Here is a 72,089-nt window from a genome sequence, read left to right as displayed (position 1 = left end):
GCTACTACTCAGCCACTCTTAAGTGTCTGATTAATGATTGAACCTATTAAGATGACAGGTATTTTCAAGGGACTTCCCAAAGAGTGAGGTAGTTTAATGCATTAACTTTTCATTTTGCTTTAACTCAGAAACAAGCTGTGAGTACAGTAAGAAGTATATGGTGTTCTCTGTTCATTGTATCATCCTGGTGGAGGTGTCACACTACAGGTCAATGTAAGATGCCTGCATAGTTTAACAATGAGTACTTGTGAGAAGTCAGAATAATAATGAAATTGTCTGACTCTAAACACCCCATGAATACCAGGGATGAAATGAAAAGCACAGCTAACTGCAATTTAATGTAAAGAATATTCCAGTATCGTTAACAGGAATGATTTGATAAAAGAGGCGTTGTGATATTTTCTATACAAAGTAAGAAATGAATTTTTTTAAATGATAACAGGTCCATGAAGGTGGAACAGTCGTTTTCGGGTTTGTTTTTGTTTTTTTTTCATCCTGGACCACCGCATGCATCAGTGCTCTTCTTCTGTTCATGATTAAGTCACCAACACAAAAACCATTTCATTTTACTTTCTCACATTTAAATTAAATTTCATTCTCTTAGTGAAACAGTTACATCTTTAAAGGAATTGATGAATCCATTCAAACAAATCAGGGTTGCACTGACCTTCAGGGAATTTTTGCCAAGATTTTATCCATTATGATAATCCTTATTTATTTAGTGACTAAAGGTCTTGGTGTGAGATCGTTTCCCATTTCCACACAAGTCAGTAAAAGTCAATTCCTGTTTCAGTGACCTTTATTTTGTTAGAAGACCTAAGAGATGTTATACAGATAATGTCCCGTTTTTTCAAGAAACTTCATGATCCAAGTCACTTGGAAAAAAATACAAATACATACATTAGAGAAGGTATGCTGAAGTAACGGTTACTTCTACCATTGCTATGCAGTAAGACTGCTCCTTTCATTCAGCAGAGTGAGCTAGAAAAAGGCTTTCTAAACTTTTTCACTGAAACTTTTTTTTTTATTTATAGAATATGGAAAATATTATTCCCTCACTTATACACTGCGTTGCACTAAATAAACAAGTTCTGTTGTACTGCAAACCAGGACAGTAGAAAAACTCCTAAACCTTCTCATTACAAGGATGTATTTTTTTTTATTTTTTATTTTTTGTGGAACAAAGAAATCCTTAGCATTTTGTTAAATGTGCAAGAGATATTTTGAGAGTAACTGCAATTTAAAAGCTTAAGTTAAAAGGTTTTTGAAGAAATATAGAATCTTAGAAATGTGAAGCTGCAGACAAACTCAGAATATCAGAGGCTGGAACAAGTATATTTAGACCAATTTTAACAGTAATCTATCAAAACTGCTCTTTAAAATCTCTAATGACAGGCACTCCACAAGTGATTTAAGTTCTTAACTGTAATAAAAAGGTGCTCCTGATATATAGCATAAATCTCTCCTAATGCTACCAATTATTTTTGTTTTGCTTTCCGTGGCAATATTGACAACAAATGATTGTTCTCCTTCCAACAATTTGTATATTGGTAGTCTGTTATCGTGTCACACCAAGGTTCTCTTTTCAAGACTAAGTAACAAAGGTTTTTCATTTTTTTTATTCTGCCTTTGCTCAGTGGTCATATTTTCCATATCTATTAACTGTCTGGTGCTTCTATCTCATCCCCTTCTTCCCTTAGTACTTAAAACTGCATTCAGTAATCCTGTCAAGGCTTCACAATCGCTGACTAGAGTGAAATAGTTACTCCGTATGTCTCAGGACTTACATATTTTAAATCGCCCTTTTTCTGCTGGTTTTGCAACATTGACTAATGTTCCATTTACAACCTATTGTAATCCTGAGAGCCTTTTCTGCAGTATATCTGCCTAGCGAGCCATTATGCATTTCGCATTTTCTTTTCCTTCCTAAGGAGTTTGCATCTGTCTTTTTATAATCTATTTTACTGCTTTGTACCATTTCTCCAGTTTATCAAAATCATGCTGAATAAATTCTAGCTTCCAGAATGTCTATAGCCTTCCTGGTTAATGTTATCCACAATACTAGTCCTGCAATTGTAAATTCAAATATTGCATAATGCTGCACTCAGGTCTTTCTTTCAGTCTGACAGTGAACAGATGCTTTCTCTGCTAAGTGATTCAACTGATTTTACAGTAATTTCCAGTGAGAACATATTTCCATACTTCTGACGGTGTCATATGGAATCGTCACATGTCAGCAAAGAAAAAGTATGTAAATACTTCCCGGTTACCCAGTTATTTGTACTGTCATGGAAGGATATCAGATTGGCCTGTTGAAATTTGTAGCTCTGTTGTAATTTCAGTAACTCTATTGTGGTTACGTTTAATCAACTTCAGATTTTCTAGGTACTCAGAGAGAAAATCATAGAATCATAGAATGGTCTGAGTTGGAAAGGACCTTAAAGATCATCTAGTTCCAACCCCCTGCCCTGGGCAGGGACACCTCCCACTAGACCAGGCTGCTCAAAGCCCCATCCAGCCTGGCCTTGAACACTGATTAATTATTTATTGCTGTGTCATTCTATGTATAAACTAGGCAGATGATACATAATACTCTTTTCCTTTTTAGTTTATTAGTTATGTTTTTCAATTAGATGTCCCCTCAGCCTTTATCTGTTCCGAAAAGTTCTCAAAGGTGACTGTTAATGGTTCAGAGAGGATCTTAGTTCATAAATACTTTAGGGAAAAATGTTGTTAAGTCATGGTGATTCGAACAAATCTGGTTCATCTAAGAACTTTTCTGTCTGTTAACCGATTCTGGCACTAAGTTGCTGATAATAATTATGTTAAGCTTCTGGTCACAATTAACCTTTTTGGTGAAGAATGAAGAAAAAATATAGTGAAGATTTTGCACTTCGTTATATCATCTCTTATTTGGTCCTCCTTTCTGTTAAGTAGTAGGCATTTGCTTTCTTTCATCTTTTCTTTATTTTAATGAATTTGTGGAACTTTTTCATATTTCTTTTTATGTAAGTTTCTTGAGGTATCTTTTTGTTCCTCAGCCTGTCTAAATTTGTTCAGGCACACTTTCATCTTTATTGTTAGAGTATCATAGTACCTACTCATTTAATGGAGTGGATTCTAAAACAGGTAAGACTGGGTCCTGTTAAAGGCAACAGGAATCCCCCCCATGACTTGAATGGAGAAGGGATTTCACCCTAAAATGCAAAGGTTTTAATAGGGCCCTCCAGGCAGAGCAGTGCCATGCACAGAGTCCCCAAACCACCACCAGAATGAAGGGCAGCTGTGGCAGGTTGACCCTTGCTGGATGTCAGGTGCCAACCAAAGCTGCCCTGTCACTCCTCTCCTCAGCTGGGCAAGGGAGCGAAAATATAACGAAAGGCTTGTGGGTCAAGATAAGAGCAGGGAAAGATCACTCACCAATTACTGTCATGGGAAAACCAGACTTGACTTGGGGAAATTAATTTAGTTTATTGACAATCAAATCAGAGGAGGATAATGAGAACTAAACCCCAAATCTTAAATCACCTTCCCCCCACCCCTCCCTTCTTCCTGGGCTCAACTTCACTCCTGCTTTTCTCTGCCCCTTTCCCCCCATGGTGTAGGGGGATGGGGAATGGGGGCTGTGGTCAGTTCATCACATGTTGTCTCTTCCACTCCTTCCTCCTCAGGGGGCGGACTCCCCTCACTCCTCCACTGCTCCAGCGTGGGGACCCTCCCACAGGAGACAGTTCTCCACAAACTTCTCCAATGTGAATCCTTCCCACAGGCTGCTGCTCCAGCATGGGTCGTTTCCACGGGGTGCAGTCCTTCAGGAACAGGCTGCTCCAGCATGGGTCCCCCATGGGGTCACAAGTCCTGCCAGCAAACCTGCTCCAGTACGGACTCCTCTCTCCATGGGTTCACAGGCCCTGCCAGGAGCCTGCTCTGGCGTGGGCTTCCTATGTGGTCACAGCCTTCTTCAGGCATCCAGCTACTTCAACGTGGGGTCCTCCACAGGCTGCAGGTAGATATCTGCTCCACTGTTAACCTCCATGGGCTACAGGGAGAGAGCCTGCCTCACCATGGTCTTCACCATGGGCTGCAGGGGAATCTCCAGCATCTGGAGCATCTCCTCCCCCTCCTTCTTCACTGACCTTGGTATGTGCGGAGTTGTTTGTTTAACATTTTACTCACACCTCTCTTCTGGCTGCTGTTCTGCAGCAGTTTTTTCCCCTTCTTAGTTACATTATGACAGAGGTGCTACCGCTATCACTGACAGTCTTGGTCTTGGCCAGTAGCGGATCTGTCTTGAAGCCGGCTGGCATTGGCCCTATCAAACATAGGAGAAGCTTCTAGCATCTTCTCACAGAAGCCACCCCTGTAGCCCCCCTGGCTACTAAAACCTTGCCCTGCAAACCCAATACAGCAGCATAGTCATGTTAGTGCAGCACTCCACCTGGCTCATTAGGCCTGCCTCTCAGTGGGAAACTCTGATTCATAGTTTGTCAATGTCTCTGCATGGAGCTGCTCTATCTCACTTTTTTTTCTTTAATTTATTCAGAGCAATTTATTCAGAGCTAACTAACTTTATTCAGAGCTGATATCTGAAAGCACTGCCACTGAATAGCATATCCTCTATATATCCTAATCACTTATAACCTTAAAAAACTTAATGCATATGATAAATACCTTCTATTATTAACTACTGCCATGTTTTACCACACATTATTTTCAGATTATCCTTTTTTTTTTTCTTACTGGACAATACAAACATTAAGATCAGTGCTCATGAACCACAAAGCTGCAAAGTTCTAGAAACATTTGGATTTAATACTTTCTGTCAGCAGGATAGTCCGGTTAAATCATTACATTTTACTTTCTCCTTCTTCAATTGGTGTCGGGTGACAGTAGTTACCCAGAGGACAATGCAAGTACTTTATAGAATATTTCTCTAGAGTTTCCATGAAGGCTTTGTTAATATAATCTCCTGTCTACTGAAAAATAAAATGAAAGCTTTTGCTTTTCATTGTGTCCATAGCGAACCAACAAAACATAAATATTAGACCCCTGTAAATCTTTGTCAATCTTGTACACTTTTTGAAAAATATTAAGGAAAGGTTTGAGACAGAAGCAATTGAAGACCATGCATTCACTGAAATTAAAAAATTTCTAGTCATCTCTGCTTTAACTTATCTGTTCAGGCTGTTTTCTTTCCCTGTTTGATTATTTTAATCCTTAGTTTTTCTCTTTTTGTTTGTGGAAAGAATCAGATAGGCTCACATTAAAGAAGGTAGAGTTCAGGCCATCCACATGCTGCCTTTAGAAGAAACGTTGTACAGGTCCAGCTTTCTGGAAGACTCACTTAGAAGCATCACACCTCTTGGCCTTCATCATTATGTCAGGGTAGGTTAAAGGTTGGACTCGATGATCTTAAAGGTCCCTTCCAACCTCAGCAATTCTATGATTCTATGATTATGTTGAGAAAAAAAATATTTGCAGCCCTATATACAACAAACATGGAATTTACTCCACATGGTCAGCTAACTTTCAATAAATCCTTGTGAGATGGTAATATGTAAATACTAATCTTTATTTATTTACCTTGATGCTACTGGAAATAAAATATACATATAAAGTCCAGCTCCATAGCTATTATGAATTTGCAAGACCCCAGTGGTTCCAAGAGAGCTAAATGTATTTATGACAGTTGCGGGATTACCCTTATGAGAACAAAAGACAATCGGAATTTGTGTTAATTAACCATGTCCTATAAGGAAACACGGACTGTTAACATTTACCACTACACTACTGCACTGCAGTATAAAACATGGTACCCAAGAGTTAATGTAAATATGAAAGAATAAAGTTTCCCCTCCTAAATTCAAATAACCCCACGGCTTTCATGCAACCACCCTCTATTTATCTTCTCATTGTATCTTTATCCTTATCAACCTGCAAACAGCGTCAGAATGCTATACATATACATGATGGATTATTGCTATTATGCTCATGAGAACGGCAGGCATGAAGTATGAGAACAGAGTTCAGCCAGCAAGTATGATATAAATTATGTATAAGTAGCTTTTAGTGTTGAGCACTTTGAAAAGTTCAGTAAGTGCAAGTAACTGAAGTAAATCAGCTAACCCTATGTCACCACAGGACTATTTCCTTTAAGAGTGTACGTAAGGCATTTTTCAACATACTTAAAAAGTCCATGAAAGTAACTCATTTTAATTATGTAAGCAAGACACTGCTCTGCACATAGAAGGAGAAAGTTTGCAGGACCATTGTAAGGCCTGAGGACCTAATTACCACTCAAGTCTGATTTAAGATCTAATCTAAGATTTTATGGCTTGAACTACTGAGGTCTGACTGTTTGAGAGTCCAACCTCATCTTTTTCTATACTGTTACTGTTAGATTGCAAAGAGATGCTTAGCATGATTCCCTTCAGCTCACATTTTAAGGGTGTACAACCTGGGAGGGGGCACAGATCTAGGATATTTATTTTTTTTCCTCCTTCAATCACTGTATTTATGTGCACTCACACTGCATTTTTACATGTTTCAGATTCTGTAGACTACTGTGAATGTAGGATGTGACAGGTTTGGGACTGTGGAGAGGATGAGAGCTGGGTGCTCTGTTTTTTTCATTATACCAACTCCTTTAATGTATGGTAGCCATTACACATAAATAATAAAAATCAAACATTTTTTCCCTGAGATATTTAAAAACAATCAGGTGAGATTTTGCAAAATGAGAGAGTCTGGTACATTTGTTGTTGAAAAATGGTATACTTGGCTTTTCCTTGTTTTTTTTTAATATAATATTTGATAACATTTTATTGTCCTTAATTCTTGAACGTATAAGTAGGCTAACTATCTAAAGTAATAGCATTTAACTAACATATCCTTCCTTACAACCTTCTTAGTGTTTGAAAGTGAAAAGATTATCTTTTCCTCTAACATACACATAGACATGAGCACACCAGCACACACATGCACGCACATAGAGCCCAGTGGGATTAAATCACTCTATGGGGCTCAACATCGTGTGGAAAATCAGGAAACTACAGAGGAAAGTATTTTCTTGTTTGAAGATTTGAAAGAACCATTCTTAGAGAAAAGGGAGGAGGCTTCTGATGTTAGTGATCTTGCCCCTTTCATGTTTCAAAAAGACTAAAGGAAAGTTCCACTTTCATCGGCCTAAGGTAAAAAAGAAGTGGCTTTCCCAACTCTAAATATTTAAAGAACCCTTCATAAAACTTGAAAAAGGTTTGAAGTGTTTCTTTGTGGGACTAAATTCCTAAGGGTATAGGAAGACACACACTTGATATTTACCTCTTATAATATTTTACTTCTTCTATAATAGATGTATCGTGGGGGTACTGGTATCATTTTGTAGACTTCACAGTATGTTGCTTTTACATACTTTCAAAGAGTCTATACAGTGTAAGTTCTAAACAGAAAGACTTTTAATACTCCTTCCTGTATGAGTGTATGTATGTAAAAATTAAAGGTGAAAGGCTACTGAGACAGATCCATGGTACATGTTTATCGATAGATTTCACTGTTGATCTGAGACACCCAAGGTAAGGTTCATCATGTAGCAGAGCTCGCACAACATGCTGAATCGCACAAGGGATTCTACTACTGGTTTTGAATGCTTAGCTTGAATTCAGATAGCTGAATTTGTGGGCTGGCCCATGCTTGAGCTGAAATCCATCAAAGTGAACATCCTAGACCTTAGAAAAGTCTTCTTTTTATTGAAACTAAATCACCGAAGAAGGAATCAGTTTGCAGTTCTTAAGAAGAAATTTAAAACATTATCATCAAACCATTTTAAAGTTTTCTTCTTAGAAAACAATACTTTTTCAGAATATTTTTAAACACCGCTTTCCAGATTTTTAAGCATACCATTAGCTTTTCAGTCTTGAGGTGCATAGGCATTGTCATGTCAACGTTTTCTAATTCTCACAATATTCAATATTTGTAAAATAAGACTGTTTACTGGATGAATATGGAAGTATTTTCTCTCTTACTCACATATAGATAGCATAGCATTATTTATTTGCAGTACAAGGGTATCCAAAGGCACCAGAAAGCATTAGACATCCATTGTACAAAGCACTGTGCAAATACACGGAAGGACACGAGTGCGTTTGCTGGTTCACAGGCTAGCTGATAGCCTTCAGTCCTGCAGGCAGACGTGACTATCAGCGCTGTCTGTGGCACCCTTGCATGCCTTTAGCAAGCAATGAACTTTTAAGGCTGGCTCCTCAGCTGGCACAGCCGAGAAAATGGAAACAAAGCCATATTTTTATTCCCCTGACTTTAGAATCAGCCAGGGGCAATCTAATCCATGCTGCAATTTACAGCGGCCGGGCTGCCCAAGGAGCTATTCTGGCAGCTGAGGAGCACCAGAGCCTAAGGTCATTCTCCACTTCTCCCAAAAGAGCCTGTATGCAAGGGTTAGAAAGTGAACAATATTAAGCTTTGCTTTTGCTTTTGCAGCTGGAATGTCTCAAAGCAGCTGGAACAGAACTAATGATTGCCCTGTTAATGTTGTGACTTCACTTACTTTCATTATTGCAACAGAGTAGCCTTTGAGAAACAAAAGGATGCTTTATTTTAATCATTTATTTATTTTTTATAAATGTGTAAATTTCAGTCTCTGGTAATTCCATGTATGGATATTTATTAGTGAAATGTAAAGAAATTATTTCACCTGTTGTTAAAAATCACATACTGCAGACATTTTGCCTCATACTTACAAAGTGTTTCTTATTGCTTGCTCCTGTGTGACAATTTGGGAAGTCTGTCTCAAAACAGCTGATGATTTCTGATTCGTGGCTGGGAACTCTTTAAGAGTGCTTGCATCAGGATGCAGCTTCCATTTTGAATGTAGGAATTTCATTTTCTGTGCTTTCAAATTACAATGGTATCAATGCCACAGAAATCTAAAGCAGAAATTCTTTAAGCTCCAAAAATATCAATTCTGTACTCTAAAAATGTTCCGAGGTAAAACAGGCTACCTTGTCAAAAATCTAACTCCCCACCATCCCTTGTAGAGGGAAGAATACATTTTGAATCAAGATGGTGCAGATGAGTAGCGAGTCATGTGTTTCAGGGGACCGGAGAAAAAGTCTCTCGCCAGATACATTGGAATGAAGGAGCCTGAGGCCAAGCCCAGAGCAAAAGGCAGACAGTGGAAATAGTGGAGGAGATACCTCACTTGTTCAGACGATGAGTACACGCTCCAGATGAGCACTTCGCCACACGAGAGAATTTAAGCTGAAAAGAGTGGAGAAGCTTGTAAGAAAGAAGTTTAACGATCTCACTTAAATCTTGAGATTTGATTTGCCAGCAGAAGTTAAGAATTGCCGGCTCACAAACTTTTATGGCATCAGCTACCGTGGGCCCTCAGGTGGCACACATTAACATAGCCGTGTACTGATTTTGGCTGGGATAAAGTTAAATGTCTTCATAGTGTCTTGTAGGTGGCTATGGTTTGTATTTGTGATGAAAATAGTGTTAGTAACACAGGGACGTTTTAGTTATTGCTGAGTAGTGCCAACACAGCATCAAGGCCTTTTCTGATTCTTACATTGCCCTGCCAGCGAGCAGGCTGGGGGTGCAAAAGAAGCTGGGAGGGGACACAGCTGACCCCAGCTGACCAAAGGGATATTCTACACTGTGTGACATCGTGCTCAGCAATAAAAACTGGGGGAAGAGGGAGGAAGAGGGGGACATTCAGAGTGATGGTGTTTGTCTTCAAAAGTAACCATTCATTACGCATGAAGGAGCCCGGCTTTCCTGGAGACGGCTGAACACCTGCCTGCTGATGGGAAGTAGTGAATGAATTCTTTATTCTGCTTTGCTTGCACGTGTGGCTCTTGCTTTACCTATTAAAGTGTCTTTATCTCAACCCACAAGTTTTCTCACATTTACCCCCCTGATTCTTTCCCACATCTGGAAAAGAGTGAGTGAGCGGCTGCGTGGTGCTTAACAGGGTTAAACCACAACAACCTGCAAATGCGAAATTCTGGAAACGACCAGGAATGAGCTACTGAAATGTAGCTGAAGTAAATGCCCCCCAGAGCTAGATGGAGACTGGGTAGATTTCTTGAAGATAAAACTTAGACTTCCACACATAAATCTAGAGGCAGGCTTCCAAAGTCAAGAGTCTTTAGAGAATCTGAGGATCAGTTCCATTGAAAGCCAGCTTAAAAGCCTCAGCTGGGCAACGGATAATATCACATACTGAAGTCAGTTGGAAAGCCTAAAGATACAAGTGCAGGCACTTGCTTGCAGCTGTGGAGTGGAATACAGTGTAAAAGGCCTTTGATCACCCTTTTTCTTTCTTTACCACACCTGTGCTTAGCTTTTCAAGTTAAATATCACGGCCAGTCTAATTTTGAGACAGAGGAATTATTTTCTGCAAAACTGTTAAAGAAACTCTCTCGGAATTTCATTAGGGTTTCTTCTGGAAACTGGAGTTGATGTAGATTCTGTGCTTAGAGCAATTCTGCAAAACTGAGACCCTAAAGACTATAGTAATGAAGAAGATCGTGGGAGAAGGATATGTGAGGAGCAAACATTGCTGCTTTACTGAGCAAAAAGTAAGCGAGTTAGAGATGATGCTCTGTTATGAGGCAAGGCAGAATGTTGTCAGTGCAAGTCTGGAAACAGAGATGCCCTGATGTTACCACCACAAATGTCACCACCACCATGAGTCTGACCTTGAGCCCTGAGAAACAGCAAAAATATGTCAGTGCCGCTGTGCCCGTGTTTCACAATGCAAGAATATGTATCACTGATACTGGTGTTCAAAGAGTTCAAAGACAATGCAAGTCTGAAGAGTGAATCTTTTATGCAAACAATTAAATTAGTTGCCATTCCTAAACAGTATGTTGCTTTCACGTGTCAGACTCTGTCTCTCTGGTTTATAAGAGTCACAAATGCTAAAGTAAAAAGAAACTGTAGAGATCTCAGTGACAGAGGCCCAGCTTTTCTGAATCCCACAAGTATTTGAATGTCTTTTAATGAATGCCAGACTATTTGACACAGATTCTTTCAGAGACTTTGGTAATGTTGGGCAATTTGCAATATTGCGAATTCAAAAACTTTCTTTTCTGCAAGGAAAATACTGCTAAATAATTCTAAATAAAAATGAAACCACTCTAAAACTTCTCCTTTTCTTATGTGAGAAAAAGAATCCTGATATTCCCAGACTGCATATGTTGTTGTAAAAAAGGCTTCCTTGATATCACCGGGGACAAATGTGGTAAATGATTCTAAATCCATGAAGTATATTTTTCTGCCTATGTGGGTATGGAAATAGAAGTGGTACAGAAGTGTTCCTGCTATAATGAACCAAAAAGCATTTTTTCAGTTGCTTTCTTCTCTGAGGAAAATGGTGGAAGTGCTAGAAGGCATATAAGAATATCAATGCATTCAGATTCCTGTTGTTGCCCATACAAAGTTATTATCCAAACAGAAAATCTCTATATTCCTAGTTTAAAACACACATTTTATTTCGGTTCGGTTCTTGGCAGATCTGAATAGATTCTTGCATAAATTTCCAGCATGAATAAAACTCTGTGTTTACAGTTCTGGCTGCTGTCTATTGTGCTGCAAGATAGCAAAACCTCTGTGCTACGCAAAATGACATTCATTAAAATGAGAACCCAAGCAAGCAGCCTCCACCAGCTGAAGAAATGGTACCCTATGCTCTTAGAGAGTTTCATTCAAATTGATGATGGTAGTGATTTACCTATTGTGAAATTAATCTTCCCTGAAAATGTCTAATGATATCCAATACTAATATAATACAGTCTTTTTATCATAGCAAAATGAGTACTTCATTAATATTTCTGCTTGGGTGGCCTGGTTACAGCATCCATTATTGTACATTGCAAAACTAGAGATGAGAGCGGTTTTGTAGTGAGCAGAACGTGAAAAAAAGTCTAGACTGTGTGAAATACTTAGGGGTGTCACAGCAGTGACAGGAGCCTCCATAACCGTTTGGCATCTGTCTTTCAAAGGCTTACCATAAATGTTGTTTCCAATGTGCTCTGCATTTACTGCTTCTGCATATGGCTTCTGGGGCTACAGCAATGCAGCTGAGATACCGTACTGGTGGCTGAATGATTGGTAAGGAATACGGTATCAGTTTGTTCAAGCTTGTAAAGGCCAGATCTCAGATCTTTTCAGGATCTTGGTGTCTTGGATCTTGATAGTGTTTCCCGCAGTGGTTTTCATGGACTTGCTCTCATAGCAAAGGCCAACAACAGTACTTTTGACTGTTAACACTTTCATTAGCAGCTTCAAGTGTGAATGACAGGAAGATGAAAAGCATGCTGAAGGAAAATGTCAAGGTACCGCAGCTTTCTGGAGTGACACTTCTCTGAAAGTCAAGTTTTATCTTACGTTCATAGCCTGCAACAAATAGCTGCAATAACAATATTGCACATCTTCATTAATATCAGCCCCAACCATTGCTAATACAAAACTGAGGGGTTACTAGACCTGTAACAGCCTAGATTGGAATAACAGCTTGATCCTGTATCACTATAAGTTCTTTCCAATGCATAATGGTTCCATCAGGCAGTTAGAGCAAAGTCTTTGCTTAGCCCGTGAAGTCTGGAGTCTCTGATAATTATCCCAGAATTTCTGGTGTGTGACTAGTGATAAGGCTGCATTTACAATATTCAGCACACTTCCCTTCTATTTTGTACACTTTCTCTATACTTGCTATGTCAGGAATCTTTAATTAATTTCTGTATTACCACAAAAATATTCAAAAGAATCTCTTTGAACAGTTTTCCCACTCCAACAGCTGACCAATAGCTGGACGTCATTTAAAATGAGCTAATACCTCTTTGAAAAAAAAGTGAGCTGAGCAAGTTGTTGGTTGACGAGCCACTTCCAGTGACGCACTAAGTGATGCCCATTTAGAGTGTGGTGGAAGTGTCAGCTGTCCTAAGTGCATTGCAGAGTAAAACATCGGAAATCAGAACCTTCACTCTGCCAAGAAGCCCATATACAGAAGCCTACCCTAGCTTTCTGGATCTACCAACAAGTACAAGCATTGGTATGCATAAAACGGACATGTTAATCTAGGCTTGACATGTTCTGGAAAACACCATGTGTATAGGAGGAAAGATGATCTGCCCACCTTAGGGTCTTGCACCACACACTGAGGTACATAATACCTACCAGAGTAGCTGGACCAAAAGCCACTGGTCAGTCCAAATTGAAATGCAGTGTATTTCTTTTGTTACAGATAAACTGAATTTAACTTCTCCTGTCTTACAATTCCCTAACGCTAAAAAGTTGAAGCTCGCCCTTTGGTTCACAGGACATAGACTATGTTTGCTGTGTACAGAGAGGGATCAGTGAGTGAACAAGCTTCCTTCTTTATACCATTCTTTCCTTTGAGTTCTTGTTCTTAACTTACCCTTGGAGAGGTTCAATCAAACGCGTGTTAGCGTATGAATGAGAGGAAAGAAAAACAAATGAGACAGATTTCTGTTTTATTTCTGTAGCTCCATACCTTGCTTTCTCTTATCCCCCCATTAATATGGCAGGTTTCAAGACAATTTGTTCAGGCTTTTATATTATATTTGTTTTTCGAAGTGGTACCAGCTTATAAAAATTAAAAGAAACAAATATAAAATTACCACATCATTGCTGCTGCTAGGAGATCAGCTTTGCCTGACAATCAGGAGTGACCATCTTAATTAAATTAGGCTTTTCATTAATTCTGTGAAAGCTGGCTTTTTAGTCTCTGTTTTTATTTGTTATCATGTATCTGTCCTTCCCTTTAAATATTACTTAGCTTTTGTATTATTCTGAGGTTTTTTTCTATTAATTTATCTTACTTCAAGATTTAATTAGTTGCACAGAGTTTACATCTTGATGAGAATTATATCTGCACAGTTTGTCCTAGGAACATTTACAAAATGTCTGTAGGTTTTAAACATAAAAATAAAAATAGTCTTAACTTCTGTAGAAATTGTCAATTTCCTACAGTTCTGAATTTGATTTGAAGAGTCAACAGTTCAAATAGTAAATATATTTTGTAGGTCTCACTTTAACCTAATTGAAATATGCATCTTATTAAAAGTTACAAAGATTTTTAAGTCTTTTATGAACTTTAAATAAGAACATGTCTTCATTTTATGATTCAAAGCAGCATTTAAAGGATTGCTGAAGGTGAACAGCTATAACTGCATCTTCATTTGACAGAGAAGTAAAACTTCAGTAAAGATCAAAAGGTAAGGACACTTTGGACCAGAGACTTCACTGCTTATAATACGAAAAACCTACCAGTAAATTAAATGCTAAACATAATGAATCGGTATGTCAAAGGCCAGTTTTCTCCTAAGATCAAAAAGGGACAAAATACATTACATGTTCAAGTTCACTTCCTTTCCTTGATACAGAAGAAAATGCACACAAATATTGCAGGCCAATGTAGAAAACACCTGTAGATCGCCATGAACGTTGTCACAATATGGCAGAGCAACAATCATAGGGAGCTAAAACGATTTCTGTATTTGCACCCATTGTTCCATTGTAATGAATAGGCATATTCCAACTAAGGAAATCACATTTTGATATGTAGGATATTAATGTCTTTCTTCTTCAAACAAACTGAAGAGCTCAATCTGATTTTGGCAAGGTCTAAAGAAAATGAGAATTACATACACAGGCTGTTACTCCTACAGTACATGTGTTTGTACGCAAATATAGATGCATGTGTATTGCACGTACACTATTTTGGAGTTTAAAAGGAAAACTTTTAGTTACCAGTGTTTGTAATCGGGTTCTCTCAGCTCATGGGAGTATTCAGAGACAAACAAGAGGCAGTTAAAAATATTTTCAAGACTCTAAAAGAAGTAACCGAGGAGACAAAAGATACTGCACCTTAGTCTTACAAAACAATACCCCTTTTCAGGGCATTTTCACTGAAGAACATAAACCAAAAAATACCATGAACACTGCTCAAGTCTCATGGAAAACTATCTTTTATCCAACAAAATTGGCAACTGTGTTGATATAGCATCTTTGGACTTCTCTAAGGCTTTTGCACTTGTGTCACATGGCATTTTTAATTTCCTATAATGCAAGATTTTTAATCAAGAGGGCACACATTAGATGAATTAAAAACGGACTTATTGGCAGATATCAATGGGCAGGGTTGTTCCAAGCAAGTTCCCCTGAGAGAGATTCCTGGTCCAACAGTATTCAGTACATTCTTATAAACAATCTAGATGATGAAATAAAATCTTAGCTGATTAAATTTGCATATGACACAAAGATTGATGGGATAATAAATAAAAAGGAGGGCAGTTTACTGTTAGAATTTAATCTAAATCACTTGGTCAAATTGTCAGAATCCAACAAAATGAAGGTACAGATTAATGCGCTTTGCAACAAAGAACCACAGGTTATACTACCAGACAAGAACTGTTATCTTAGAAAGCAGTAACTCATAAAAGATTTGGAGGTCACCTTTTAATACTGCTTCACCATGAGCTCTCAGAGCAATGTTGTGGCAGGCTTACTGGAATCAAGTCCCTTGGGCGCAATTTAGCATCTTTAACCTTAAACAACACAAAATGCAATCATGATCATTAATATGGGAATAGTCTGCAAAGGAAGGTAAGGGAACAAATGTAAACTTATGTCAAGATGAGGTAACTTTCTAAGTATATAGTTTTAGAATAATTTTACAGTTTCTACAAAGAGCTTGTTTATTCAGTTGCCTTTGTGATCTCCGGCAGCCTTTAGTCAATGACTCACTCCGGAAAATCTATTGGAATCAATCTGTTTATGCCCTTTTGCTCTTTTATGGCTAAAGAATTTTTTTTTCTCATGACCAGCAAAGCTACCTATATATATTATAAACAAAATATATAAGATAGATGCAAATCTATCTATCTGTCTGTCCATCTATCTGTGGGTGTGCATATATACTTTTTTATATATATGTATAGACATATGTATTTATATGCATGTCCACATACCCACACATCCCAGATTGCTATTGCTACAACATTATTTTTTTTACAACTACAATATTTCTACACATTCCTGAGTCAGGAAATACGCATTCTTGAAATGCCTTCATTTATGTATCCTAGGATACAAACTGCAAATAGAAGATCTTTTCTTTTTTCTTTTAGCAGAATATAGAGTCAAGAATTAATTTCAGAGAGAATTCCTACGTAATCCACATGTGGTGAATTAAAACTGTTGTGAACCTTCAAATCTTGTTTTTCAGGCAGCATGTAGAAGATCATAAATAACAAGCTTTTGTGTTAAACCTGCTCTACTGATTTCACAGTAGTTCTGTAGTTTCACAGTCAATAACATGAACAATTTTATTTCTTCGAAGTGAAATATCAGCAAAAAAAATACAGTTATAATAATTATAAAGAAAAAGTTCTGTCCTGTTCTGCTCCTTTTAGGACCCGTGGGTGGTGGAAAAAGTGCATTGTGGAATCCATGTCATCCTTCCCAGCAGCTAATCCTACAAAGTCTATATAGGGTCTATATGGGAAAGAAAGAAGGAGACAGCATTCCACTCAATCGTGCTATGGTTATATCAGTTTATTATGAGAAAACCTACTGAGGAACTTTGCAGGTCAGAGTCTAACACATGATGCTTTGAGCTGTGTTACAATAAGGCAGTAGAAATAGGCAGTAGAAATCTGTGAACCAGAAAGTAGGAATTTGCAAGCCAGAACTCCTATCCATCTGATGGAAGGTGGCACACTGTATATTTGAGGTACATTTGCTATGCATTACAGAATGCTATTATTTTAAAGAATAGTTTACATTTGATTTTTTAAGTCTAGTTACCATTGTTAATTTGGTTTAAGAGGAGGGGACCAGGTGTGTGATTTTTTTTGTTCGCTACCAGTACAGTCTTTAAATAAGTGATTGAGAACAACTAATTAATTCATTATAATTAATTAATGATTGAATATATAATTTTTACTTTCAAGAGCTTGACCAAAAAAAGATATTTGAGCCATGTGAGTGAAAAAATCTTCAACATAAAAATTACATATCACTCAAAGAGGTGGAAGCTTGGATGTTTTTTGTTTGGGTGGGTTTTGTTAGAGTGTTTGTTTGTTTTTGAGGGAGAGGTTAAGAAAATCTTGCTTTTTCTGAAAAAATTAAAGCATTTGTTTCTCTGGACATTTAGAGAATGTGTAAGCAAGCAACTGATGACTCAGTTTAACCTTAACTTTTGCTTCATGTGCCAGAGAACTCTATAGTAAATAGCATAAGCTGTCAAGTTTACATTTCATCCATTTATAAGATTTTATGTTTGTTTATTTTTTCTCTGGAAGGCTAGATGGGCAAATCATATTAAAGCCATACCTGACTGTCATCCAGCAAACCCACTTTTCTAGTTATGCAGTTCATTTTTCTCTTACCTCTTTGAATGAGTTTCAGTGTCTAATAAAACTTTATTTACTGGGAGTGCCAAAAAATGAGTCAATAAATTTATTGAGCAAGATCTGAAACAGAAATGTCAAAGATGAATAAATTTTAGCACAGTGTTTACTTTATAATTGTATTTTTTCATGGAATTCAATTCCTCTGTAGACTTCGAAGCATAACAGCAGCAGAAAATGCAGTCACAGTACAAAGATGAAAAAATGTAAAATAGTTAACTTAGTTTTAGACCAGTAAATAGCTGCAAACATTATGAATGTTGTGAGTATTTAATGAAATACAGCATTCACTGTATTACAGTCTTAAGTCTAGTCTGTTCAGCTACAGCCATGCCTTCCTGGAAGAACTTTTTTTTTTGTTCTTTCCATTTTTATAGCCAAAAATCAGTCCTGAATAGTCTCCTTGCCCCTGTATGGCCTAAGTTTCTGTAGTGCATTTCACTTGTATTGTACCATAGGCAGTAAAAGCCAAAGATGGAACATAATGCCTTTATCCCAAACTACAAATAAAAGTATGTTTTATATTCAGCTATGAAAAATTTCATAAGATCTTTTTATTCTTGATGATTTTGAAAAAACAATGGTTTTTGGGATACAGATGGACATGTTTTCACTTCCTATTTTACTGACAAAACTTCCTACTTCATTTGATATAAATAAATAATCATTTTAACCTTCCTCTGCAGAGTCGTGGTTTGTTTCTTTGTCGGACTTACTAAATTACCATCTGGGATTTCTCTCCATCCATACTATGCACTACACACAGTAAGCACCTGCTTTTCTAGACATCCTGGATACACATAGACAAGTCTCAAAATCTTCCCGGACAGCAGGAAGCATATGTATGAACCTTTGCTACCAGTGTCTGCAATACAGCTGCTGTAATTACAGTGAGATCTAGACACATTTGAGTTAGCAACCAAGAAAACCTGTCAAATATAATGCTTGGGTCAGTAGCCTTCACTGGACTTTGATGTTTTGAGAACTCAAGTTATCTAGCTGAAAATTAGTGCAGATAGATCTGCATTACACAAATCACGGTGACAATTACAGTATAGACACACGATTTGTTACTGTTCAGTGCTTTTTACACAGTCTTAGTCTCAGCAATTCCCATTACAGTGCCCACATACTAAGTGCAAGCTAGGATTAATGAATTCCCAGCTGCAAAAAAATCTCAGCCTCAAAATGATAAGTGTTCGACAGCTTGTAGATAGGGAACATTGAAACTATGTTATCTGACCCTCCAGCTCTTCTTGCTTCTTTGGTCCAAAAATGATGGAATATTAGAAAATGAAATAGGGGTATTGATGGATCTTTCCTATGGGCACAATGAAATTCTATTCTTGACTGAGCTTTGTAAGGGCAATAATTACAACATTATAGCTCACAAAATATTTAAGCATAGATTTTAAATCAGTCACACACACAGCAAAAGGAAGTCTTTGACTTCAATCATGAGAAAAATCAGAAATGTGTTCCCAAGCTACCTTTTTTGCTGGAGTTCAAATACATATACAGGGGAGGTTATAGATAGGTACAGTACTGTGTTATCACTGATCAGCCTTACCAGTTTTTGCTCCCTAGAATGAGGCCCATTTAGATACAACATAAAAATAAACATGATAGTAACACTAACACAATTTAATTTCCAATTGCTTTAACAAAGAAAATCATACCTCCTTTGAAGACTGAGGGAAAATGATGGAATTTCTATGCAAGGCTTCTTGAAGTAAAAGAAATACAGGATTTATTCTTTATGGGAATGTATACTATTACATATATAGAAATGCTAAAAGAAGATGAATGAAAACAATTCAGTAGTATAAATTTTACAAGGGGCTTCAAAGGGGTATTAGGGATATCAGCCTTTGCCTGCTGCTGCTGGTATGGGCCTATCAACTGCTAAAGTATTTCAGGAGAAATCACTGGACAAAACAGTGACAAAACAGGTCCTTATCAAAATAGGAGGGCTGCCTGTTTGTCAACTATCTGGATTCCTTTCTTGGTCTGACAGATGAAACTGTGTATAAACTTTAATAATTTGCCATAAACTTATAACTTACTTCTTAGGACAGTTATTCTAGATTAGCTAATATTTTTATTCTAATGGATCAATACTCTTTCTTTCAAAAGCTTTTAACTGTATTATGATCTTGTTGTCAACAGTATAATAGCATATGGTCTCCTGTGAACTGCTTACGCACTACTCGCGCTTTGTGATTCACTATTTCTGAACTTCTGTTTGAGCACCACTTTACTATGGTTAGCTGTAATCTTTGCATCTCAGTGATATTCCACATGCTCTACAGTATCTATAATCTTAAATCTCAGGTTCATTTGCAGTTGAATATTAGAATAACAACTTCAGATAACCCATAATGTTTAAGGCTTAGCCCTATACCGACTTTTTTACAGTCAACATTTAGACCGTTCAAGGATATTTTTCTATTAATAAAATATTCCATAACAAAAAATCAGATACATAGATGCAATCTTGCATTTAAAAAAAAAAAAGAAAGAAAGGAAAAGTATTTCCATTGAACACAGTGAAAACAAACAGTGGAGCTATCTTATTCAAAAATCCACAGCTATGATTTCATCACACTTTGATCTCAAACATTTTTCTTTCTGATGCCTCTAATCGTTACGCTCACAAATCCCTCTCCAGGATATATACCAATTAATAAATCCTAGGTTAACACCCAGGGAAATTTCTAGTCCACATTTTTTTTGCTTCTGGTCAGCTCTGGGCAATGGTCACATCCATTACAACCTTTGCTCCTGGCTTTCTTCCTCTCTTCACTTAAAAATGACATAAGTCTTAAAAATGAGATAAAGACTCATTACTGATTTTACTTCTGCTTCCACCTTCCTGTCACTACCAAATACAAAAGTCAAATTCCATGTAGGAAACCTTCATCTTCTTCAATGGGACTAGGGGTTATTTTAGGTGGTGGTGGAGATTAAAGTATTAGCGGATTTCATTGCTCCTTTTGTTTAGCATGGCATGCTTTTTAAAAAGCTCTGTAATTATATTTTTTAAATTCACCCTCTGTATGCAGCCTTTACAGCACTTCAGAATTCAAAAGCAGTGAAGATCAGATAGATGCTTTAATATAATATAATGCATTACTATTTTTAAATCCATAAGTCACCAGCGTTCATTATAGAATCATGTTTAGTAATCACACCCAGTTGTTAATAGCCTGGTTTTATCCCTCAAATGTTGTATTTTTATTTGTGTTTGACTTAAGCAAAATATCTCTTAGATACAACTTCCCTACTTACCTCTGTGAATTGTTAGAACAAAAAGAATATCAATTATATAGTAGAATTGTAGCTCAGTATTTCGTTTTTCTATAGCAATTGTGTATTAGGTCAAAAAAAAATGTTTGTGAATTTAGAATTAGAATAATGTAAAAGAAAAATTTACAAGCAATGGGAAGTCCTCTACCTCTCCCTGTCAGCTCCTGTAATTCACCTCATATCTGATCTGTAGTTCTCCTCCTGTTCTCACCCATGTTTCTGAGTTTTTCCATGCAAATCTGTGGTTTTTTAGAGACACTTTGAATCTTTGGTGTGAACAGCTTTGTGCAGTTCTATTTCCCCCATACATATATATGCTCCTTAATCTTCAAATTCCCAACCTTCTTATTTTTAAAGATTCATGAATTCTATTTTATAGTCATAGGAAGCAAAAATAAAAATTGGCTTTAAAGTCAAAGCAATTTTTTCTCTTTCTATCTGCAGTGAATGTCAAATAATTTTAGGTATTGTAGCAATTTTCATAGCTATTTATGGCTACTGTAATTCTTGTCAGAAATCTATACAATGAAATAAAGATTTTTCAGGCCATGCTATCATCCATACCAAAATCAAGATATGTACAGTAGCATGAGAGAAAAACTTTCATCTATCTTCTGTAGAGAGATTGTTGTTTACTCTAAAGTTATTGCTAAATTTCATGGTTTCCTAGGATAGCTTCAAACTGAAAATTGTGCAGATTCTTTTCTTGTTACATCAGATTTCTGACAGCTCTCTCTTTGAATACGTACATGCAGGAGAGCCCTTCTCCAGGGACAACAAGGTATTTTTGCCCACCAGGCATTTTTGACCTTTGGTGCAATCTTTCTAAGTCTTGTTTGTCCTGCCCTTTAGCACCCACAGTGCACTAGTAATGCCAAACCAAACACCGTGACACACTGGAACAAAAAGCAGACAGTGGACCTGGAGGTGCACATCAGAACCGGATGAATGCTGAAAAAGCACAGTAATCACTAGTGGGGGAGATCTCCACCAACTTAGAAGCATTAGAGCCATCACTACCTTTAGAGGTGAACGTAGCGGTCACTTGAACCTCTTATTCTTCGCATTCTGAATAGCATTTTAATAACTCTCTGACAGTTCAGCCTATAATAACAATAATAAGTGATATCTAAATTATCTATTTGCTTGCTGATGAATAAATGCTGAACTTTTTTAGTGTGTATGTGATATTCTTATGCATCCATGAAATGAAAAATAATGTTTGGAAGCTGAACCAAATAACTAAAACAGTTGCATTTCCAGGCAATTTTTATGTTCCAGTATAAATTAATCCTCTGCTATAGCAAATTACCAAAATTGGTCTAAGCACTGTAATGAAAGCAGAGTGTTAACATGCCAATAAAGAATTCTCTAAAACTCCAGTCCCCAAAACGCTGAGCTACTGTTAAGAAAACATTGAGAGGAGAAGAAAAGTCGCAAATTCATCCCTCTAAACCTTGAAAGCACCTGTTTTGATGTGGGATGCTCAGCGATGAATTCTCACCAAAGTACTAAAGCCATTTCTATGATTTTCTTGAGGCTTGTTTCTCGTTTTTTTTTAAACAACCCTCAGTACTTGTGGAGTGATAAGCAGAAATAGGGGGAATTGCAATAATTTATTAATGAAGGTTTAGGTGTCCAAGAAACTTAGGAACCTCTAAGATTAGGGGCTTCAGGGAATCCATGTTAATGTTTTATTTCACATTGGGAGCATGGTTTTGAAGAGAATCTCTCAATTATACCCTCTTACCATCCTTTCGTTCACATTCTGACTGCAGAAATTTGATTACATTGGAGACTCATTGCAACTGCTGATGATGAGCGGTAGTGTGAAGTAAACCCCACAATATTAGTAGTTTGTGGTTATGTCCTTGACATCAACCATTTCGCAGTACAGGTCAACTCCTAACTGTAAAGTGATCCTTTTTTGAGGATCTCAGTTTTGGAACAAGAACCAAAAGGATCCCTTTGTTTTAGAAGAGCAGACTTCAACCTTCTCCAAGATATGCTTGGAGGAGTTCAGGAGAGCTGGTTGATCTTCACAGATCACCTCCTCAAAACTCAGAATGGTCCATTGCAACAATCAGGAAATCAAGCAAAGGCAGCAGGTGGCCAGCAAGGATAAGCAAGGAGCTTCTAGCTGACCGGAGACACTGAAAGAAAATGTACACGAGGTGGAAGCAGTAGCAGGTGATCCAGAAGGAATATAGTGCTGCAGCCTTATTTTGCAGGAATGGGATTAGGAAAGCCAAGGCCCACCCGGAGTTGAATCTGGCAAGGGATCTAAAGGGAAACAAGGAAGAATTCTACAAATATGTAAACAGCAAAAGAGAAACTAGGGTAAGTGATGACCCACTGCTGAATAGGTCCAGGGACCTGGTGGCAAAGGACATGGAAAAGGCTGAAGTACTTAATGCCTTCTTTGCCTCAATCTTTATTAGTAAAACCAGCCTTCAGGGCTTGCGGGCACTTTAGACCATGAGGAAAGTCTGGAGAAAGGAAGATATAGCCTCAGTGGAGGAGGACCAAGACAGGAAGCCCTTAACCTGCACGTACTTAAGTCCACAGGGCCTGACAGGTTGCACCCAGAAGTGCTGAAATCCAAAGACTTTTTTATATAACACTTGATAATGTATATACAACAGCATGTGAAGAGACAAAGGCTTTGTTCTGAGATGAAAAAGAATAATGAAAATGTCACTCATGCTAGCCTGTTCTTCCAATATTTGACAGTTGCCTTTGAGTTTTTGGACTCCTGAAGTTCAAATGAAGGAGAAACTAAGGTCAATCATAAAGAAGTTACAACACAAAAACAACTCCCCAGTCCTTTGTGCTTACTTCCTGGAAGTGAGAGAAAGTAATCCATTTCAATGGTCAGTTTGGCTTGACAAGGAGAGGCAAGTAAAAAGATTTTCTCAATTCTGATCTCCGCAGGTATGTGTAATATTCTCAGCTTGAAGACCTGAGGATCTCAGTTATTGTAAATCAAGCAAGCTCTCAGTTTTCAGTTATACTGACATCAGTTATATTGGTATTGGTTATATTTGTATTGCTATCGTAATAAAAAGAAAATAAGACATCAGTTCCATTGATTGAATCTCAACAAATAATGGCATTTTAGCAAAATGATTTTGAGGCAGATACCATTGCTTCTAACCACTTTACCTCTAAGAAAAGTAACTTTAGTCCATGTTTAACCTAAACTTCATTCATTTGGATGGAAGAGGACTTTATTCTACATTTGCTGAAAATGGCAGAGTTATTTTTAATTTTTAAAGCCAGGCAAGAATATGAGTTTTTGTGGGTTTCATTTTTAAATAATAGTTATTTAAGAAAACTGAAATATTTGAGAGTTTAGTGGATTCCAGACAGCCATGCTATATAGATTGTATATCTATCAGCATTTAAAAACAGAATGAAAGTGGAAGAACATTTCTTCAGTAATTTTCCTGTTCTGTTTTGTAAGTATTCAGCTAGTAATACCTGATAACCACATTTTATATTCGTGATTTATATGGACTGGAATGTCAAATCTAAAACCTGTCTAAGTATTGCCTTTTGTATTTCTACATATCTTCTAGTCAGCACAGAAAATGCAGAAAACAAGACTCATCAGTATCGCTGTCTATTAAAGGTCAAAGTAAAATGCAAGCACTACATTGCCAAGTAATTTAACTGTGTTTACAAATAATATGGAGAAAATATATGAATAGGTAAATATTAACAAAATATCATGGCTTCTTTTGGGAATTTTATCTATGCGAACATGTCAAAATGTGCCCTACAGCTTTCTGGAAATCAGACTTCTAGCCACCTGTGACTGCTCCAGCTACTGGCATACTTAGGAATAAATGCTTCACTTCACAACAGCGCAGTTCCTAGATGCCTAGGGTACTATGGGGTACTGGGTCTCAGGGGGAAGACAGCACAATGAGAATGTCCCCACTTTTATGAGCTTGCACAACATGCAGCCTAGCTGGGCTCTGCTTTTAGCTGGTTACAACTGAGAGGTTAAGGGGAAAATAGCTTCAAACTTTTTTCGTTCTCCAGAATTCACAATAGATTGAAACAGCTTCAGCGTCTTCAAAAATATATTTCTAAATCTTCCATTATAAGAAGTAGGAAAGGCATAAGTCCTGTCTCTTTCAGATGAGCAAGCACAAGAGAGGAAAGGCATTTCTTCTTCCATATGAAACTTATCTTTCCCACCAGCCACTATATAAGGAAATTCAGAGACACAGTGGGTCTCATGGTCTCAAATTTCTTTCTTAAACTCATTGTTCATCCCCACTGAAGAGAAGTGGGAAGAAAAAAACCGAGGTGTATATAGTGTAATTAAGGGAATTTTTTTTAAGTCATCTTTGTAAACTTTTAGCAGACTCTTCCTTCAGAGAAAGTGGTTGTATGTTCTGACCTGACTGTTTCTATGAACCAAACAAAAGATTAAAGGAGGACATACTGTGAAACAGATTACACTAACTGTGCTGTGCAGCTATCACTGTTTTATATTAGACAGCAAGAGCACTTATGTGATTACAGTTTTCTAAAGGCAAGATTCATGTTTACAAGCAAAATATCTGAAAAGAAAAGCAGCTTATGAAATGGTTTATCAGTAATAACAGCATCTGGAGCCAAAGGCTGAAAAAGACTTGGCCTCCTGTTTAGCCATTTCCAGTGCCTCTCTAACCAGAAAATCAATTAAGTGACTTTAAACTAACACAGGCATATCTGCATAGCAGAGCAGAATTTAGCCCAGAGGTATTGCTTTTCAATCTCTAAGATGATGATCATCTGAGAGTTTGGCTGAGGAAGAGAAGCCAGCAACACAGTGAGACAATCAGATGGTAGGCAGGAAAAAAAAAAAAAAAAGACCAATAAAAAAAGTGAAAAAAATCTATTCTAACACGAGAACTGAGTAGGTAAATATGCGTTAGAAATTTTATTCTAATATTTTTTCATGGAACAGTGACTTTAGAAAAGAGACTATGAGAACAATAATTTGAACTGTGTCTGAGTTCATCTGTGTCTCAGCCCATTAAACTAGAGTGTCTTCACTGTGAACTGAGGTGTGAACTGAGATAATTATACTAATTGTTCTGACTGGGAAAGCTGACTGCAGTGGGAGAAAAAGAACAAATTTTAGAGGGTATAGAAGCCAGGCAATACAACTCTTTCCCAGCTAAAAGGATGCCACATTTTATTACAAGAATTGAAATATGGGCAGAACTGTAAAGAAAAGAAAGAAGAACGTTGCATCTTCCTTGCCTTGCACTGCAAGTGAACTGCTTGCGCTTGTCCTGTCCTATAAGCATCAGGAGGCATTTGAAATCCTCCTAAATACCTCCTCCTCTGTATTTATCTCCATCCCATACAGCTGGTCACAGTAGCTGCTCAGTTACATTAGTCTGCCCTGACAACTTTACCTTTTCTGCTTCTGATGCATTCTGTACAGCTACAAAGATGTACATGAGACACAGGACAACAATGCACATCTGTCCAAAATATCTTGCACTGACTACTTCAGGAAAGAGCATGGGAAGGGTGCAAAGGAGACAGTAGGGATGAAGGAGTTTAATGGCAATGCTGTGATTACTGCTGTGGTCACAGACTGTTGTTCCATGATTTTGTTATCACTTTTAGTTAGCACTAGTGCTGAAATAAACGGTCCACGCATACCTGTTTCTGACCATTTGCTTTTACTTTTGTGCCAGTACAAGCATTTGTATGTCCATTAAAGAAACTGGATGGAGGAATTAATTTGGAATAAAAAAGTAAGTATTTTCTATGCTATTTCCTAATTTGCATAACTTTCTTGGTGCTATTTTTTCATCAGGTTTCGTTTCCTCACTGCTTTTGAAAGTAAATTCTGTACTACATATAAAGAAACTTATATAAAACAGTGATGCTTCCACAAGATGTTACGGAACTTTAACCCCTCAAAAAGACCTGTATCACTCTTCTTACAGGCAGGAGAGACGTGAAGAACCAGACTTTTTATTCCTGCCTGTAGTAGGAGAAAGTATAAATGATGCCTAGCCACTCAGCAGTAGCTGTCAAGCCATATACTTTGATCTTTTCTCAGCAGCAGCAAGTTAGTTTCCAGGCAGTGGAGAAGCTGCGTACTCTGCCCACATCTGGATCTGCCTTGGAGATGGCAGATCTTTCCAGCCTTTTTAACCAAATCAAAATTCTAATGGGTTATGTAATGTAGGGGTTTTTCACTTTCTTAGGACTTGTCAGTGGCCTCCTGCCTGAAGGATGTGAGCACAAGATCTGAAGAGTGGAGACTCAAAAATCCTATTTGACCCCCTTTGCATATAATTATGCAATGGGTGAGGGTAGCACACTACGTGTGTACCTCAGACATCATGTCAAAGGCTGAGCCCAAGGCGGAACTCTTTTGCACAGAGGCCAGGCCACCAGCCAGGAGTAGGACACAGCCAGCAGTCAGCTTGAGTGTCCTGTGCTGCCAGCGTAACCTGGACCAGAGGAGCAGGGACTGTGACTGGTGTGAGTATGATGTGTAGGATGGAAACACCAGACTAGAAATTGCTATCTACCTTAGCCATCTTGCTTAACAAATTAATTCTCAATCCATGGAATGGTGTGGTACTCCACACGCTATGGACTAGTGTGGGTCTCTGTTTTTGGTCTCCCCACCACATTCCCCCAAGAAATTGGCATTTTCATAACAATCAAGTAAGAGATGGTTAACTAAACAATTTTCCAAAAATAAAGCACAAACAGGTAATTATTAGCTTGTCTGTTTCAATGGGAGAAAACATATATGTATGTAGGCGGGGGAGGGGTCAATAATTTCATGCTTGCCTGTGACAAACAGTGGGGCAGCACATCAGGGGCAAAGGGATGGAGTCCTAGTAAGGGCTCCCAACTTGTTGCCATAAGGCAAGCCAGGGAAGATGCACCGGGACACCCCAAGGGAATCAAGGGGGATTCACGCAAGAGGGTGACATGGCCAGCCCAGCTGAAGTGCCTCTACGTGAATGCATGCAGCTTGGGCAACAAACAGGATGAATTAAGGGCCACTATGCTGCTGGAAAGCCATGACATAGTGGCCATTACTGAAACTTGGTGGGATGATTCCCGTGACTGGAATGTAGGGATAGATGGATACAAGCTCTTTAGGAAGGACAGGCAGGGTAGGAGGGGAGGAGGAGTTGCCCTCTACATCAGTGACCAGCTAGAATCGATGGAGCTCCACATGGGGAAGGACTAGGAGCTCGTTGAGAGTGTATGGGTTAAGATTAAAGGGAAGACAGGGGAAGGTGATGTTACAGTAGGGGTCTGCTACGGGCCACCTGACCAGCAGAGCCAAGCAGATGAGGCCCTCCATGGGCAGATAGAATTGACTTCACGTTCACAGGCCCTGGTCGCTGTGGGGGATTTCAACCACCCTAACATCTGCTGGAGGGACAACACAGCAAGTCACCAGCAATCCAGATGTTCCTGGAATGCATAGATGACAACTTCCTCCTCCAAATGGTAGAGGAACCAACAAGAAAAGGTGCTATGCTGGATCTCATTCTCACCAACAGGGAAGGGCTGGTGACCAACATGAGGCTCAGGGATAACCTTGGCTGCACTGACCACGAAGTGATAGAATTGAAAATCCTCAGGGCAACTAGGAGGATATATTCCAAGCTTACAACCCTGGACTTTACGGACGCAGATTTTGATTGCTTCAGAGATCTGCTGGCCAAAGTGCCGTGGGACAAATCTCTAGACGGAAGGGGGACCCAGGACAGCTGGTCAGTGTTCAAGGATCACCTTCTCCGTGTCCAGGAGCAAACTATACCAACAAAGAGGAAGGCAGGAAAGAATGCTAGGAGACCTGCCTGGAAGAACAGGGAGCTCCTGGACACACTGTCACACAAAAAGAAACTTTGTAAGGAGTGGAAGAAAGGACAGCTAGAATGGGGGGCATATAAGGAAGCTGTCCGAACAGCAAGAAACCTGGTGAGAAAAGCTAAAGCTCAGTTAGAATTAAGTCTAGCCAAGGAGATCAAGGGAAACAGCAAAAATTTCTATAGGTACATTAATGGTAAGAAGAAGACTAGGGAGGGTGTGGGCCCCCTCAGAAAGGAAATGGGGGAGCTGGTGACAAGTGATATGGAGAAGGCCGAGGTTCTCAACAACTTCTTTTCCTCAGTCTTCACTGGCAAGGGCTCCAGCCACACTCCCGGAGTCACAGAAGACAATGGCAGGGGTTGGACAGAACTGCCCATCGTGAGTGAAGATCAGGTTTGTGACCATCTGATGAACCTGAAAGTGAACAAGTTCATGGGACCTGATGGGATACACCCACGGGTACTGAAGGAACTGGCAGATGAGGTTGCTAAACCGCTCTCTATTATATTCCAAAGGTCATGCCAGTCCGGGGAAGTCCCCACTAACTGGAAAAGGGGAAACATGATCCCCATTTTCAAAAAGGAAAAGAAGGAGGAACCAGGGAATTATAGGCCAGTCAGTCTCACCTCCGTGCCTGGTAAGATTATGGAGCAGATCCAAGTGCAAGGTCCTCCATCTGGGTCAGGGCAATCCCAAGCACCGATATAGGATGGGCAGTGACTGGCTTGAGAGCAGACCTGAAGAAAAGGACTTGGGGGTGCTGGTAGACCAAAGGCTCAACATGAGCTGTCAGTGTGCACTAGCAGCCCAGAAAGCCAATCGTATCCTGGGCTGCATCAGGCAAAGCGTGGCCAGCAGGTCGAAGGAGGTGATTCTCCCCCTCTACTCCACTCTCGTGAGACCCCACCTGGAGTACTGCATCCAATTCTGGAGCCCCTACTACAAGAGAGATATGGACGCGCTGGAATGTGTCCAGAGAAGGGCCATGAGGATGATCAGAGGGCTGGAGCACCTATGCTATGAGGACAGACTGAGAGAGTTGGGGTTGTTCAGTCTGGAGAAAAGAAGGCTTCAAGGAGACCTTATAGTGGCCTACCAGTATCTTAAGGGGGCCTACAAGAAAGCTGGTGAGGGACTTTTTAGGATGTTGGGTAATGGTAGGACTAGAGGGAATGGATTAAAACTAGAGATGGGATGATTCAGACTGGATGTTAGGAAGTTCTTCACCATGAGGGTGGTGAGACACTGGAACAGGTTGCCAAGAGAGGTGGTGGAAGCCCCATCCCTGGAAGTTTACTTAAGCCCAGGCTGGATGGGGCTCTGAGCAACCTGATCTAGTGGGAGATGTCCCTGCCCATGGCAGGGAGGTTGGAACTGGATGATCTTTAAGGTCCCTTCCAACCCTAACAATTCTATGATTCTAAGATTCTAGGTAATACCTACCTACCTATGAAATGAATAGGCATTTTTTAATCAGCAATGAGATTTATCTTCTGCAGAGTCATTGCAGATGCTGCATTCCAATAGAGCTTCTGCCTTCTAGTGCAAAAGAGTAGTGGCAATGGGCCAGAATGACAGACAAGATCAATGGAGGCAAGGAGCAGCCAAAACCATTTCTTATTCGCTAAGAATTTATCTCTTATTTCATATGATAGTGACAAATTCAATTGTCCCCAGTCCCCGTTTTCATTCATTCTAACCACTTTAGCGGTCTATATTATCAAAAGTAGTTCTGTTGAGTTCAGCCACCCTCCTTGGTTCCTTCCACCTTACATTTATCCACCATCCCCACGGTTATCAAAGAGGCCCCTTCAGCCCAGGTAACATTTCAATCATTTGATCTATCTTGACATCCACTCTGGCCTTTCCTTCTAAGGCTTGTCATCCTCACAAATCAGTGAGTCTAGGAACTGCACTCTGGTTTTGGGATTCCTATCCATGTGTCACACATTTACATTTACAGCATTCTGCCTAACTGGCAGGAGCTTATCCCCATCATTAGGATTAATTTAGATCTATAATATCACTGCAAATTTATCAGATAGCAGCTATTTCAGAAAAGGAAGAAGGTACTTTGAGCCACGTATTTCACTTTTGACTTACATAATAACCCTTCTCCACTTAGTGTAAGTTGTAGGAGAGATGGCTGTGGTGTTGACAAAGCAACTGAAAAGCTGTATCTTTTGATTAAGAGTTACTTTTGATTTTCAGCTTACAAGGAAAACAATATGCATAACTTTGATTTTTTAATTTATTATATTAGGAAAAATCTTGAATTGTTTTATTTTAATAATGTAATAGTGACAATTTTCAGCTGAAATAGCCAAAAGTGAGGACTAGAACTATTCTCAACATACAGCTCTCTGCCAGGGACTTTAACTTCTGGAATGCCTTTGATAATATCCTGGACCTTGTTGGAATATTTTACCTGCTGAAATGAAAGAATAATATAACTTTAAAGTAGTATAGGGATTGATTAATCAAAATTCTGTTCTCTGCAGGATTCCCTATGATCAAAATGAGGCAGGAAATATTGTTGACTGAACTTTACAGACAGAAGTGGATTATCTGGGTTTTCCCTTTGTTGCCTATGAGACACTTATACCTAGTGAATCGAGATAACGTGTACTTGCATGTCACAACTGACAAGAAGAAGAGTCTTTTTGGAATTGTCAGATTCATTACCCTGTGTTAACCATGCTTATTTTAAATTTGTTTTTGTAGATCCACCTATACTGCATGGTGTTTACTTTGTCAATTAAATGTTAATATCTGTAGAATTACATTATGGAAAAACACTGACATGTGAGAGAACACGTTCTCAACAGGGACTCTGGTTGTGATAGCTTGCCACTGTCTTCTGTGCTGCGGAAAAAATGCAACTGATGATTCAGAATTGCAAGTAACCCAACCATCTATCAACTACGGATATATGTTAATTGCACTGTTACGTGTTCAGACATCATTTTTACAGTCTCCTGTTCTTCCTTTAGCTACCAGCAGTTTGGATTCAGATCTGTTCCCCCTCACCCCATAAAAAGCAATAAACAAACTTATTTAAAAATAGATGTAATGCTTTGGTTGCAGGCATCAAAATTCATTGTGAAAACCTGAAACAGTAATCCTTTCAATTATATTGTTGAAGTTGTCAATGAGATAAAATTAAAACATTTAACTAACTTTCTGGCTATGTAAGTATAATATTTTCAGAGTTTGGTTTCAGTGTTATAAAAATTAAGGATAGTAAATAACATCTATTGAATTTTTGTGTACCTTTACTCTGTACATCCAAAAAAGATTTCAAGTCTGGTGTACAGACCAGAAATCCTGCCATTGCCAGTGCAAGAATTTACTCTTTTTGAATAAAAATATTGAGTAAAAATAAAGACTTGTAACTATAGTTGGTTTGGCAAGAGACTAAAAAAAGGGGGGTTTCAATATTTCCAGCTGTTAAACTTGACTTGAATACAGAATAAACCCCATGGTAAGGGTTGGATTTTAGAATTTACAGTGTGTATTATCACTGAGAAATATTTTACACCTCATGGAATCCTATTATTCCTCTGTTGGGATGCCTGCTTGCCTTTGGCCTGCATGTGGAAACCATTATCTCTAATTGTGTATCTGAAAGGCTGGCATTTTCTCCAATACAGATTTACTACCAAAATTTTAAGGCTTAAGCGAGGAGTTTTGACTGTAAACCCATTTTGACATTTTTCTATATTGTTTGTTCAGTCAATGTTGTTGTCAGTCAATAGACAGCAACAGGAGGTAGGTGAAAAAAAGGGGAAAAGTTACCTTGTATGGTTTATTATGCAATCAGATAAACATAATGTAAAATGTTTCTAAGATCACAGTAACAAATTACAGTACCGTAGAGAATTACTGTTTACATAATGATGGATGTACCAGTGCAATCTGTTTGGGAGAGGAACACCAAGAAAAGGAATAAACACTTCTGAAGGTGTGTCCTAGAGAGTAAAGGGCAGGATTCACCTAATCTTTCACCGTCCAGAAGTTAAGCATGTAGTCTAAGGCACTTAACTAAATTCCTTCACGTGCGTGTTAGAAAGGAAGGAGTTAGACTTCTCTTGAGGACAATTTATCCTACCTTCCTTAAATGTTGGTCTTAAGATAGGATGAATCACCCTCAGGAGCCATCTCTTTCTGTTTCTTCTCTTTGAAGAAAAAGTTGGGATGAATGCCATGCTTGGATTAGACATCTAACTTTGAGGACTAAATTAGGTGAATTGCATCTCACCTTTATTCAGAGCGTAATTCTTATTTCAAGCGATACAGGCATTAACTTAGCCTCCTAAGAGCGTAGTTTTCAAAGGTCTTTATTCAGGTGCAGATAGGCCTCTAGTGAGACTTTAAAAGTGTATAAATGAATAACAACCTCACCCTTGCAATTACTTGGGCACAGAAGCGCAAGGGCTTTTAAATTCTTAACTTACGTGTACATACTTAGTTCCTACTAGGTACTACTGAGAATTAAGTATTTGAATGGAACTTGACTGGTTTGCTGCGTATTTAGACTCCTAAGTCACTTTAAAATTTGGCTGTATGTGGATACAGCAACACTGGATTGTAACACAATGTCAAATTTTTATGGGTACCTTTAATTATTTTATCTCACATGTCAAAAGCTAGCTCATTTAGGTGAAATAAATTCACATCAGTTAAACTACTTTGTTTCTTAGTACAAATAAGATAAAAAAGAAATATAACATAAAGAAACAAATTACATTTTGGAAGGATTAATTAACCTATATGGACAGTTGTGTCCCTTGCCCTTTGGAATGTGATCTGATTCATTTAGAGCTAAGACAGGAGTCTATACATCATATTGTTGACTAAAGGACAGGCACACCCTGCAAGTATTCTTAAGCCAAAACAAATTATTTGAATACTTGCTTTTCTTGAGTTACAGATTCATATTATTTCATCAAATTCTATTGCATAATATATAACTGTCTAGCTTGAAGCACATAGCACAATACCCGTTATGTAGCATTTTGTCATCTTCAAAAACCAGAAGTTGTTTCCCACAGGTCTTAGAAAAGTCAGGCGTACAGAGTTGATAATCATATTGTACTTCTTAACAAAGTATGGCAAGTTATTCTCTCATTCTTTAAGCCACACCAAGGAGAACTTTAATCCACAGGTAACTGTACTGAAATCAAAGAAACATTTTATGCAGTTTTTTAAGTTTAGCAAGGATGGACAAATTGCGCTCAGAATTAAAAGTGCACATTGCAAAACAGTAGAAAGCAGCAAATAAAGAAAAAGTGCATTAGTGCATCATTTATATGTATAAAAAAGAAAGATATGTATTTATATATATAAAAGAGAAATAAGCCAATTCAGTGTCCTCAGTAATTCAGTTATGAAGCAGATACAGGCGGAAGCAAATAATAAAGATTCATAATCCACTACAATACCAAAATGATACTTTTCTGGAACAGCTTAATTGATTATTCAAACAGATGTTTCCGAGACTCTTTCCAGGGTCTACTCCAGAAATGCTCAAGCTTACACGTCACATTCTGCTCTGAAATCTGTCAAAAGAAATTACCTAGCCTTTTCAATTAGGAAGACTTAGCACTTTGGGGGGAAAATTTATTGTTACTTTATTATTGTTGACATTTTCTTTACTGATTGTCCCACAGATAAATTATCAGAGACTGAAGAAAATTTCTGCTCAAGGCAAAAGTAAAACTTAATAAAATATTTCTATATTTGAGGAAAATGGTTATTGAGAAAGAAAAAAGTGCATCCAATTATTTTGCAATTGGAGATGATAACGTCACAATTGAAAATGGAAAGTGATAAAGCTTACAGTCTTCCTTTGGAAATGCACAGGTTGAGATCCTCTCTGCATTACCTTGACATTTAATTTATGTCTACAGACTTTCCAAGTTCTGGTGCAGTCAGTGGATATAAATATGTGTCTTTGAACACTTCCAAAAGCAAAATTTGTTAGCTAAGATTTGGCAACTAAATTAAGAGGAGAAATTTCCTCTTTAGACTTTCAAAGGCACTTTTCTCTCTTCTTTAATCATAAAAGAAATTCAGACACTGTAGACTTGATTCAATTGCCTTAAGATGGGTCACTAATGTCTTTTGAGATGGATGTTGGCAGTGAGGGGATGTTACCAGTCCTCTAACTGCTGAGCCAGAGGAATATGGGTCCCCTACAAGTCCTGTGCAGTATCTGGTAGCCTCATGGTGCTATATTATGCATTGTAAAGTGTTTCAAATGGCGCTTGACATTCACATCCTTATTTTTCAGCAAGTGAACAAGTATCTTCAGGAATGTTAGGTAATTAGAAATTTAAATGTGTAAATTGTATACCTTGAGTCAGCCTATTGGAATCAACCCAAATACTATATGGAATAAAACTGCTCCTGTAAATGCGCATTAAATGAAACAAATACAGAAGACAGACATATTTTCTAACTTAAATTAGAAATTTGGTGGACCTCAGAGAAACTTACTTGTCATTCCATTTCACCTGATCTTAATTCTGTTGGTGTATATCAAAATCACCGATACACAGTTTATGATGCAATTATATAGTACCAATCCACATTTTGATGATCTTAAAGGTCCCTTCCAACCTCAACGATTCTATGATTCTATGATTTTAACAGGCTTACTTATATTTTATTGTCAATGAATTATAACATTCATTCCCCTTCCTAACAACTTGCAGGACTCAGTTGTATTTTGGCATACCGAGGCTCCCTTTTTTTCTCTTAGTTACCATTTGCAGATTCTACTACGTATGTTTATGCAAGTAAGAGCATGAAAGTTCTGCTTCTGTATTTATATTTCTGCACATTCGTGCATGTGTACAGTAGGTGAATGCAAATGCCAATTTAATAGTTATCCAAATATTTATCTTCTGATTGTCTTACATATCAAAAAATACTTTTTGAATTTGCAGTTTTCACTGGAATGCAACTGTTTAGTTTTATTAATACCTGATGTAACTTAAAGGAAAGGAAGTTTGACACATGAAGGCTAGCTAAAGCTTTTTTTTTCCTGGAACCTTGAATTAAGCTTACAACGTAAGTTATAATAAACTTAGGCCTTAATAGATGTTATTCCAACAGAAAATCCTATACGTTATTCTACATAGCTAAATGTATCTTGGGGTTAGGTGATACCACCACCGTGTCAGAGAAAAATAAAGCCTTTTTTAAAAATCTTTCTCAGATAGCTATTAAGTGATGCTAGACACTTTATTCCATATAATATAATGGATATTTCACCCCAAGGCTGATTCTGATCGAGCTTTTTGTCTCAGTAATAACCTCTGTAATACAGTCAGATCATCTGGAGATAGTCTAATTAGTCCTCGGTTTTTATTTCACAGTGTCAGATTAGTTTCAAGCTTTCAAAAACGTAGGCAATGATGAACTCTATGGCTGTAAGGGAAGAAGGTAGAGAGTAATATTAAACAAGAGGCTTTGAGAGAAAATCAGTGGGAGACCGAGGGTGTATAAAAGAGTCTATTGAGTTTCCAGAGGTACTTAAAAACTTTCAGAGATTCTGAAAAGATGAAGGCTTTTCTTGCATTGCTCTCTTTTTACTATTATTTATTATTCTGTTTTAAGTGTATACTGTTTTATAAATTTCCATCACTGATCATCTTTAGGTTCTCCCTTTTAGGGGAGCACAAATGAATGTCAGAAAGGTTTAGTTTCTTCTCTAGATTTTAGATGGAGTCAATACTTGCATCAGAAACATTGTAGTGTCCATTGATATTAGACTGATATTGATGGAGAAAGGATTATCTGTTTTGTGTTAAATTAGCTTTATTCCAAGAGCATCATGTTTATGATATACCCTGTCTCCACCCCATTGGCTTCTTTCTTATTGTCAAGGAAAATTCCAAGGCTGTAAGTATCACCAAAATTCAATACAAGCACTAAAAGGAGCAGCAGTATAAAATATTTCTTGTTTCCTGAAAAGAAAGCAAAAGTAAAAACGTAAACCACAAAAAAACCCTCTCCTTTATTTTTTCCCATTCTAACTTGTATTGAAAGGTGTTGAAAGTATTTGAGTACTTAATATGGAAATACTTATTATTTCTGAACATGAGGAATAGTGTTTATATGAAATAATAATGAGTACATTATTGAGAATATTATCTTCAATCAGTTCTTATTTTGAGATTGTATTATTTTTTCCCAGTTATTTATCCATGCCATTTGTACAGCACCTAGAAATTAGTACCACATTGACATACTTCAAGAAGGAGTTTGTATATAGAAGAGTACATATGGAGGTGACCCTCTTACAGCAAGAAAATAATTATGAAAATATCTATTTGAAAATCTCTGGTACTATGTTATTTCACTGAAGACAGTCTTAGCTTTCTAATAACATATAAAGCAGAGAACAAAACAAAACAAAACAAAACTTGAAATAAAAGGGCCTAATACTGGTCTATGAAATCATTTGATATTTTCAATGTGCACAAAGATTTCAGGTAAGTACCAGAAATTCAGAGGGCAAATACTTAGAGAAAAATCATTTTGTGAGAAGAAAAACACCTGTAGAATGCCTAGTGGGTGTAGAGTTCTTTGACCTCCATCCTATATGAAAGAATCTCTTAACATCACTATGTAACGCAGTTCTTATTTACCCTAGGAGACTGAACTCATCATCTGATTTACAGAGCCTGCATATTTCAAGCTAAAGGCTCAAACCATTCGGCCATCCCTTCCTGCAAATGATTCAGCAGTCATTTCTCCTGAATATTCAAAATAATCAGTAACTGTGCTCTAAAAAATAGAAAAAAAAAAAAAGTAGTCGAAAATATGTTGGTGCACTCCTAGCATAGAGAGCTAAGAGCGGAGTGCTGTCATTTCCCGGTGATACTATACTTCAGCAGTCATTTGAATTATTTGAAAACCTCTTAGCCTTACCTTGTACTGCTCTTCTACCCAGAAAGACTTCTCTCTGACAGTGCCACTAGTCTCTCCCCAGTACAATTCTGAACTTGGAAGGCATCCAGTGAAGAGCTGCAGAGTTTACTTGTGCCCTACCAGGGGGCAATCAAGATACGGTGCATATGCAATGTGTCATCCAGTTTTCGTAGAACTTGTAAAAGATCCAGCTGTGCTGTTAATTTGGTCAGGCCTCAGGCCTTCCACAGCACATCAATTTTACTTGATTTACATTCCAGAGCCTGCATTATATTTCTATGTCAGGAATCAGAGGGAAAAAGATCCTTATTGAGCTCCTCACATTGCAAGAAAAAAGCAAAAGTCCAAAAAGATGCAATTGATACAGTGCATTCTGTCAATATATTTTCTGCTTATTTATAAGAGAATTTTTCTAATGGTATCCCTCTGCAACAAGAAGGATCAGAGAGAAAATACTCAATTTTTCAATATTTGTAGTTTATATTTTAATTTATTTTTAATAATTTTTAAAAACATAAAAGCAAGCAAAAATTTTTTATATTTAATTTTTTTAATATTTAGCTATTTGGAAATCATTTTCTTAGTTGCATTGAATATATAACATGATTAATTTTATTCTGCTTTTTTTTAAAGTTATTATTATGCTGTAATAATTCTGGCAGTTATTTCTACTTTTGTTCCCTATCTTGACAAGAAACACCTCCTTGAAAACAAAACAAACTAAAAGAAAGAACTTGAAAGAACAAAGGCAGCAGATTCAGATCGTCACTGCAGAGTTTTTTACACAAATAGAAACATTACTAAGAGTCAGTGTTGTAGTAAAGTGACAAATCATATGCATACATATACCAAAGGAGGGTATTTTCAAAAGTAAGAATAGGGTACAAGAAACCAAACTTTCAAAGGAAGAAAAAAGCACTGTTAAAATTAGATAAATAAAGGACTGCTTACTTCTTGTTAAGGTAGTTTCGGAGGACAGCTTTTTTCTAAGAAGGATAATATATTCAACCATGGAGAAATACCTACTGAAAATACTTGCTATAATCTCTTTTGAATATTTTATTGGTAATTGGAATTAATAATCAAATGAAATAACTGGAAATCAGAAGCGTGGCATTTATGTTTAGGTATACATCCGTTTGATAGCTTGCCTTAAAGAATACTTGAGAAAGTGGATGCCGAGAGTTTTTATTAGATTATGTAACTAAAAAGCTTTGTGGCACATCTTTCCTTATATTTCTTTGATATCAATATTCGATTATATTAAGATTCAAAAATAGTAAAAGGATAATTGACTCCCTAAAGCCTCTAGAGTACATTTAAATATATGAAAAAGGTTTATTCATGTGTACATGTACAATATGTAGAGTATCCTAATAACACAGATATGAGAAATTAAGTACATGTGTTTGTAAACATGTGAGAAGCAACTGGAAGGAACAATAAATATAATATTGATATTATATTATATTATATTAAAAATATTGATAAAGTACTTGATCTTGACATTTGAGGATCTTGACATTTAAGCACTTCAGCATATTAATAACAAATTTACTACAGCTTCTGTAGGGCAAAATGTTCTGAAAAAATATCCCAAATATTTTTAATTTACTAGCAAAGTAATGTATTTGTTACAGAATTAAAATGTTTAAAAAGGATTTGTGAAAATGTGTAGATGACATAGGTAAGTTTCTGAAATTTTGAATAGTTACTAGGAACGATACATTGCAGTTATCTTTCATTTTCTTTTGCAGCGACTACATTTGTGGCTTTTTTTTGTCATTCAGTATGACCCTTCCCTCTCGGTTTTTTTCCTAGGGTCAAAATTGGATGTTTTAGTCATCACTTAAGTACGCAGGCATTCAGATTGAATGTGCAAAATAGTTTTGATGGAAATCATGAAACAAAATTTCACACTTGTTTCATAGAAATAAGGATGAGGCCACCAACTTTTATCACTGATGCAGTTTTGAGGAGTGTCTAAATGGAAATAGGAAGCCCAGGTCCAGTCCTCCCTTTATCCAACTGGATTTGAAACCCAGTTTCCCAAGGAACGGTACTGATCCTATTTCTGTTTCTCCAGCTGTTGCTTTTTTCACTTGCCTGGGTTAATTAGGGTTTCCATATGCCCAGTTCCCACTTCATACCATATGTGTTTCCTTTATATCTGTACTTGATAGCTTGGCATCCTGATATTTAAAGAACCTTAAGCTCATTTGACAAAGTATCAAACAGGGGTAATATGATTAAAGGGGAACTTCAGTTTGAGATTTTACAACTTCTAACAGGAATCTAAGTACTCATATCTTATAAAGTTGTTGATAATTGTGTATGCAAGTGAGTAGAAGCTAAAATTCACAGCCCAAGATCAGAACCTTCCCTTCCCTTCCCTTCCCTTCCCTTCCCTTCCCTTCCCTTCCCTTCCCTTCCCTTCCCTTCCCTTCCCTTCCCTTCCCTTCCCTTCCCTTCCCTTCCCTTCCCTTCCCTTCCCTTCCCCTGAACTGAAAGTCCTACTATTTGCTCAATTCCCAGATGAAAAACTGTGGCTAGCAGAGATTTTGAGGACAAATATTTTTTAAAAGTTCTAAAGTCATCAAAAAGATATTGTTGTGTTAAATTATATTCTTTTTAACTAGAAAGGTACAGAAGAATATGTCTATCCATAAATGAAAGTTCTCATTATTAATCCAGGCCCAGGGAGTGATGGACAAAATCATGAAGAATAAGCACTTATTTCCAACAAGCACCAGGGCCATTCATTGTGATTCAAGAATGGTATTTCTGAAAATAAGCTTGGAGAAATTGCTGATCGCAAAACCTCTCACAGTTTGTTTCTATATTTCACATTCTCTTTTTGAAATGACTGTATGTCTTTACTTACTTTGTTTAACACAATTTCAGTGGGAATATGTGAATAATATCTATGATTATATGCCCAGGTACTTAAGAATCTGCAAGCAGCCTCACTTTGCACTCACTTCAGAAATCATCTGTTTTGCAGGAGCTGCAAACTACTGTCTCAGGATGATTAAGGAAAATTTATGTTTCCCTTCTTCTCTTGTTCCAACAGAAGTCTTTGGATGGAAAATACATCATGTTGGAGGCTGCTTCTGTTGTCTGAATTCAAGTATCAGCCCCGACTCTTCAAATAGCAAGAAGACAGCAAACTTAGAACAAGTACTTAAACCTCTTGTCAGTTGATGGCATGGACACAAGTATGAAGACATAAAAATAACCTACAGTTCTTTTGTTGTTATAACTCAGCCAATCTCTCATTTTTAGAACAGGAAGGACATATTGGATTTTGTTTAATATAGTTCAAATAAAAGATTCATATTAGCTTCATATTATCCAAATAAAATTGCCAAAACCCATGTAAAAGTCTGCCTACTAAAAATTTTCATATTAAATTATCCATTTATTTCCTCCCTCCATAGATTCATACTGCAAGACGGTGTCTTTTAAAAAGTAAGCAGTATTTTTACCCACTGGAAATACATGCAATTATTAATGCAATTGATTTTATGCAGAAGGTGCTGAGATACTACATGAAGGCATAAAGCCTTAGAGAATTAGGCAGTTATGACCCGGCCCAATGGATAATGCTGTGTCCTGACATATAAGAAAGGCCATCACAAAATACTCACATCTCCCCAGAATTTAGGACTCTGTTCTCTCAGTGATGCACAATATATTAGAGTTAATATGAGTTACAGCTCTGATTCACTGCACATTAAGGCAACGTGAAATCCCTGAGGTTCTTTCTCCATATTTTGCAGAGTTCTGCAAAATGTGTGCTTCTGTTAAACAAAGCAAAGTCTCTAGTTCTTATGCTTTCACAAAGGGCTTTAATTCTATAAATCAGTATACTTATATATCGTTTACTCTGTTCCCAGATGGGCAGGAATAACAACTCCAATGGGGGTGAAGACTTTACTTATTCATCTTAATGTTGTACTGACAACAAAGCCAAGTATCAGGCAGTTGAAAGCTATCATTACAAGCACATATTTTGAAATAGAGGAAGAAAAAGCAGAGGATGCTATTAACCTACAATATAGTTCATATTTTGAGAATAACTTTGCCTTAGATGGTATCTTGCAGAAAACTGAATGGATAATGTTCTTCTGAAAGGAAGAGGGTAATACTGTCCCATCATTGTTTTCCATTATACCAGCATGTTCAACCTGTTCATTTGTATGTAAAAATTCCTTAATACCAGAATTGCAAGAAATGCAGGTAACGTCCTGAATATTCAAATGAATAGAGCATAAGGAAACTTATCTGTGGAATTTATTTCTCGACAGGAACTTGATAACTTTAGATTCACTAGAAGTTTTCTATGGATTTCAGTAGACCGTAGGCCAAGCCTTTAGTCTGCAAGAGATTGAATTTATTAGTTGCTGATCTGCTGCACAGTTGTTCTGATTTTGTTATTTTTTGCAGTTTGGAGATTAAAATTTAGTATGAGGGGTTTTGCATGCTGACTGAATGCCCCACAAAGGAGAATTTGGTTTTATTCCACATAACTGATAGGGACACTACACCAGCACATGAAATGAAACTCCATCCTACTACAGTCATCCAGTAATACTTCACTTCTGATTTGGGAATTACTTATAATTATGAATAATTGTAAACATTTATTTTTAGTACTGTAAGTACATGGATTGATGAATATTGATTTTTTTAATTGTTCAATAGGATAGAGAGTAAGAATGATAATTTTAAAATACTGAATACACTCCAGATGAAAATATTCCTATTCATATAGAAAAGCACCTTTTGTTCTCTGTAATGCCATATAACTTTTTATCAGATAGGAATCAAAATGAAAATACAGTGTCTCAATTTCTTTCACTCATTTGACAGGTAGATGCGGATTTGCTTAAAAAGAAAACTGAACATCTCGGCTATCTGCAGATCATGGGGGAAGAGCTTCTCTGCTTCCATCTACTGGTGAATTAAAAGAAACACAACACGGGCAAGGAGCTTTCCTTAATGTGTATTCATAACCCCTCTCTCTCTCACTGTCTCTGGAGCATTTTGTTCTTTTTAATTAAAATTCTTTTAAAATCAAGTTGGAGGAGGCATGGTAAAATTCTCTCTTTTTATGATTAAACACCATGATCTGAAAGGAAAAAAACAAACCATCATAACCTAACCTGTTGCATAACTGAGAAGTGAAAGTTGACAGTACTGAAGAAATGGGGAACAGGCAAGGCCAAATGCATTTGGTCTTGGCTTTCCTCCTCCTCTAAACGTGTGCGAGGGAGTCTCCACCAACCAAAAGAACTTGCCACAGCTGAATTAGGCAGTCACCCCCAGTCCCTCACTGTGTCTTGGTTTCAACTTCTTCAATGAGACATTAAAAAAATGAATCATCGCAAGGTGTTGCCCCAGCGTAACGGGTGTCAGGAGAAATGGAGCATCTGCATAATAACTGTACCTGTTGTGCATATGTACTCATACATGTACATACATACACATACATATACATACTGTCATACAACATGCACACGTATGACTGTGTGTTCATGTTCACAACTAATGTCCATAGAGGGAATAATGTTCATGGAGGAAAAGGAAGATTCTTGTTCACTATCTATTCCAGAGCAAAATGTGAAGATTGAATGATGGACAAAAACAGTGGGATGCAGGAACACACCTCATTTAAACGATGGTAATCTTTACTCAGGAATGGGTGTGCGGGATTGGATTTCAAAGCATATCAATGGACACTGAACTATAAGTACAATATACAAGAGGGGGATGCAAAGTGCCACTGAGATGTTTGTTAGAAAGGTGGTAACACCAAGTCAATGCTGGAGAGGGTGCTTTACTTATTGTTCATGTAAAAGTACTATTGTTTTACTATTGTTTCACAAATCAATTATGTATGCCTTATGGCCTTTATAACTGTTTCTTTTTTTCTTTCTGGTTTACACCAATATACTTTTCTTGTGGAAGTAGTCAAGATTGACTGCTGACTACCAGGGAGGAGAGGTTTCCTGGGCTGGGAAGAGATTGGAAAGGAAGAAGGTAAAGGAAAAGGAGGAAAATAGGACATGGTCTCATGATGTTTTGCTCACTGAAAAATAGATCACCTGCATACTAAGGTTTTTTCATCATTGTTGATAGTATCAAGCAGAAATATTAGCCATATATAATTGTGATTTGACTGCAGAATTCACTTATTATTTAATTGATGTAGTTCTCCACACAGGCTTATGGGGTGGAGGAGGTGACTTTTGTTTCATTTTCCCAGGGAGCAAGAGAGATAGACTGTTGTAAGTTAACACCAGTTAAAGGACAAGTAGGGATAATGATTTTATTCAGTTTAATTCTTTCATGAAAATTTAAGTAGAACATCTACCCTTATAATGTGTTTTTGAGGCTGAAATGTAATGGTCGTTCTTCACAGATATGTGAGATAATTCATCTTACAGGTATTTCTAGGTCATGCAGAGTACTTTTAGCTGCTTCTGATGGTCTTATAGAGACTCTGTACTTTAAACTCAAGGTCTAATGACCAAAACAGCTTCTATTTAGAAAATTCAGCTTCGAAAAATGAGTACTGTGTGATTATTCCAGCTTGTGGAGAGATACTAGGGAATCTCCTGCTGCTCTTGGGCTTGTTAAAGTCACTGGTGCTCACACACCCTGAATTTGCAAGAGTTTATGCATCCCATTTACAAGAGAACATTCTGATTTCAGCTGGAGTTCATTTGCTCATCAAAGTAGCACAACTACAAGTTTTACTCATTTGAGACTGCTACCAGAAAGTTTCCTCCCACTCCAGAAAGATTTACTGAAGTTAATAATAGTTTGAGAAATCCGAGCCTTTAGAAAATTATGTCAAAATTATCTCAAAAGTGTGAATGCTTATAGACTAGTGAAAAACAACAGACGCTTTCTGGGTTAAAAAACAAAACAAAACAACAAAACCCAAACTAAAGAACTTGACAATCAGTACTTTTGCAATCAGTTCCCCCTCCCTAGGGAGTTGTGAGGCACACAGAAAATGTGCAGTGAAGAGTGAGAGAAGCACAACAAAAAGCAATGTAAAAAAACCCGCATAACTGAATATTAGTGGTTTGATTTGTTTCCTGTGCATCTTGTCTGCGGTGTGACAAGGTAGATGTTGTAGCATAGCTAATGTTTCTTTGTGTGAAGAAAGTCTCAAAATAATTGAAAGCAGAAAGATTTGGAGCACATTAGATTAAATACAGAGTAAAGCTGAAATGTTTAATAGTTATGCTAGTGAGAAAACTAAATCCACACCCAGATATATGGATCTCTCTAGTTTCATCAAACTACGCTTTGAATTCTGATACCAATTAGTGATTAGCTATGCTGTTCTTCATAGCTTTTTCCAGAACACAAAGCAGAGCCTCTCCAGGCCTGACAATATTTGGGTTTAAAGAGCTATGGAAAGGTAAAGAAACAGAGAGAGATAGGTAGGCATAGATACACCCATATTGTTCTCACAAGTGTATCTATAAAGCAGAGTGAAACTAACAGTGAAGTTTTGGGTTTATTCTAAGATTATACAGTTTTGTCAAGGCTGATTTTTAGCATCAAATCTGTGGAACATTGTTGGAGGTGCATGTCCTTGTAATTTTGCTTTTCTCAAGGGCAAGGAATGCAAGCAGATTTAAAAACTGGAAGAGAGAAAGAAATTGAAGCTTTGAATTAATATGTAAAATATATGCATTCTACATTAAATTGCTGGATTGTTCTGTATTTTTTTCTTTTTATTTAAATGGTACATGCTCAAAAACCATGGCTGAAATGAGCAATTTTTGACAGGCTAAATGTCTCAGGGTTAAAGTATTTGGATGAGTTAAGTAGACCTCACAAACTTGGGAAGAAATAACATATGGGAATGTACCTGTTTGGGATGGGACACAACAGCCTTATGCCAATACGAATACTTACAAAGGAAGTTCACATCTCTGAAAGTGCTAAGGTTTTTGTATCATTTTGTCCTTGTCTAAGAATGTAGCATAAAAGATCCGTAAGTTAGTATCCTACACCCAAATGGTGTTTTACTGGAAATTAATACTGTTTAAAGCAGTGTGCATTTGGTCATCAGTAGGTAATAAAAAAAGTGTTATGTAGTGCCTCCTCCAGGAAAGACTTACGTTGCCTGCCAGATGGGCCATTCCGCATCTATTTAAAAGTATAGAAAGTGCTAGCTTAAGAAACCAAGAAACACTTTATTATTTTATATGTATAATTTCTGAGTACAGTCATTGTTATCAGCACTAAAATAATAAATTAATTGAGTCTTTTGGATGTGAAGTTGAATATCTGAAATCAAATCAAATCAAGGACTGCTTAAAGGTAGGACAGAACTGAAAGGAGGAAATAAATTGAGTCATTGAATTGCTATAAGCTACAAAGGTATCTCGAGTAAAGCTGAACAAGGATTAGGAAGAAACGGTAGAAGATGTTGAGGTGAGAGTAGAATCTGCAAGACCTTTAGCAATCCTCTGCATTTCACTGAGTGTGAATTCAGTGAGAGCACTTCTGACTTTTGATCAAACGCTTTTTGTGAAACTCATGTGGCTAAACTTAAGTGATTTTATGAGAGCAGTATTTTGGGAAGAGATCACAGTGTTTGATGTGAAACATAGTAAATAGTAATACGCTAGGGAAAACACTATAGAGGATCACAGCACACAGACCATACTCAGCAAATACTACCTACTTCTGTTGCAGTTTCTAAAGAGCAATACTTATCGGTAAGCTTGATTTACCATTATAAGTTTATTTTACTTTCAAAATATTGTGAATTACATAGGCAATTTGAGCTTTATACCCATGTAATGGGGAGTAACTTCTGCGTGTTCATGCTTGAGTATGTAAGAAGTCAACTATATGTCATCGGTTTTTTACTCATCTTTATAATCACTCTTATCTCTGCTCTTAAAGCATTATTACCCAGGACACAATATCTGTACAACTAATCGACGAGCTATTTTAGCCCTGTCGTCACCCTGTCATATACCACAATAAGATAAATATCTCACATTTCTTCCACTTGTTTGACTGAAAAGGTACAATATCAATGCATTTTAAGTGAATTGCGGAAGGGCAAGGAAGGTTGTGGAGCATTGAGAATGACCAGCCACAATTCAACTAGGAAACTGCTTTTTGCTGAGAAAATTGACCTTGAAAAACATCAGTATATTGTATACCTGTTGTTGTTTCCAGATGGAGGTTGGATGCTAAAGAATGATTTGACAAAACGTGAGGATGACAGTTACTACTCAATTTTTTTATGAAGGTTTAAAAAAAAAATAGAAAAACGTTTAATGAAAATATTCTAACCAGCCTTGCTGGCTCTATTCAAACATTTTTTTCTCATCCTTCATCATATTTAGTCCATTTACAAATAAGTCAACTCTACATCTGAAATACAGATGCACACTCTTCACGTTGTAAGTTGTGCAGTTATTCTTGCATAGGCTGTTGAAGTTGGAATAGTGAACTCTGAAGACGGACTTGTATGAAACACTATGATACTTTTACAATTGCTTTTCTTTACATATATATATTCATTATATATAGAGAAAATTTTGTTCTTTAAAGGACTAAAGTAAACATATTTTGAAAAAAAAACATTGCAAAAACCACAGAGACTGCATGAAAATTGACTGTGGTAAAGGTGAAATCATTGATTTTTACAAAAGATCAGCAGATTACTCTAGCAAGACACACCACTCTGCAAGAAGCCCCATCAGGAAGGGGACATGAAAGGTTGTTAGAAAATCTGTACAGAATTTAGATTAGCTACTTTAGTGTACTTATATAAGTTTTAATATCTTCCTTAATAATAAAATTCATTTATATCCCAGACGTCAGGTTATTGGTCTCTTGGCCTCTTCGAGGAAGTAATTGAGCACCTGTATGGGGACAATGGGAATTGAGGAGTTCTGATTAGTTTTCTCTAGTTATAAATTATTTATCACCTCATTCCATTTCCCTCTTACACCTATTGGGACGTTTTCACAGTCATGTTGCATAATAAGAAAGTGAACATCAGGATTCTATTTGCTATGGTTCACCCTCATGAGCCATTTAGCATTTTGTAATTCCACAGAAAAAGCTCTCTGATCAGCGGAAATGAACTGAGAGTTTTATAGATGTTTTCTGTTATATGATTTCTTTTTTAAAAAGGTAATGACTGACTCATTTAAAAATGGGTAAATTGGCTAACAAATCCTAACCTGTGCTGTTATGCAGGACACCTACTGCTGAAAGAGCAAATAACTTTCCTACTTCCAAAATACATACATCATAAAATACATACTAAATGCTTATATCTATTCATGTTGAAAGCCAACACCACATTTGAACATAGTGTAATACATTTAAAGCATACTTCTGCATATTCCATTTGGAAAATACCTTTCTTAGAGTGGTATGTTATAAAATGGTGATCTCTAAACTTCTGTCATTTTTCACACTCTTCCTTCTGCATACTTTTAAACTTAAAGGAACAGACCTCAGTTTCTTTCCTATCATCTGCCGTTGAAACAAGACGGCGATGGACATTTTAAAAGTTGTGAGTACATAGTAAGTTTTGCCCCATGAATAGAAGATTAACCTTTTGTACTCCTTGACTACAGTCCATCAGTTTGGACTAGGAGCTGTAAACCAGTGCCTTCTCAGACCTCTCATTTGTCACTTAAAATTCAATAACACAAAATACAGTGTCATGTATTTGCAGATGGATATGAGAGAACCTACAAAGAACAAAACATCTATAAGCAAGACTTGTTACTTGGAAAAGACTCAATGTAAGAAGGATGTGGCTGTAACACTTGCTCATGGCATGCCACTATGATATAATTATAGAAAAGGCAAATACAATAGCATTTAGTAAGAGTCTGACTGAGCTATGAAGAGATCATAATCTGAATACCATGTATGGTTCTAAGAGTTCATGTTACACAAGGATGAATTTAAATGTGAACAAGAGCAAAGAAGTGCTAAAGAAACATCATCAAATTCAGGATCTACTTTTGAGAAAAGGTTGGCCTGAGCATTTCAGCTCCAGGTTTTGCAGCAGGCTTCCAAGGTGGAAAAGACACCAAACGCCCTGTAACTACAAGTTACAAGGTATGGAATGGATGCCTATGGTAGCAGGAAACTGGATTTAGTGATCCAGGGGGCCTCTTACCTCAATCTTCCTATGTTCTTTTATCATTATTCTTACACGTTACCGTTGCCGCATGCCTGGAATACTGGATATGCCTAACTTCTTCACATGGGTTCATGCCTGCTGGGTTCAGTCCCCACTTTTGTCACCTGGAGAAAATGCCTAGTTTCCCCCCAAGCACAGACTTGTTTAAAACCTGACAGGCAGTCTAGCTGTGTCTTGTGTCACACTTGTAATAAGTTTCAGTCCAGTAGTATTTTAAAAAAGGCTAATTCTGCAAGCTGTGAAGTCAGTTATAAAGCTTGCAGTGACCTTAATAATTAGACGAGGCTATGGCATATATCTTGCATAGTAATTATTGCTATATTTTAAGGGTGGCAGGAACTCCTCATAGATTAAAATTTCATCTAAAGAGAGTATATGAATGATAGTATGTTCCTTACCTCCTGAAGAGACAATGCCTCCCTAAGGCCACACGCACACACCTTCTTTATTGGTCTTTATCACAATAATTGTAGGAGGCAGTAGCGCTGAACAGTACACCTTGACATCCATTTGGTTTATTAAGACTAATTTGCATGATTTGATGGCTTTGTTTTCTTCCCCACACTATAAAATTAAATGAAACAAAACTGTACCTCTTTTATAACATCTATAATATGGTATACATTTGGGGGAGCCGGGAGGGAATTCAAGTTAAGAAGATACCGAATCCAGTTTCATGGACAAGGACTGGGAGTAAAGTGCTGATGATGAGTGACATATTCAGTAATCCGATCACTAGAAACAAGGAAACAAATTGAATGATTCTACAGCTAATTTAATTTGCCAGAACTCATTAATCACATAGGGCCAAAGCTGCCCTCAGACTAGGAAACTCAATTTCAACTGGTATAATGGGGATTACGATCAGATGTCCAAAGGCAAAATTAAGACCCCAATTTGGATAATCCCTGTACCTGAGTACTTTTTTGACTGTCCTCTTCTCTCCAGTGTTCTATAGGAAAACAATTATTTTTGGTTGAACGTGTAAGAAACCATCTCATTTGTTTTGCAGGAATAATAGACACAGAGTTTGCAACATCGGAAGGTGACTCTTCAGAAGGAAAACTGCAGGTCAGATCTTAACATAATCTACTGTGATACAGCCAGGCAGATAAAACCTGACACATAACATTTTCAAGTGCTCCTGATTTTCATTACATCAAATTCAAATTTATGATCTAATAATATTACAGTAAGGGCACTGTAAATTCTGAAAATAAAGTAGATCCAGATAATGTCTAAAGAACAAGCCAACAACTGCTTAGTTTTAAGAAATGACTCAATACCATGAATATATCCAAAAAAACCCCAATGTGATTCCTTTTTATAGATTGGCTTCACAAAATCCATCTGGTAGAAAAAACACGGACTCTGTTGAAAAACAGAGGTGTTTAATGAAGAAATAGTATATTGTCTGTGAAATGAACATACTTGAAGACTGAAGAATCATAGAATGGATCATAGAGTTGGAAATGACCTTAAACATCATCTAGTTCCAACCCCCTGCCACGGGCAGGGAAACCTTCCTCTAGACCAGGCTGCTCAAAGCCCCATCCAAACCCCATTGTCCTGGTTTGGGGCGAAGCAGAGCCAGCGGCCTGTCCAGGGAGAGGCCCTTGCTCACACTCGTTGCCGTGGCAACCAGGGTCAGCTGACTCGGGTGGTTACCCTGTGGGCAGGTCAGGTGACCCAAACTGACCAATGGGGTGCTCCGTCCCATCTGCCATGTTCAGTATAAAAGCTGAAGGACCAAAGGGATCAGGTTGGCTCTTCTTCAATGGCTCTTTTTCTTCTGTATCTGATGTCTGAGGAGGATGCTGTCAGCTCATCTGCCTTTTGATTCAGGTCAGTGTGTTCCAGTTCCCATTTGTCACTGAGTCCAGTTTGGAACTTCCCCAGTGCCTGCCAGTGACATCTCCCTGGGAGCTTGGTGTGCTTTTGTATATATTGTATGTATTTCATTATTTCTTTTTTATTTTATTATTACTATTTCATTAAAGTAGTTTAGTTTTTTCTAAACTCGTAAATTTCTTTATCTCTCTTTTTCCTTTCCTTGGAGCAAGAGGTGGGGGAGACCATCTGTTGCCTTGTCATTGGCCAACCTGTACAAAACTGTGACATTCATCTATATGTTGATATTAGTGTTTTACTCAGTGTTTACATGATGTTAGCCCTTATTCTGACACTAAAGGTGAATACAATATTCATATGGAATTGGTTGGTAGCTGAGAAATTCTGTTGAAAGATATATTCCACAGAATTTTTTTTGGTGGGTCTTTTGATGGTGGTGGTTTGTTTGGAGGGGGTTGTTTTATTATTTTTCTTTTTTCAACTAAAACAGACTATGTGGAAATTCTGAGAATAAAAGGCAGTAGATGTATACTGAGTAAGGACCAAAACAAATTGTGTAGATTCATTGATTCCTTAACTATATCATTAGATTCTATATTCTTCTCAGATTTTTTCTCCAGGATGGTAACTGAGCCTCATTAGAACATAAAAACAAGCTCTTTTTTTTGTTGTGTTTTGTTTTGAAACAAACCATTCAAGAAAGAAAACGCACCTACTTTCCATTCTTATCCAAACTTGACTGCTTGTAATACTGAAATAGTTTTATACTGGAATGTGAGACTATGTCTAATTGCATGGAGCACCTTGAGAAAAAAGTGCTTTTGCTCTGAAAAAAATAATCAAAATACTTTTATAAAAAAGAAATATGCACATAATTTCTGTTCTGGAGTGAAATACATTAGCATGCATTGTGTTCACAAACATGAACTGAGCCATAATCGTGTCTCACACTGTATGCTACTAAGTTAGATTTATGACTGCCACTAGATAACTTACTATTCCTATGCAAACGAGGTCCCTCTTGTATCTGCACTCAGAACAGGATCCATTATGATCCCTTTTCTTCCTTTCCATTCAAAAGAAACGAAGTTTAACAAATATTTTTAAAAATACTTCTAAGACATATTATTTTCTTATTTCCCAATTTAAAAAAAACTATTGCTTTTTGATGTGACACTTCAGTTCAACCATTAAACTCATAAATCAACAATTTTAGCCAGCTCTTTCAGAGGTTCCCTTCAGCCATCTCCACTGCATACTGAAATGAGAGAAGTGCTGAGTCACTGTCCTGGTTTGAGGTAAAACAGAAACTGTTTTCTTTTCTGCAATTTTACTTTTCAGTTAAGCCTCTTCTAACTAACTGTGCTCTCTGAAATTAACAGGATCTTTTTCAGACAATGTTTGGTTCTAGCAGACAAGGTCTGATGTTTATACTTAATACGAAGGAACGGTATGCAGAGAAGCTCCTGCTAATTCTTCTTGCTATAACAACCAAGGTCAGCTAACTTTGTTATGTACCAATGTGGAGGGTCAGAAGCAGAAAAGCATAGAGGGGTTGCACCTGCACGGAGGAGTGGACAGGCCAGGTGATCCAAACCTGCTGACAGGGTATTCCACCCCATCTGCATCATGCTTAGCGTAAAAGCTGAGGGATCAAAGGGTCAGTCCTCTTTCTTCAATGGCTGATGTCCAAGGAGGACCCTGTCTGTTCACCTGCCTTTGATCCTGATCCGTGGGTTCCTGACTCCAGCTCTGGAATCCAGTTTCCATCTACTGCTGAGTCCAGTCTGGGACTTTCCCAGTGCCTGCCAGTGATGTCATTGTCATCCTGGGAGCTCGATACTGGGGTTTTTTGTATTTGTATGTATTTCATTATTTTCTTATTAATATTATTATCTTTTCTCTTTATTATTAAAATTTCATTAAAGTAGTTTGGTTTCTTTTCAACCCATAATCTCTATCTCTCTTATTCTTTCTCCCCTCTCTTCTGGGAAGGGAGGGAGAGGTTAAAGAGAGCATCTGTTGTTTGCTTATTGGCCAGCCCAGCCCAAATGATGACAGTCACTGGCAAGGAGAATAGTGGTGGAGAACTAATTCATCTGTCAATTAATTTAATCTGTGAAATCATTCTATAAAGCGATGAATGTGCTGCTACTCTCTAAAACTGTATGTTCATAAAGTGTGTTAGTAGATTTATAGTTCATATACACTTTGAACTATAGATAAAGAAGACAACAGAATCTAGTTCTAATCTCTTTTTTTGATGTGCTTTTTTCCTTTTTTTCTGCGTATTCTTCTAGTCTGCTATGTTTCAGATAAAAAGTGTAGACTAAACTAAATTTATTTCATTGTTTTTTTGTTGTATGGACTATAATTCTGTGGACCACTACTGCAAATCCTTTTTTTCCAAAGGATTGGCCCACAGAATTACTTCCAATGGTATGGGTGTTACTCCCAGTAGCAAACACCCTATGTAGAAGGAGACTTTTGTTGTGTGAAAAGGGGCCAAGCAGTTTTGGCAGAAGATAAACCCCCTTGCGTTCTAACACTCCTCACCGAGGCGGGAGGCCAGGTGCGGTTGGGTTTAAATTCTGAGTGATGCCCAATTCAGCACTATCAGTCCAATGGCGTTTAATATGTATTAAACTATTACGATTTGGATACACTAGTAGTGGGCTGCACCTTCAGTCTAGTCGTGCTCCTGAACTAGCACGGCCTCTCTCAAGTTTTGGTCGCGTTCAGTGAGAAAGCGGAACGACCAGCTACTGAAACAGTGCAGTTTATTTAAACAACAGATATACAGGTTCTTTAGGATTGCCGGTGATAAATACACTGTCTGCAAAGCACGTGCAAATAAAGATATTGCTAAGTATACAAACGCGCGACAAAATTATAAACGATACAGCCTGGCTATAAATGTAGGGTAGAGATTCTCTAAAGAAATTTCTAAATCCCGAGAAAGCACTCGGTGTAATCGAAGTCTTACCCAAAGGCGTCCCTATGGGGGGGAAGAAAGGCTCAGCCCGTCGACTGATCCCGGAACTCAGCAGTGGAATTCTTCGCGATGGTGTCTTCCCTGGCATCCCCTCTCTCTTGGGCTATTTTTATACTATTTTTTTATCTTCAAAGTGGAGTTTGAGTGACTTGAGTCATACGTACTTTTACTATGATTAATGTATTCAAGGAGGAGTGTTCACACCTTGGGGGCAGATAGCCTCCGGGATGGAGGTGTGTTTTGGTACATTGTGGTGAGCAAAGTTCGCACAAAGGACAGCATTTCACCAACATTTGATGAAATGTTGGCTCAGGTAGCGTGTAGGCCGCTTATCAGTTCCGTAGTACCATCTCGTCCCCATATCTGCTATTCGTCACAAGGGAAGGCCACGGAACAAGCACGTTCCATTCCATCCCTCGTGTAGTTTCGCAAACAACCTTGTACAGGGAATCGCAGATGTTGCATTCTTGGTGGGCCGGCTGCAGCTGTATTCTACCTCAGAAGCCTCTTGATTTTATGACTTTCCTTAATGTGTGAACAATGCTGTATTTTTGTATTCTTGGCCAATTTAGTAATTATTCCACAACTTTATAGACTCAAACTGCTTATTTGTCAGACTGTGCTATAAAAAAAAAGATTTTGTATTAGAGCATTCCACTCTTCATGAAAAAACATATTAAGCAGCAATTAAAAATCTGATATCTCACTATGCCCTCAGAGAGCAGATGAATAGGATCACTAGAGAAATATTAGACACTTTACTAGTATCATATTTTAATTAACATTGATTAAAACAACACTTTATATAAACCAAAGTGTTATTTCCCTCACAGGATACAGTAAAAATAGTTTTCAAATAAATTGTTGCATTGCAACAGCTATGAAAAAATAGCAATAGTTCATCATCAAATTGGGGAACTGCTAACAAATTGGTAAAGTAAAATACTGTTCCCTTTATCTGCTCACTGATGGCTTCTTGCTCTCTTCTTCCTGATCCAATTGTTTTTCCTGTGATTCCGTACCCTAGGCAAGGTAAGATTAAGGTTTATGTTACATCTTGACCCACGTGACTTTAGCATAAGTCTGGTTTTGTTCCCTCCCTTAGGTCTATGCTATAAGTTTATATTAAAGTAGTAGTGAATGAGGGAAAAGTTATAATTAGGGAGAGTTGTTCAAATGATATTTTGTGTGTAATTTTTTTTTTTAGCACTGAGCAACATGATTTTGTGGTCAAACAAATACTCACAAGATACATTCCATTTAAATATGTGGACTTAAGAAAAAAAAATTGATAATGAAGACCGGAACAAAAGTAATCCTTTCATGTGACTTTTTCCCAACAAAAAGATTTCAATTTTTTATTTTGAAATAATGTATTATTTTGATTTTTTCCAAAATTAAATTATCAAAATAATTATTAAAAAAAAGAAAATCCAAAATAGAGACAAAAAAGTTTAAGCACTAATGAAAAATGAGTTATTCCAGATAACATTATGTTTGGAAGAGTGGCCCAGAAACTCTAAGGGATGTCTACATTTGTGTTTTGGTTCACATCAGCAGTGTACTTTCAAAGCAAATTGTCTTATCACCCCAATACCATGCTTTGCTTAACATGATATAAGAGGTCTTGTGCCACTCACACTGGATTTCCTTCTATTGACTCTAAGCCCGAAGACAGGCATTAGAAGCATGCCTGATGTACCACAAAAGCTAATAGGCATTTGAACCACTGACCAAACTACTGTAAAGAAAACACCCCCAAATAGTGTAATTGTTGTACACTCAGCACCAGCTCTTTCACTTTAATGATCCATTCCTCTTGTACCACTCCATTTGCTAATGTAGACACAGGCTTTGAAAAGCCCTTATCTTATGAAGATGAAGTGGAAGGGGAGCAAATGCAAGTGATACCTAAACAAAGGTTACAGAGAAACTCTACCCAGAGGCTGATCCCTTTTCCCTCAGGGAAATAAATATAGGGTATTCAGGGAAATGGTTTCTGAAAGGAAATAATGGGAAAAAACCAACCCAGCATGAGTTTCCAGAATGAATATTCCTCAAAAAGAGCAAATAAAAAGGTCTAACACAAACCCTGAGAATATAAACAGTGGAGTAGGACCAAAGATCCAAATTCATTATACATGGCATAGGTAACAGAAATTTTGGAATATCCTTATTAGAAGTCACTTTTTTTAAACTGAAAATTACAATCTGTTTAAGGAAAGGGCCATAAACACTCAAAATCTGTAGAAAATGCTGTAACATGAGCAAATAAAAAACTTAATGTGTCTAGCTCTTAAAAAGGCAACAACTGAGAATTGATTTTGTTACACTGGGTAAGTAGCTTCACAGGAAGAAAATACGTTCCACTAAAGGGCTGTTTAATCTAGAGGGGAAAAGCATACTAAAAATAATGTCTTGAAGTGAGAACTTAACTATATTCAGATAAGAAATAAAGCACACAGATTTAACAGTATGTCTAATTAACTACTGGAACAAATTATTAGAGGCATGGAAGATTTTCTGTCTCTTTGTATCTTTAAATAAAGACTGACCAACTTCTGGAACAGGAGGCATTAGCCAAATACCACAGTATGGAGTCATTGAGTAAATCTTGAGCACCTGGGATAAACTGAGGGTTATACTGGCTGAATTAACAGTTTCTTATGGTCCTTAGAACTAAGAAGTTTCCAGTTTTGGAGAGAAAGAAAGGGGGGAAAAAAAAAAAAAAAAAGCCCTGTCCCAGGACATCTTTTCAATGCTCCACTTTATCGTCTGCTGAGATGATTGATGCCTCTTTCCCATAGTTTGTCAAAACTGTAAACAATTTTATCTCATTTCAATATAAATGGATCCTGCATGATATGTAAACCCCAGTGAACAAATTCAGTACATTCTTAGTCACTTTTAGTCAGTTTTTAGTTTGGATGGATACATCAAGTTTTACCCTCAGTAGGAGTTTTTCTATAAGTTATTGAAAAATAATGTTGTGCAGCTTTTTGTGAGATATATAACTATGGAACTAAGAGAAAGGGAGTAGCACGAACACAGTTTAAGCCTTAAGATTTGTTGGCTTGCGTGGACAAAAACTCTTGAGCTTTCTATATTGATGAAGTGGGAAGATTAAACATATGTTTGTACTTGCTACCATATTGATTTGCATATGCTGCCTTCTAGATGATCATATGGTCCTTTTACCTTTTGGCAAGATGACATATTCCAAAGAAATACTACAATGTGATCAAAGTTTGTAAAATGTAGTTATCCCATGTTGTGCTTTCTTCATCTGTTTATTGTATGGAACTGCAAAAACTATACACAGCTAGTTAAATGCATTGCGGTTAGTTTTTTGGTGACTTCAGTTCAGGAACGCTCATATGGATTCTATATGGTATGTTAAGCCCCAGATTTACAAAAGCAATAGGATCTTTTGGAACTGTACTCTGCCTCTGGAATCTAGAATAAACAGTATCTTTAGACCGGTGGCTTTAGTAAGATAATCTCCCACCAAGTTTTCTGGCTTTAAATCAACAAAGAATGGGAATGGTCAGCTGGGACCCGAGCAGGAGTTGACAGCACTAGCCAACTAACTGGTCAACTTTGACACGGAAGGAGGGGAACTACCTCTGCCTGGCATAAGTAAATGACATGTTCACCGGTTATCTATGTTTTTAAACATAAAAATAGCTCTTTTAATAAATCGCACCATGATTTCAGCAAGCTGTTGGATCCACACAAGACACTGGGTATTGCGTTTACCAAATACAGTGCACAATCCATATCTTTGTGTCAGTTTGATTTACTTTTGTATAAATGAAAAAATTAAAATAGCCTTTCTGAGACACTTCTGAGCACTGAGAGAACTCTTCCACAGTATTACCTATTGTAACACCAAGATTTTGCTCCTGAGAAGTAATGGTCTGTTCAGAGTTCTTCAAATTAGGTAAAAACTAAAGTATGTTTTGCTGTGGTTGAGAGTTTGGGGTGAAGTATTCATACATACTAAAGCTAGATAATTCATGAAGGTTCCTGCACTCAGTCAATAGAGAAAGGCTATTTCGGAGATGATTTGGATCAGGAGCCTGAATATGTTGCCTGTTTTCCTAGAAATATGATTGTTTAAGACACAAACTGGCTTAACAATGGGGCTTCCTGAGGCTGTCTTATTTTTAAGGAGTGATAATTTAGAAAATATAGCCCTGTTGAAATGGAATCCTATTGAAGGAGTGAGCAATGGAGCCCCAGCCAAATAATCTACATCTGCATGTAGATTTACTGGGCATAAAGGACAGGAAGCTTTCCCATTAGTATGGCTGACTGAGGAACAGACTTTTCAGATGATGTGATGCAGGAGTTTTGTTCCGCAGAGGGCTCTGAAGCCCACATCACGGCTGGATTGAACTCAGTCTGAACCACAGTGTCAATTTGCAACTTTTGTCATGTAGCTGTCAATCAACTTCCTTCATAGCTAAGGAAAGGGATATGAATATGCTGAAATCTATTCTTTGTTGCACTCAGGTTCTGCCATGAAAATAAGCACTTGTCTCAGCTAAGTGGGAAATAAAATATAAAACAACTCTGGTGATGTTCATTGCAGGAAGGTTTAAAAGCTATCTAGCTTTACAGTCAATAATAATACGAATCAATATGCTAAAGTAGCCAGGCATGAGGCAGCAGCTTGATGTTGTATCAGGCTTGGAAATTCATAAAGCTACATTGTTGTTTATGGAGGATGCAGTTAATGAACTCACTTTTTCTTATTATTCAAATTACTATGCCTTAAAAAATAAGAAATCCAAAATAAAAGTCATCTTCAGAGGAAGATGCCGATTTAGAAAAAAGCAAAGTGGCAATAAGCAAGCCAGAACTCTATTATTACAGTGGTACAACATAATGCAAAATTTAATGTGCTCTGTTTTAGCTATCAGACTAAATATTTAAATGCATTAGACCAGAACAGACAATGATAAATGGACATACTGGTACCTGTACATACTAATTTCCAAAAGAACAATGCAACAAATAATGCCTTTAGTGATAATATATTATATAGATCTTGCTTAGGGGAAGAAAATACTAGCTCTGCCTTGCATTACAATTGTTCCAATTCTGTTTAGGTGATTGTAATAACATGCCATGAATACAGTGGTCTCTGACCCTCACTAAAATAGAAACCTGAAATGGCACTTGAAAAAACAGATTCTGTGACAAATTAATAAACTTTTGCTGATAATTACGTGTGTTAATATTCTGCTTTCCTTCATGACTGCCACATATTTGGGGTTTATGTCCCTTTTTGTTTTGAAAACATTTTTTTCAATAGCAAATTTCTTATATGCCCATGGAAGATAGACAAATGCGTAGTCTCCTTAAAAAATATTTTTCCTAAGATCAACTACACTTAGAACTGAATGTGCATTCTGTTTCCCATTTTACTGTCCGTGTAATAATTCAGAGTAAATGATAATGTATTATGCTGTAAATCCATAACCTTAGAAAATAAAAGCCCAGTTGGTGCTTGACTTACAAGAGCAAAACAAGCTTACAGAGCACAGGTCTGTGTTGTTTGGCAAGTAGTCAATAAAACTGTACCTTAAGACTTTCTTTCCTAAAGGTTCTAATCAAAACAATTTATTTCAGGCATGTAAACTCTGCTTTTCAGACTGCAGCTATTGTCAGTGTACGGTATCAGCATCCGCAGTAGCTGCAACCATGTTAAACTGAGTCCCAGAGCTCCCCCATCTGTCTCAGTAATAGACAGATTTCCTGCTAGATCAATGTAGTGTGTCAGCTACAGTAAAAAAAATGTGGCTTTTTTCCAGATTTTACTACCCTTTACAATAACTATTTGAATAACAGGAATCTTTTCCATTCCAAGTACTATATTTCAGAGAACTATACAAAGGAAAATAATTAAAAGTATCATTCTGTGTGAGTAAACTATGATGAGAAAGGAATGCAAATTAAAAGCCCAACTGTACAGAATGAAATTGGACAGAAAAGTGTAGGCAAATATTTAGTAAATTAGAAATCTTTAAAGTGAATGTACGCAGCCACAGGGAATTGCTTTCCATTGTTGAACTGTTCCTAATACATCTCTAAACTGTGTTTATTAGGGCTGAAACTGAGTGAATAAACATGTGTAGCCTAGCTATTTTTCTTGAAGCTTATGGCCATTTTATTTTAATATAGTAACTGAAAGCTATTCACACTAGAGATGAGGCTTACATGGCGCATATTCTAAATCTACAGATCAATGAAGTTACATTTTGATGCACCTGTCTTGGTAAAACCTCCAACCAGATCCCAGCAACCTTTAAAAAAAAAATCCTGTTTTTCTGCAGCCCCCCTAAGGGAAACATACTCAAAGAAAATGAAGAGTCTCCTATTATAGATTCTTGTTGTGTAAACACAGTGGGTGCCCACCTGCCCTGTCACGCTGTCAAGCTTCAGAGGATGATATCACTCTCTAAATGAGTTCAGTTCTGATTTCTCCCAGATGAACAGCAAATATCTTTCAGGCTAGATAACTTTTCTTGGAGATTAAAGGGAAAAACAAAGCAAGTAAAAGATAAAGTACATATGGAGGAGCACCTAGTATGTGGCTTTTAATATCACTGGCTCTTATCAGCCTACTCCTAACTCATGGGGACCAGCAGAGCTCACTTCACTCTTAAAGGTGTAGTCAAAAAAGAAAATAGCCTCACTGTTCTTTCATAGTGACTGACCTTTTCCAGCTAATCTGGCAATGAATAAACAAGACCCTTAGTATTGTTGCACACTCCAGTTTTACAACTGGAGAAACAATATTGGGTCATCGAAGGGAACATAGTAGCTTGGAGAAGAGGTTTTGAAATAAAAAGTTACGTAGTTGACCTAAAAATAGCATTACTAACCAAATTCTTCAGTGTTTTGATGTTTTGTGTGATGTTAGGGATGGCAATCAGGCATTGATATGCATGTATGCAAGGATTTGCGGGATTTCAAGTGACTTTTCTTTTTTAATAAGAATACCATGCAAGAGAGCAGAGAAACTACTCCTCTATATGGTATTCTGGGGCAGTCACTAACATCAAATCTTGTTTTTCTTCAATTAAACACATTCTGCTCTTTTATCAGAACAGATTAACTGATATACCATGTCAGTCCATTGTTCTGTCCATCTTGGAGTGCCCAGCCGTGGTCATCACTTTCCAGCTGTGCACTCTGTCACAACCAATGCGGACTGACTCTACCTATGGCAGCAGGAACCTTTCAGAAAGCAAGCATGAACTTGCCCACCCACTTTATCTCTTCTAACTGTATTTTTATCCTCATGTAATTTTTTACGGGAAGGTGTATGTTTCAGGAAGGTGAGCAGGAAAGTTGATGTAAAATTCCACCACTGTTAATAGGAATTGCGTATGTATCTCTTAAACATTTTTATTGAAAATGTGCTTTATTAATTTTTCTTATATAATTGAAATCAGTTAGTTATTCAAAAAAATATGCAGCTGACTGTTAAAGTCATAATAATGTAATCTTACAATTAGAGGTAGTTTGAAACTGTTCAAAAATGGTCTCTCATGAGTAAGCCTTGGAAAGATTACATTTATTTCTGACTTATTAAACAATTTCAGTACACTTTAAATTTGCGTTAAAGTGGAAATTTACAGTACAGAATTATTACAACTTCACTGGTGACACATTTCTGAACAAAGCTACCTACATTTATATGTTATTTTATACTGTTCTTTCTATATTAACAAATGTAAAAATGTCTAACATTGTTTCAGCAAGTCAAATCATTATGCTTCAGCTTCTTTGCAGACTTGTCCTTTAGTAGTTGCTCTTTACCTCACACAATGTGAGTGATTAGCTCAGGTTCGATGATATGTCCATTATTTTAATCACATTAAGAAGAAAATAAACAAGCGAAAAATATTAGTATATATTTCTGTGCTTTATAACAGGAAAACTATGCAATAAATATAGTTGTTACTCTAAATCTTATATACAACTGAGATAGATGTTGCAATGCCGTAAAATCATAGCACAATTTAAGTTAGAAAGGAGGTCACCTAGAGCAAGCCCCTGCCCAAAACAGGTCAAATTAGATCACGTTTATGCAGTCCTAGAGACAACTAATTTCAGTGATACAGAGAATATGAAATACCTCAGTATAAGCAAATAATACTAAGCCTAAATGAATGTATGCTTATGGAAGTCAAAAAAGCAATATTCCTTTCTATTTAGCCTTCAATCAAAAGCAAGCAGATAAAATTTATGCCAAATTTAGGGACACATGATATTTGTCAAAAATCTATAGAAAAAAATGAAGTAACTATTTATTGTTGTTGCTCACTATTCTTTAAAAATCAGACGAATCTTTCAGACAACAAGGAAAGCTAGTATCTAAGTATAAAAAAAAAAAACACACAACCACAAAAAAAACCATAAAGCCAAAACATTTTGTATCCCTCTAAACCAAGCCAGCTAACGGTGAGAAGCACTCATTTTTGGGAGGGAGAAAGGGAGACAATGTAACTCCTGTCAAAGACCTCCACCAGCTGTATGTTGATTTCACTGCAAGGCATTTAGCCTGGTAATGCTGGAGGTGTCATGGACGATACAAAGAGTCTGATCTGCTATTTGGAAAGGTTTTGTCTAGCAACTAGAGTGCTACGGTAGAGGCAAGTTTCAAGGAGAAAACCAATTGATGCTGAGGATGCAACACCTACACTAAATTTATTTCATAGTGTTTATTTCATACTAGCTCTAGCCAGGTCTTACCTGAATGCCTGTTGGCAATTGCAGGCTCACTGCTTGCTCTCCTTGCAAGTCCAGTTGGGTTTCATCTGAAGGGAATTCAGCTTGTGTGCTCTGAGGCTGGTCTGCAGGGCGAACAAAGGTGCGGTAAATGAGGACAACTATTTTGCTTTAAAAATTCGTTCTTCTATCTAAAACACTGACATCGGAGCACCAAAAGAATCGGAGTTACAAATAAACCTTCTGAAATGGAGAATTAGGAACCCGAATTTCTTCCAGGTCCTGGAGGGCAACCTTAGATAACTGTTTGAATTTTTCAGCAGCTATACTTCCTCTTCTGTCGGTGCCAAAAGCTGTTATCTGGTTTAGAGTGCTAACCAATGCTGTACCTGTCTCAGCAGGGTCCTTAATCCCAATACTCATCTGCCTGCTTGGATCTAAAATCTCAGTGTGATTTGATTCCACCACCAATTGACTTCCACATTGTAAACTGACATCATGGCTGCTGTCATTCAAAATGATTTTTTGAATTAAAAGTGGCTTTTAATGAAACAGTGAAGTTGTTAAAACAGTTAGATAATATATTCAAACCTGCAGTCCTTTCTTACAGATCCTTTAGGATGGTGGTAGTTTATCAAATCTTTTGCTAGATTTAATAAATTTACTACATCTCTTTTACAAGGAGAGATTATATGCACCCTTCTCATGGTGGTTTGGGGTGCTCTTTGCCTATCCTGTGATTTATATAAAATTAAATTGTAGTGAATATATTCAATTAATATGTTGTATTGAATATTAGAATATAACTCTTCAGTTCTGCAAAAAGGCAAGTCTGATGGAAAGAGCTGTATTATGATCCCTATGCCAAAGAATGTTTGCACTGATAGTTTGATGTGAAATGCAGTAACTGATTTAGGAATAATACTTTTCTCTCTGTGGGTGAACATCTAAATCATAAAATGATATAGGCAGGTTGCTATTATTCTTCTGCAAGGTGGGATAACATTAATAAGAGATATAAAGGCTCACTCACCCCCCCAAAAAAAATAATCTAATAATTTTGTGATTTTTCCTGAGAGATTAGGGTACATGTAGCCTTTTTTTAGAGCATGAGCACATAACTATTTTTGCTGCCTAATGACTGGCTACTCTCGCTACTTTTCAATTAACTGAGAGGGGTCAAATTAAGACCTCCTTTTCTCCAGTATTTAAAAATTAAGTTAAACTTGCTCTGGGGAAAAAAAAAAAGCCACAACAAGGAAACATAGCTACCTATCATAGCTTTTTTTTCCCCCGTGTTTCTTTTTTGTTAGTTTACTGGTTCTGTTACCTTTCTTGTTGCTTTAGATTCTGTTCTAAAGGTATCTGGTTTCCTTTATCCTTATTTGAGAAAACTGGGCAAGACGATGGATTGTAGACCTGGAAGAAATGTGATAGTGGCTGTCATATTGATATTCACAATTACAATACCTAAGTCCATTTGTTGAATCAAACTTACCTTTCATTCTTAAGTATAAATTTTTGCAAGTCAAATGAACAAACAAATCTCCTCCCTATATCTTTTTGGATTCTTCTTCTCTCTATTGCTAAAAACACCAAAAATCACCTCCTTTTCTATGTTTTTCCCCAGAAATGCCATAGTAAGGGAATGTTATGCAGCTGAGAGTCAGCAGCAAAGACTAGAGAAAAGTAATCCTCTCTACCTTGTACCGCAAGATTTCCCATTTTAAGTTCATTAGTTCATCAAAATTTGTGTCCAGTAAAATCTAGCTGCAGAATTACAACAGCTTCAATAAATCAGCCTTTATCGTTACAAAAAGTGGCCTTCTAAACCCTGCAGGATTAAATAGCAGATCTCTCTCAAGCACCTTGTCCTTGCTGCTGGAGTAGCTTAACATGGTGGAGAAATATGGTTACTCAATGTGTTAGCCGATACATGAGGAACAAGAAAGTTCTTACTGCCAACTCTGCAGTCTTTTGAGAAAAAGAGATGCAGACCTCGTGATGTCCAGCTATAATACTCTTTAAACTTATACATTCCCTCTCTGATGCAATGTATATGTAGATATGCAAGGTCCTGCACCTGGGTTGGGGCAACTCACAGCATCAATACAGGCTGGGGATGAAGGGATTGGAAGCAGCCCTGCTGAGAAGGACTTGGGGGTACTGGTGGATGAAAAGCTGGATATGAGCCAGCAATGTGCACTCACAGCCCAGAAAACCAACTGTATCCTGGGCTGCATCAAACAAGTGTGGCCAGCAGGTCGGGGAAGGTGATTCTCCCCCCCCAGTCTGCTCTGGTGGGACCCCTCCTGGAGTACTGTGTCCAGCTCTGGAGTCCTCAGCGCAGGAAAGACAGGGAGCTGTTGAAGTGGATCCAGAGGATGACCACAAAAATGATCAGAGGAATGGAGCACCTCTGCTATGAGGACAACTTGAGAGAGTTGGGGTTGTTCAGCCTGGAGAAGAGAAGGCTCTGAGGAGACCTTATTGTGGCTTTTGAGTTCTTTAAAGGGGGCCTACAGGAAAGACAGAAAAAAAAAAAAATTAGCAGGGCCAGTTGTGATAGGACAAGGGGTAATGTCTTTAAACTAAAAGAGGAAGATTTGGACTAGATTGAAGGGAGAAATTTTTTACGCTGAGTGTGGTGAAACACCGGCACAGGCTGCCCACAGAGGTGGCAAATGCCCATCCCTGGAAACATTCCAGGTCAGGTTGGACGGGGCTCTGAGCAACCTGATCTAGTTGAAGATGTCCCTGCTCATTGCAGGGGGGTTGGATTAGACCTTTAAAGGTCCATTCTAACCCCAACCATTTTATGATTCTATGCTGAACTGTTCACTTTTACTCATGTTCTCAAATGGGAGTTTTTGCAAAACATTCATGACAAGGATGGATTATTCCGCCCCCCACCCCCTGCCAAAGAAACTTCATTTTTTTTAGCTGTGTTTTTATCAGTGGAAGAGAGCGTTGTCTCTTTGGGCTTTGTTTGTTTGTTTGCTTTTTGCTGGTTTTTCTTTTTTTCCCCATACATATCTCTCTATATATGTATATACTTCGGACATATTTGCCATTATTCACCATGTGAAAAATCTGCGAGGCTGGCTTGTAGGAAACAGTGTTCTGTTATCATCAGCTTGTCAATAGTGACTTTTTCATTTTTGACGGAGACAGTAGTTGTGTACATAATGAAGCTATGGGTAGGCGAGAAAGGAATGGGCTTCTTCACAAATAGGTAGCAAAGCTGCTCTCCATCTGATTCTTCATTTTGGTTGTACTGTCTTATAAGGGTTACAGGTGCTGGATCTGTATTCCCCACTCAATTGTAGGTCCAGAGACAGGACAGCGTGCGAAACAGCTTTATTTTGTGTTCCTGCAGTGGTGCTGAATCCTGGGAGAGGTTTCCAAGTAGTCTGTCAAACCTATTACGATCATACCAGTTTTTATATGCTTCATAAAAGGAAAGAGGATTAGACTACGAGTGCGCTATATATGTGTGTGTGTACAGTGACAGAAAGTGAGACGGATGGAGAGAAATAGAAATTATTTTCAAAAATAATACAACCCCATCAATTGCTAGAACTGCAACCTGACCAGAAAGCCACTGAAGGTAAAAAATGCTAATTATCAGTAAGGGTACAGTAAAAAAAGGCATAACGCTTTCACCTGTCCTGGGAACTACAGGTCATTCCTTTGTCATTCAATGCTTTCTTAATTGCTCATGTTCCAAAGTGACAGCACCTGTGTTCAGCTGACAGTCTAGTCAGGTGAAATTTTTTCTTTACTTTAAAGGCAGGAAAGAAAAGGAGTACAGGGATAAAGAGTAAAGAAATGTAAAATTAGTCATGAGCATCAAAGGATGCCATACAACAGAGGCATTAGCCTTTCAGAAACTTGAACCTTTGGAAGTCACTTTGCTGGGAAATTAAAACACACACGCACACACACATACACCCTCTCCTTGACTTTTAATGCAGAGAGAATCTCAGAATTTTCTTCCACCTTGCTTCTTGGAATACTAGATGGTGAAAGGGGGAGTCTTGTTTCTTGTGTTGCAAGAACTAAAATGACTAGCAGTGAAACAACGTAGTAATGATTGGGGTGCTACAGGTTAAATTTCCTTTTGGAAACCAATCTGGTATTTTGCTTGTTTAAGGATAAAAGAGCTCGTTACAGTCAGTAAGTTGGACTGAAAAAACTCATCTTCAGGATGCTAAAAAGTTGTTTCAATACTTTGTTGAATTTGCTTTTCTAAGTGTTCTCTGACAGCTCCAAAGAACGTTGTCCTGAACAGAAAAAAATGGTGATTTTCCTCTCAAGTAGCAATTATCTTCCCCAAACCTCAGATGGCTCTGACACAGCTCATTAACATGTCATGCCTACCAGTTTCACTCTTTCACCCAGTCCTACCTTTTCTGCTTTCCCTGAAGAGCTTTTCTGCTTAGCACAGCTATGCACAATTCCTGCCAGCTCACTATGGGTCCTTCACACCACGTAAGTGCTGTAAGAGCAGTTTTGCTGTGTCTGTATGCATGCGGCTTTGCACATGTGCCTTTTTTTTCTGCGCTAATTGCTTAGATACAGAAGACCTGAAACTCCATCACAGCAGACTTTGGGTTAAGGTTGATTTAGGTCACTGAGTAGCAGTGATGGGATATATGCTCTTCAGAAGCCCTCCACAGTTTCCTGATGTGTTGTGTTTAATGAAGGGTAGTAATTAACCGTGACCAACCTTGTAATTACTAACATGCCATTGTTAATGAGACTGTAACTTCAGCTATTACTTTGTGAACACCTATTTAAACCATACAAACAAAAATAATTAAAAATATGAAGAAAGATGTAGGTATAAAGACTATCACAATCTTTATTACTAAATTACTGATTTTCAGTAAAAATTAAGTTTGAAGAAAATTGACACTGTTGATGCACTGAATTTTCATTTCATAGAAATTATTATTTGGATGAGTTTGCAAATGTAGGTAACATTTTCAAAGCAGATTTCCTTTCCTTCTTGTTAAGCCTTTTTAGCTTTCACTTTCAAAGTTTGTCAGTTTGGATTTTGACTTCAAACACTCTCTACTTTTTCGTTATAGATCAGTTATTAGTCCTAAAAGCAGTAAAATCGCTATGATTTTTTTAAACTGAACTAACCAGATGTATATCTAAGAATAGCACAGAAGGTTATGATTTTGGGTTTGCCTTTTTTTTTAATTTTCTGCCTCAAGTCTCCTTTTTTACCTCCCTATCAAGTTTTGGCAATGGTAGGCATTGCATTTCAGAGTAAGAATTTCCCTATAGAGGAAATCTATAGGGGTGGGTTGTTTGTTTGTTTGTTTTTCAAAATCACAGCTATTTTAACATTGACCTCCGTAACTATTCCATCTGAGTTTCCATTAAGAGTCTGCCTTCCTTGGAAGTAAAAGTATCCTTCTGGTTTTATTTTTGTTTAATACATTTCAAAAGTAGAATTTAAAAAAAAAGCAATCCTAGTGAGATATGCCAGAAAAAAGAAATAATGAAGAAGTGTACCTACAGTAGTATTGTGGGCCTTTTTCTTATATTGACAGGTCCAATGCCTAGTAATGGGGGAATGCAGAGACCTAAGAAGAGTTCTGATTCTGAAGGTACACGGTACCAAAGAATATCAGAATTATTTACTATGACTACTACAACAGCTTTATTTCACCTATAGTATTAGCCTCATGGCCTGCTTTCAGCTGCCTGGTCGTGTTGTTCCTTTTCCTAAAGTTTTTCACTTGCAGAACTTCTGATTGCAAGTGTTTTCCTTGTTTCGAAGCGTAAGTCTACTTCTTTCTATGAATTCTGCCTGCTGGAAGTACAATAAAAAATTCAGGTTAGCTATGCCCAATATATTTCTAACAGTGTTTGATTTACTGCATTATTTTTTTTAAGACCTAGTTTGACATTGACTGTATTCCCAAAGAAGAGAAAAATCATTGACATTTAGAAATTGTTCCCTGTTACACAATAATGTTCTTTCTCATCAGAGAAAATAAACAAGACACAGGTTGTCAAACAGATCTTTCAAAATGCCACTCAGAATTTTCATTTCAATTTTACTTATTCTTATCTTGAAACTAAATATTAGCCCCATTGAAGTCGGCGTTGAACTCCCTTTCTGTAAGGTCAGCCACAAACATTTTGGGGGTGGCTTATGCCTCTTAATGCCTTTTCTAAATATCTGTCTCACCACGTGCTGCTGTTCTGTCACAGAGGCTCTCTGAGACTGACCACAGCTAACTATGTGCTTCTATTGAGAGGAAAGGTTTTAAAATCCTCTGATGTAATGTCTTCCTCAGAGTGCACAATCTGCAGGAGAATTGTGATCAGGAATATAAAAAACCTTGGAAATAGGAAAAAACCTTGAAATTTTGCCTTAAACACAAACCCAGGAAATGAGATCTAGTATCTGTAAACTTTCTGTAATAGTACTTTAGTAAAAAATAAAAACCAGTATCTTCATTTACATAGCTTTGCGAAAGGGTGTTATGAGATGACTTCATTTGAGTATGTAAAGACTGACAAAAAGCATCTCTCAGAGTCGCTGGCTATTTTGTTTAGCCAACAAAAGCAATAGCTGAAAACCGAGGCCAGTCAAATTCAGACAGGAAGTAAGACATCTTCTTTAAATTAGGGGAGCAACGTCATTGCAAAAATTTTGCTCGAAGTCTTTTTTCTTCTTTGAAGCCTTGATGAACAGGAAGTAAATCCAGGCTTGATTGGTTTTTTTCAAGTGTATCTGATGGTTTAATCAAATCTATTATATCTTCCCACAAGCCCTACTTCCTTTATGTCAATATTGAGATGCCTTTCTAACGTATAAACTACATTTCATCCAAAAATGACAGCTTGCATTCGTAAACCATTAAGCAAAACCCTATGGACTTGGTAATGATTATTGAACCATGACCTTAAGAGTCCCTCTGAACTTGATTTCTGTTAATTGTTCGTGTTTAAAAAAAAAAAAAAAAACAACCCTGAACAAATCAGGCCAAAAAATCTTGGTAGTAAGAAGACCAAGAGTGGGGAAAACTATTTGAGCCACTAATTTCCTGGTCTATCATAAAAAAGTTATATAGATTATTTTTTTTTCCCCTAAAGTAGCTTTCATTATGAGAATTGCTGTATGCCAGTCAGCTAATGGACCGTCTCTCCAATCTTTGTGAAACAGCAGCTATAAAATTGAAGAAAGTGAGTCCAGATTTCCACAAAATACACAAAACGCTCCCTATATTTTTAAAACTTCAACTTTGAAAATGAAAATCCCAGTATTTGTAAACTGGAACTGTGGGCCTAGGATCGGCTGTTCCAAAACTGCTCCTGAAGCAAAGGCTTAGAGATGCCTAAAACAGCTGCAATAGTGTGTCAGCTGCAATTATGTTGAACTTTTGCATGTCCAAATGGCAGGGAAAACATCATCAACTGCCAAGCCACTCAGTAGAGCTTAAAGACACTGTGGGAGGATGTGGCTTTCCAACTCGTTCGGCAGCACAGAATCATAGAATGGTTTGGGTTGGAAGGGACTTTAAAGATCATCTAGTTCCAACCCCCTGCCCTGGGCAGGGACACCTCCTGCTAGACCAGGCTGCTCAAAGCCCCATCCAGCCTGGCCTTGAACACTTCTAGGGATGGGGCATCCATAACTTCCCTGGGCAGCCAGTTCTCATCAACAGTGTTGATCACTGGCAAAGAAAGGGCAACTGAAGGTTATGCTCCAAAGGTGAAAAATTATTCCCAATTCAATATCTATCTAGGGCCTGCAAAATTGGGTGTAAAAGGGAAGGCCCTAATGCATTGGGTTTGCTAGCACTGTTTCCAGAGTTTAAATTGGACCCTGTGAACCCTGAGCTAGCAATAAATAGGGTTCTTGTTCAAGTCCTAATTCAAACACCATCTCTAATACTAATCTCAAGCACAGCTAACGGCTTGTGGGCCCCCGAGCCGCTGATATCATAGCCTTGACAGGAGAAGCCAAATAATTTGGTTTCTTCCACAGTTTTGACAGGCCTGTATGGAGAGTCTGTCAGTGGACATGTCAATATTAATAGTAGAACAGTATGAATCATAGAGGAAATATTGAGAGTGAGGTTTGCATTTAAAATTATGGTTTGGTCAGCAGACACTGTCTTCCTCCTGCTAAACCTCTAAAACCAGGATGGGATGTGCTGAGAGCCTCTGAGTGGGAACTGTTTAATGCCGTTTGATTTCCAACTGGGTGTTTATCAGTGGTTGACTATTAGGAGTGGAGACAGAACTGGTTTTAAGAATAGATGCATGTACACACACGACTGCATGAAAATCTAAGTTCATCTTTATACAGTAGCCAGATCACAAAACTGGCTTTCACAGGTAGCGAAAGGCAAGGAGTGGTGCTATGTTTATTCCTGAACAAGTCACTATAGTTAATATTGTGGGTACAATTGCATTTAGTCTTGGGAGTGAAAAAGACAGAATAAGTTTGTTGCAAAGTTAGCGAAGGCTAAATTAATGACTGCAGTTTGACATTGTAAAGGCTTTATTTTAGGGTGCAGCTATGACAGTAGGTTACTACTAAGAGTATGTTAACGGTTGGAAACAGCATACAGTTTGGGGACAAAGACTTCGATTTACTGCTGTGTTCTATGAAGCCAGCAAGACTAGTCTGGATATTCCAGTCACAAAGAATAGCTTAATTTTGAAAGGCTATGTATAGGGTCACTATTGGACTAGATTAGGATTAGGTAAAGATATCCAGTCATCAGGTGAAGGTGGTTTTGCTGCATTTCCAAATTCTGTGAGGATATCGAAGATAATTACTCCAAATCAAAAAATTAAACATTTATGAATCACCACATTACAACTGAATATAGAGGTAAAATTAGGCCTAGAGCCATTTGTGATTGAAGAGCTCAGATTAATACCCTCACAGGACTCAGGGTTAGGTTATATGAGTGAATACAGCCCACCATAATATGTCAGATTACTCTTTCTTAGATTTCTTTCTGGCATGTATTTGATAATATTTTTCTATTAAAATTGTAAACATAGCATGGGATAGAAGGAAAAACCTCACTGTTAGGCATGTATGTGTTTAAGTTTATAGTAAACCAACTGCACCAGAGCTGATGGAAAAATCGCCTTTCAGAATGGGGAAAAAAAATTCAGAAAAGATGAATTCAACATATGTTAAATATGTCTCACAGTTTGATTACTGAGTTCATTTAACACATACTTCCGAGCTCGACTTGGCTTTCTTCATAGCTTTGGTTTTACAAATTTTATGTTTGACACTTCATGTGAGATAAGAATCACACTCCAAGACTTACAGTAACACCAATGTAAACTGGGCAGAGAGGCACTGAGTTACTCTGGATACGTACCAATGCCCCTGAGATCAGAATGTGTCCCACTCTTGGAACAGAATTATGAGAAAGACTGAGCTGAGAATAACCTTGTGTACATATAACTGTCTGCTCTTCTGGATACATTCTACCTAAATCTTGCATATTCTGACAGATCCATTAACCAACTGTTTTCCAGTGACGTCACTGGTAATAACGGGCAGTACAGTTCCAGATATTTTCTCCTTTTTTCTTGGCAATTGTATGTCCATTTATTTTCATTTAGATGTATATTATGTTTTTGAGATAGAAAATGAGATACGGAACATTATGTTATCTTGTTGATAGTT

The sequence above is a fragment of the Chroicocephalus ridibundus genome, chromosome 5 (assembly GCF_963924245.1).
Source record: "Chroicocephalus ridibundus chromosome 5, bChrRid1.1, whole genome shotgun sequence".
In the NCBI taxonomy this organism is placed as follows: domain Eukaryota; kingdom Metazoa; phylum Chordata; class Aves; order Charadriiformes; family Laridae; genus Chroicocephalus; species Chroicocephalus ridibundus.
This window is presented reverse-complemented; position numbering follows the sequence as displayed.